This window comes from Cydia splendana, chromosome 21, assembly GCF_910591565.1.
Source record: "Cydia splendana chromosome 21, ilCydSple1.2, whole genome shotgun sequence".
Classification (NCBI taxonomy): domain Eukaryota; kingdom Metazoa; phylum Arthropoda; class Insecta; order Lepidoptera; family Tortricidae; genus Cydia; species Cydia splendana.
Genome location: NC_085980.1, coordinates 6,807,909 through 6,879,997, shown reverse-complemented (window position 1 = coordinate 6,879,997; position 72,089 = coordinate 6,807,909). Strand labels below are relative to the sequence as shown.

The 72,089-nt window shown below is 36.8% G+C and overlaps 1 protein-coding gene across 1 annotated transcript; it reads left to right on the top strand.

Annotated features, from left to right (window-relative positions):
* Positions 1–31,837: 31,837 nt before the first annotated feature.
* Positions 31,838–54,562, top strand: LOC134801289 (muscle segmentation homeobox-like). Its single transcript, XM_063773829.1, has 3 exons — positions 31,838–33,005; positions 53,023–53,207; positions 53,696–54,562. Exons 1-3 carry the CDS (start codon positions 32,438–32,440, stop codon positions 53,951–53,953), a joined length of 1,011 nt encoding a protein of 336 aa, XP_063629899.1. The 5' UTR covers positions 31,838–32,437; the 3' UTR covers positions 53,954–54,562.
* The last annotated feature ends 17,527 nt before the right edge of the window (positions 54,563–72,089 follow it).

Genomic DNA, 72,089 nt, shown 5'->3' with positions numbered 1-72,089 from the left:
GAGAGCGTGGAATTGCATATGTAGTAGTATTGTTTGTTTACAGGCATTCTATATTTGAATTTTCTATTTTCTTATACTATCAGCATACAACCACTACAAATGCAATTCCATCTTCTCGATAATTCAACTATAACTGAATGTATAAAATACAGATTATAACCATAACGAATAATCATATACAAATAGGAACATCAGTTTAATCTGTCTTCTTTTGAATTCATTTTGAAGATTATTTAGTATATGTATGACAGTCAAAAGTAAAAAATGCAACTTTAGAATTAGATAGATAATTATGTATTAGTTAAGCAAATATATAGCGCTATCGATATTTCTGACATACCTACCTACATTAATATTGACTTATTAATAAAAAGGTCAATATTGATTCTAGTTAATAGCACGGCTTTTAATTTAACAATTAAAACTTTGTAAGCAAATACCGTTAGTGCCAGACAAAATATTTTCTTAACTGACAGTAGAAACCATCCAAGCTCCTAAGAAATAAAGGTGAATACAGATTAACATAATATAAATCCTTAATAAACTCAAAATTCAATATAAACTTACACTCACCTCTAAAACAACCAATTAAAGCAAACAATCTTCACCATAAGTAGAACGTTTAAGCGGAGCCATTAGCTAAAAGTGGTTAAACTTAACTAGTGGTTAAACTTAACTAGGGGTTGACCTAACACATCGGGTTCAAACTGCGGGATTGGATCACCACCAATAGTGTTTATGCTGCGTTTAGAAGGTGCAAGTCGTTACTTGCCTCAATTTTTGCTGTGCTATCTTGCTTCAACTTCGCCCTCATAGTCTCTTCTTCCTAGTCCTTGCTGCAGGATCTGATGGCTGGAGCTACCCCAATTATCAGTATCAGTAATCTCGAAAACCAGCAACAAATTATATATACCTACCTATAACAAACATTGTAAAATTATATCAAAGGCAGATTTAGCGCCAATTTCAGTACGCCAAGTACGGTTAGGTCATTGACATTGATAACATTAGTGCACAAAATGTAAAGTACGATGATAAACGAGCTCTTGGAATAATTAATATTATAATGAATGCTGTTATTATCGGTGTCGCAGCTACAGGGTGCAATTGTATTACAATTAAACACATCCAAAAAATTATACGATGAAGATTCAGTGGTCTTATCTAAGAATAAGTTAAATCCATTGCACCGAAGACCACTGTGGTCTTATCTAAGAATAAACGACAAAACAATCCTTTTTACATTATTATATAATATTTTTATATGATTTTTTTTATAAGAGATAGTTGGGTAAAATGGATCACTGTAAGAGCAGTGCGTCGGTTTTACTTTTGGTGCTGTGATTTTACTTACCTAATTTATTTATTTACTAGTTACTACTACTACTACTATTATTATTTATTTATTTACTAGGTACTATTTATAATAGTTATTATTTAACTAAACCACTGTCCAGCAGTGTCCAGTGGTTCAAATGCAGCACCAGCTCGCGCGGTCGTGACTGGTCGCCCGAAGCCTAATGAAGTCGTAGCTCGTTCGATGCTGAGATACCAGCTTGGTACCTCAGGTGTCGCGGGAACCCAGCTATTTTTACATTTTAAAATCCTTTTTTCAGGGTTCCGTACCCAAAGGGTAAAAACGGGACCCTATTACCTACTAAGACTCCGCTGTCCGTCCGTCTGTCTGTTACCAGGCTGTATGTATCTCATGAACCGTGATAGACAGTTGAAATTTTCACTGATGATGTATTTCTGATGCCGCTATAACAACAAATACTAAAAAGTACGGAACCCTCGGTAACTTTTTCATAGTTTTAGTTGTTTATTTTTAAAGGACAAGTTTCTTTGTTTAGTTGGCGTTTGAATTCATAACCGACAGAATTGAAATAGAATTGAAACACGAAACACGTATCCTCCACTGGTGCAGTGATTAAGATTTCCGAAATAGCTTACCGAAATTTATGGTCATAAATCTGGATATCCCACTAGTGAGAGTGATTATCTTTTGGAAATTAAGTGCCATAATATTCCACAAAAGGGGTAAGTCATAGTATAAGTCTTGTAAAAATCAAATATCAAGTATAACATCGATTAGTTTTGCAGTTAGAATAAATTTAATTGTATTCGTTTTAGCGTAACGTAATGCCCTTTTTGATGGACGCACAACAGAGTGCGCATAGACTGAGCTAGTCAGAAAGGCAGCGGGTAGGCAGAGAAACCCTGTCGGACACCGGACAAAATCTCTCCTGGCGCCCACATAGTTTTAAGTCTAGGTTTAGTTAGTTAATAAACACTTAGTCTGTATTTATAGTCTACATTATTTTAACTCCCTCGACAACACATAACAACGGCCCGGGCCCGGCCCGAGGCATCCGACACTTCGTTTTCTATAGAAGCATCACGTGATCACCGATCACCTGGCACACAAAATGAAGTGTCGTTTGCCTCGGCCCGGACCCGAACCGTTCTAGCGTGAGTCATCCTTTAGGCACCTTTCACCGTTTTTATCGCTTTATTAAGATTTCACATTAAACGCTCGATTATCATATTTAATTTGATGCCTATACGTGAGTAATCGCGCAGCCATTATAACTGTGCTATCCTGCTTGTATTAAAAGTTTTATAATCCTAGAATATTGTAGGTGGTTAAGATGTTTTCTAGATGGGTTATAGACGACCTAACCCCTGACTTGATTTGATGTCTTCATAATCTGTGGCAGTAAGGCTTAGTGCACACTCTTAGTTTGTATAAGTTCGTTGACATTTAAGTATACAAACAATGAAATTATATCGCGGTAGGTGTTTGTGTATTTAAATATTGCTCAAAAACTTGCCTAAAAACTTTATTGCACAAAAGTACAACTTAATATACAAACGGCGAACTTAATGCCTGATGCCAGCTATCTGAAAAATATTTAAGTATAAGTACAGGTATTTATCCAAGGAAAAAAAAAATCATGTGAGGCTTGGTCTAGCTTTACAAGAACCGTTTTGGATAAGCGATTCAATTTAAGAGTAATGTTCCCACCGTCTCAACTGGTAGGAGGCCTAAATTGGGACGGTTAACTTTAAGGCCAATTCAGACTTCCACCTTACATCAAAACGATATCTAAATAATGTCTGTCGTGCGTCTCGCTCGCGCTAATGCTTTTACTGACAAGTCCGAGCGAAATCAACGTGAAAATGATGAGTTGATGACGAACTGACATTATTAAGACATCATTTTGAAGTCAGGTGCACTGCACGGTCGAATTGGCCTGTTAATCTAATTTGGATTTAATATAATGTAATATGTGTATACAGTTATGTAACGCCAAATATTGGCTGACAAAAAAAATGAAGTATGAATCAAATATACCTACTACGAATTTATTATATGTAATTACAAAGTGAGTGAGCTCTAGGCCTTATTACTTATCATAAGGTCGGTCCCACACGATCATAATGTGTCGCGCGTGCGTGACAGACTTTACGGTCGCTAACAACAGCGGTCAGGAAAATTAACTTCTTAGCATTATATTATGTTCCTGGAATGAATACCTATCCATAAGTCAGTAATATTTGTTAATTTTAGTTACATTTTTGATAAGTGATTTTATTTGTGTCGTTTCTAATCGTTACTCATAAATAGTTACTTTTTTTTGTAGAATAACTGCGATTGTGCCATGTGATTCGGTCAAATTGTGTTTTTTGAAAAACTAATTATAGCCAGCCTTTTATGAATGTAGTATGATACCTCTGGGCATGGTGCTTTACGCACGCTAGCGTCCCCTTCCCTCCCCCTGCCGCAACCCCCCCTTTTTGCATGAAATATGTCCCGATTCACAGTTTTTTTCATTTTTTGGGGAAAGTATACAATATAGGAAAAAAGTGTCAATGAAAGAAATAATCCCTATTAAATTCTTAAAAAAAAGGTATAGGTAGGTAATATTAATTTTTTAGAGTGCACACCATATTCATGTTATGGCTAGATGAACTTCGACATAATTTAACCGTTAAAAAACTTGTTGAAGTTCAATATAACATAGTACGTGATAGTACTGAAAGAAATCCTACACGGAGAATAACCTTGCAAGCTTTTCTCCGTATAAGATTTCTTTCAGTACTATCACGTACTATGTTATATTGAACTTCAACAAGTTAATACATGAATATGATAAGTCTTACCAAAAAGTTGCATATAACCTTTTTTGTTTAGAATTTATTAAGGATTATTTCTTACCTTGACACTTTATTCCTAATTCTAATACTTTTCTCAAAAATTAATAAAAATTGTCAACCGGGACATATTTCACGCAAAAGGGGGGGGGGGGGGGTTGCGGCAGGGGGAGGGAAGGGGACGCTAGCGTGGGTAAAGCACCATACCCAAAGGTATCATACACATTCATAAAAGGCTGGCTATAATTTGTTTGTCTTCCCCATACATTAGAACACAACTTAACCGAATCAATGTTTACTGTCAATGTTGTACCGTTGCAACCCCCACGACGAATATTAATTGTGCAGCCTAAACAATAGGGAATATTAGGCAAAGCTCTGCGTAGGTGGCACCTTTGTGGCACAATTGCACATACAGTAAACAAACCACATTGACACATCACACGTCACGTCAATCACGTGGCCTACCGCGAAACAAGATAATCGAAATTTCGTTATCTAATCTCTCTATCACTCTTGCATATTCGAGCGATAAAGAAGCAGATAACTAAATTTCGATTTTCGCGTTTACCGGTAGGCCCTTGTTAACAAACCGCCTTGATGCATCAATGTCATATTTTAATGTCTGTGAAAACTTGTCAAAAACAGTTTAAGGCACAGTATGTATAAGTTAGTCTATGAATTTACTGAGTCGGTAGTGCTACACTCTGGCGGCAGAACATTGCAGTAATATCCCCTATTGCGAGTAAGGTCTTACCTATGTGCGAGAAACCGGCATGTAAAATTTGATTGAAAAATCCGTCTGAGGTTATGAACTCTCGTATTTATACTTCGCTCAGACACAGTCGGAAAGGAAGAGTGAAATTTCGTTCCTTCTCCTCTACAGATCTTCTGTAAGTGGAGTAGGTATAGGTATGTGGTCAAACGCAAGAGTTAGAAGTGAGAAAAGAGCTTGTAGACGGTCTGACCTGACCTGATAGACGGTCATGCACAATAAGTATGCGTTATATTTTTGCATACATCTCGTAAATCAACGCCGTATGTTTTGCCCATTCACAATTAGCCAGCAGCTGTATAGTATGTCGGCTGGTATTAACGCAGGCAGACGTCGCTATACAAACACGCTCTGTGCGGCGCCGGCGCCGGCGACAAACGTTTGTTTATTTACTTTACATGCCACTTTGCAATTGTTTAGCCGTACCAAATATGGTCAATTAATTGCCTTTCCTCCGATATACCTAATCAAACAATCGCAAAAGTAGTAAGGGGAATTTTACTTACTCACTGACTCAACATCGCTTCGTCAGAAAAAGTCGTTCATCCTCGAATTGTCACTTTCCTGTCTGCAAATAATGCACGATAAAATAAAAATGTGTTTTAAATTCTTTATCTACACACATATCATAAACTCTCTATGATACCTTCAAAATCCGTAAATAATGGCCCACATTACGATAAACTGTTTTGTTACAGCAAATTTCTTATCTGTGAAAATGTGGTAATAGCTTCATTACTATATCAAAATCGATTTGGTAATGACATTCAAATTTCGAACATCTCTGAAAAAAAAGGCAATTTGATTTGACCCCTATTCTAATATCAGTCGAGATGACGTTTTATTCGAAATCAAATGACAATTGCATACAATATTGACAAATCTCGCTTGTAAGTTGGTATCGGACGATATGGTAATCGACCCCGACTCTAGTTTGTCTTTGAATAAAAAAAAAACTACGGATGCGTGACATGCGTGAAAAAAGTTTTCATTTGCCGCCATTTGACGTACAGTTTATCTTTTAATTAGTTTGTATTTAAGTAAAAAATAATTTGTTTTGTTGTTTTTAAAGTAACTATAACAAAAGTTTCGTGTAAAATGTACGATAAAGATATTTCGGAGACGCCATCTCATATCCGCGAGTTCCGCCAGAGAGGAAAGTGCCCCAATGTCGACTGTAATATGAGGTTAGTGAATATATCATAGAAAGTTTATAATATGTGTGTAGATAAAGCAGTGTATGTAACTGTACATAATTAGGCATTAAAACACTCGTGTGATACTATTATGAAACTCATTTCATTCGTTTCATAAACCCACACTCGTATTTTAATGCCTTTCATTATGTAGCAGTCACATAAACTACTATTATACGACATAAAATCCGTTAAAAGAGTTTTATTTCACAAGTAACTATCGCGGTAACGATTCGATTAGAAGACAGTATACCTATTATGATACAATTGACGCGATAAAAAAAATACAATTAATGTCATAACCAACAATTATCCAACGACAGCAAATAAAGTGTTGTTCCTTCAGAATTCCAAAAAGCGATTTGGTGTCGGTGAGACCCAGTGATATTGGAGAGGAAAAAGTGTTGGTCATCATATCACGTAAGGAAATCATAAAGACAGACAGGTATTGATAGAGAAAAGTGCACAGTTTATGAGCTACACTGATAAAAGTATCCTCTAATTTTGAAAGCGATTCCTTGGATATCCCAAACATTATTGTCAACATCCCTTGTTGGAAAGTTTACAACTCGGCTCTCACTTGTGGCTTTTATATCACTAATTAAAGTAAACCTTTAGATAGGTACATACTTAATTAATTAACAAGTTAAACCTGATTTGATAAAAAAATAACTGCCTCGAAAAAGCAATGTGAGTAAAAGCCAATTCGTATAAGTATAAGGATATGCCATCAACAGGTATCATTTCCACGATGGGTCTGAGACATGTCACCCCGATTGTGATTCTCATTATCCAGCTATATGGATTAAGCTTGGCAGCCGATCTCCCTAAACTACCTAATAACAGACTCGCAGAAGGAGCAGATAGGGAGCTGCCCAATGGAGTAGCAATTCACTGTGGCTCCGCGTCTCCAAGAAGGGTCACTACTTCCACTTATAAGAATCCAGGACAAGTATTGACAAGTACAATCTTCGGAAGGGACGCGATCACTGCTGGTGCATTAGGAGATCCAAACGGACCTAGACCTGGAGCTGGAACACGCTATAAAATGGCTGAATTCCATGGAGCCAAAGTCTTGTACGCTCTCGAAATCGATCCTGGTGGCGAGGCGGCCTACTGGCTTCCTCAAGGTGGTGTCGTAGACATTCACCAACATCCGTCCGATAGACAGCCAAAGTACGTGTTCACTCCTGACTTTAGTGGTTGTTCATGGACTGTCACTCCCATGTCTAACGGGATGCTTCGCCTGCGACACGTTGAAGGCGGCAGGGAGAGAGAGCAGTTCAATAGCTTAACTGAAGCCCAGAAAGGGGGACCTACGACCTACGCCATGCAATATAAAGACTACGGGTACATCGTGGAGACACGCCGGTTGGTCAGCAATGTCCCGGCGTACGCTTACATGCACTACGCAAACGGACATTGGACCCTGCATTTCCAGCGCAAGTCTTGCACTCCGGAAACTGGCGGGTACACGTTCAACGATCACCACATTTTAACAGGATTGGTAATGAATGAATCGAAATCTACTTACCCTGCTATATCAGGTACCAAGGCTTACAACATTCCTCAATAGTGAAGGTCTTACCTGTTGGCGTGTTTGAGTTTATATTCAAATTTAAGATCAAACTCTCAACTTCTTCCTTTGGATATATTTCTTTTTGATGTCTAAAACCTTTTGTATCATTTTGCGAATTTCTTTTACCAACAAATTTTGTAAGATTCTATATATTTTTTTTATTTCATTACAAATACACATTTCATGACGCATTTTCTATTATTATGTAGTTTTATTGTGCTTCTGAATTGCCACCACGAATAAGTTTAACACATTCGCTGCGTTACGGGAAGCATTTGGCTGTATTTGACTTTCCGCCGGTGCGGCAGCTATCTGCGCTTATCTTACCCCCGGTGCGGCGGTGGTTTTTCTATGTTCTCGTGTGAGTAAGAAAAAGATGAATATACTCCCGATATCCTTACTTCAAGTATATTCTATTTCAAAAGAAAAAATGTACGGGAAGTATTTTTGCGTATAGGGGCTGTCCATAAATTACGTCATCGATTTTTGACGATTTTTGACCCCCCCCCCCCCTAAAATCATCCAAAAATCATGCTTCGAATGACCCCGTTTCCTCCTTCGTCATGCTACCATCATCCGATGTCCAGACCCTCAAATGACGTAATTTATGAATAGCCCCTAACGCACTGAAGGGTATTTTTTTTTTCTTTAGCGCGGCCCGTTGCCCTTACCCCGTACCGCACCGAAAGGCGGGTACGCAGCGCTCAGATTGGTCATAGTGCTGTGCCTTGTCCACGTTTCCGCGTCGATACGACATTTTATTAATGCGACAATTCAAGACTATGACATCTATATTGAAAATTACCTACTCTAAACTCAGTAATTTACTATATAGACAGTAATTTTTCCACTTTTAAATTTATTCTAAGCTTAATAGCATCGTTCGTAGACGTTTCTACTTGTTAGAAATTAATATTACCTACTCTAAAAGTCCGATCCCTTTTATAATTATATGAGGATGAATAGTATTTGTTTTGAACACGTAGGTACAGACACGATGACGATAATAAATATTTTGTCGATTATAAAAGTCGTTATCGATTCATTAGTATCCCATCACTAGTGTTATATACGGCCTGTGCGGCAAGGGAAGTATATTCCCGTAAAATTAAGGGTCTTGAAACTTGCCTATATCTTTTGTAATTTTATACAGATCCGCGGGCGACGGCAGCTGTATATATGTCGCAGTCGGATCGTATAATCCGCCGTATTACATTACGGCTAGCCGTTTTCAAAAACAGGGGCGTTTTGAAATGCGGCGGTTTAACGATTAGCCGGATTGAATGCGGCTGAATGAGAATCCGCCGGAATGTATTCGGCGCCATACGTTCTTCAACACGGCTAGCCGTAATGTAATACAGCGAGTCATTAGCCGCCGCTTTGACAGTTTTTAGTTCCCATTTTTAACACCCGTGGCGCTGCCTGACAAACGCTGGGGTGTCCATCAAATCTGGAGTTCGTCGTACCTATTGATTTAGTGAGACGTCCGTGAAAAGATTACACTTTGGGGAAAAAAGCGTAGGTAGGTAAGTAGGTTAGGTTCGTTATGTAGCTTCAGATGCCCGAAGGGCAAACCGCCCAGAAATAGGAGCCCCGCTTGCGGGGCTCCGTCTATTTAAGTTGTGAAGGAAATGTTTTGGAAAAGAAACACATGTAGTGCGGTGGGACCATGGTAAAAATAAATTAAATTGCAAACATTGTCAAACTCCGGTTACGTAGGCGACCGAAAGAACTGGTCACTCTACAATCTAAAATAGTAGTACGATGCGGCTAAACGTTGGCCGCCTTATTGAAGAACGTATCGCAATGACAATCCGGCTAATCGTCGAACCGCCGCATTTCAAAACGCCCCTGTTTTTGATAACGGCTAGCCGTAATGTAATACGGCGGATTATACGATCTGACTACGACATATACACAAGGATATAGTCTATTGATTAGAATGACTTTTAGTTCAAATCGATAACATTCCAGGTCTGTAGGGACCTTTAAAGTCAGGACATGGTACGGGAAAATATAGGTCGTGCCGCAAATTTGGCTTTCTCAATACGGGAAGTATATGACTCGTAACGCACTGGCGGTAAGTTTGGGTTTTGCGCTGCCGCACCGAATGTGTTAATTGCTCGGGTCTCGCGGGGCTCTCGATAGTGTGGATGACGTAGTGTGGAGGTGCTGCTGGGTGCAATGGTCTGGGAACGCTATCATCCATGCAAGCGGAATATGGGGTTACTTTACTGGCCAAATACCGCAATATTGTATAAAAATCCATTGTCAGCGCGTTTCATTTAAAGCCCCTACAAATTGATGTTTCGAATCCTAGTATCTATACATCTATAGGTACATATAATATAAAATTATAATAAAGCTGAAGAGGGTCGAAAGTCTGTACATGGAAGATATTCGAAAAAAATTTGGCTGGGGATACTTAGAAACTTAGAATCGATAACAGAACACGTTCCAACAATTTTTAGAATTTTTGTCTGTTTGTCTGTTTATCTGTTTGTCTGTTTATTTGACCGCGCATCACGTGAAAACGGCTGAACGGATTTTGATGAAAACTTGACTAATCTGTCGAGAAAATCCCCGGCCAGGTTATAGGTTATAAAAATTCAACCCCTAAAAGGGGGGGGGGGGTAGCCACAACATTCGATTGACTTAAGTTTGCCCCTGAATCTTATGGCGCTACTTAGGAAGCAGGGGCAAACTTTTTTCAAATATGTGCTACCACTATAGAGTACCCTGGTAAACTAATAGATGGCGCTGAATTTAATACGTTGTGACATGAATAAGCCACCGAGGAAGGATTTTGCCAAATTAACTCTAAGTTTAGAAGAGGGGGTACGAATATCAACAAATTCAATTATGTTGATTTAATAATACAACAAAATTAAACGACAATAAATGAATTGCCACACATTGCACACTCATCTTTTGGGGAACTGAGTAAACATTAAGTAATCAAGAAAACTAAAAATGAGTTTACATAGTTACGTAGTGGTAAAATAAACACACATATATTATCAACACGCGTATAATTGCATAATTGTTTAAAATTATTAATTTTCTCCGTCATGAATATACCTAATCGTAATTATATCGCATCCATATCAAATCCATATTCATACGTATCGCCTCCTTTAAGCAATTAATAATGGCCATGAAGGTGGTTAAGCAAAATAAGCACTTGCTTAGGGCACCACGTCTAGGGGGCACCAAAACCGTAGGCAAAAAACGCGCAGGCTGCATCAGCATTGCAGTCGTCGTGGAGTAGGTACAGTCACCTGCAATAATATGTTACTCTTCGAAGGCCGCAAAAGTATGTCACACGCTCTTATGGTTCTACAAATAGGATCGTGTCAGATATTATTGCTGCCTTCGTTGTGTAACATATTATTGCAGGTGACTGTACATACATGAAACTTTTATACGTGTACATGTACCCATCTAATAACGAAGGGTCGTAGGGATCAAGTAAGAGAGTGAGGGTACGCAAGAACATCTCCAACGTAGGCTTTCGATTTGACCTTACGCGGAGGCCCTTATATACTGCCTGGCCACGACATCGCGCGACCTGCGGCAGCGGCGGCGGCGAGCGAAAAGCGAATGTTATAGAGATGGGTAACTCAAGTGATAGATATAAAAGATATATATCTTTCTCTTTTCTTGAATCACTCTTCTTGTCTTTACGAAATACGAATCCGAATGTATCAGTATATCCGTACAGCTTCACTCCCTCAGTAACAATTTACTAAAGCGATAAGCGTTGTCTCGGTCGCGCAGCGACCGAAGTAACAAGAAAGAGCGGCAGCGGTCGTTCGGACGGGTTCGGACGCGTCTTTCGCTAAATATTCCGTGAGAAGTAGATACAGTAAGTATAGTATTTCTCGCTCGCTACTACCACTACTCTCTCTCTCTCTTTCTCTCTCACACACACACACACACTCATAATATGACGCATAGTCAGCAAGCGCCGATACAGTTGCGAGCGGGACAAGTGATAGATACGGATAAAGATATAAAAGAGTGATACATATCCCAGTGATAGAAAGATATACATGGTGTGTCTGACCATAGGGCTTTAAATCCAGGGCTTGATTTTACTCGCTAAACTGAGCTACTTCTACTATGGATTTAAAGCCCCATGGTCAGACACACCCTGTATATCACTCTTTTCTTTCTACTGACACATTTCGCCCATCTCTAGAATGTTACAAAAAAAGGCGAAAAGAAGAGAGAGGCCACGACGCGCCGCTGCCAGCGATTTACTCGAGCGACCGGCGGCGGCTAGGCGCGGCGCGGCGGGCGGTGGAAACAAAGACACGGGCGCGAGGAACGCGGCCACGACTCACAGCGGCGCGACCGGTCTTAGCGGCGGTACGCATCGGGCGGTGAATCGTAGAACAAAATTTTTTATAATATTCGCGCGCGATAATGGATACGGACGTGTTTATCACGGAAATATTGTGGATTAGTCAGAACTCTTTTTAATCGGAGTTTAGGTGTGTGTAAATGTTCGTCCAAGTGTTGGAGTATATAATCAAATGTTTCTACGCTCATTCTTGTGTACTCGTAAAATTTGGCGGGATGCTTTCTATTTTGCTTTTTATTTTGCTTTTTTTTTTGCTTTTTTTATTCTTCGTACAACAGTCTAAACTCGCCTAACGTATAACGGCGTCTATTAAGTTCGTGCACACCTTCTCTTATATTTAAAATATCTCTCATGAAATATGAGCTGCTGTCGAGGCACTGAAGAGCCACTTCTGAGAAAGACATTTTTAAACACTTGAGTACGTCCCATTAGCTCGACGCCGCCGCCGCTGCTGCGAAGTCGTGGCATGCTCGCCGCGCCGCTCTACCTTGCCGCGCCGCCCGCCGCACCGCTGGTCGCTTAAGACCAATGTCGTGGCCAGGCCGTTAAAGTCATGGAAAAATATTTTGCTTTCGGGCTTGCGGCCAGCCGATTTTTTCGACATAGGTTACCGATTTTATAGCGAATTTTGCTCTCTTGCACGCCAGATTTGTCGGCCAAGCCTTAGCCAAGTTGCTCCTTAGCCGCGATCCTGAGACTTAACTGTCAAAGTGTTATACCTAAAGGGCCCCGTGAAATCCGAAAACTAAAAGCATCCTATCAAGTAGCGCTTTCGAGTGAAGCCAAAGAGCGAGCAGTAGAAGAGTCGTGATTACATGCATAGATTCGATTTCAAGCCACTCTTTTGCAGTTCGGCGTTAGGTCTTATGTGAGGCCTTCTGCCTTACGGCAAAGTTGATCTTCTGCCTTAATTACACTTGGGCGTGGATCCAAATCCAAGCTTTCCTCTTTCGCAGCTGGGCCTTCTGCCTTGCTCACACTTCGCCAATTCAATTCACTTGGTCAATTCCAAGCTCTGCTTTCTTGCATCTTTTCTGTATGAAAACAACCTCGCTGAGACCCTTAAATATCGAGCCCTATGTGAAGCTAGGCTGATAGAAAACTGTCCCATCCCTTCTCTGTATGAAATCCTGGATTCACGACTTAGTGTAGTAAATGAAGCAAGTTGTTGTATGGAGACCCATGCATTAATTTCTCAGTCGATGAAATTTAGCTTGGTTATTGTATAGTATGAGCCGAGACTAACATTATAAATATCAAAAAAAAAAACACTCCTAAGTTGGGTAAAAACACAAATCTGATTATATATTGAACCGAGTAATTCCTCAGTCCAAAACTATTTTACAAAATAAGTTATTTGTATCAGTATGTGATACTAGAAAAAAATCTAAAAGTTTTGTCAAACATGAGAATATTTTTTTATGATACTTCCTTTTTTTGACGCTCATTTTCATCGGAAAATTGCTCTGTAATTTTTTTCTTCTTATATGATCTTAGAATATAATTTGGCGCAGTGGGTAAAAAAATAAAAAAAAAATGCGTATCGAAATGTATGTATTATAGAACTATTAAAAACTGAGAATGGTAAATTTTTAGATTTTCATTTTGTAAGTATAAAACGGCAATAAAATGGCATTCCAGTGAAAAAATTAGACTGAGCAATTTTCCGGTCCAAGACACGCCAAAAAATTTTATTTTATTAATACTGGTATTTCTGCTGGGATATTTTTTTGATATTTCATATATTGTTGCAATACGTTACATGAATATGTCTGGTGAAGAAAGTTCGAACGGAGCATTTTTCCGTAAAAAGATATTAACGATTTAAGACTTTAGGTATTTACTTTAATTCTATTATTATTATTCTTTGGAAATTTACACAATACTTTTTATTTATTGATACTTTATCATACTGTAAAGTTTTTTCTGGCTGAGGAATTACTGCGGGGTCCACTACCTTTATTTACTACACTAACTGTCTATCAAATTGCGTTTTTTATATCGAAAAATGTTTGCGCTCGCTTCGCTCGCGTTTTCAATAACTTTCTAAGATATGATAAAGGTGACATTCGGGTGGCGACTGCAGCAACATTACTCTGTTGCAACGTTACTGCTGCAGCACTGTCAATTTTCGTGATAAATTGATGTGACTGATTTCCATACTAAAAGTAAAAATGTACAACTGTCTATCAAATTGCGTTTTCATATCGATGACTTGATGACTAGGGACCCACCATGGTCTAGAAATGCTTAGGGCATCAAAATATCTTAATCCGGCACTGGTCGTTTGCGGAGTCAAACGATTTGGGATTCGCATTTTGTACGCATTACCATGTCTTCCCGAAAAATAATCGAATCATTCGCGAAAGTCTCGCAACGCATTGAAGTTACAAGGGGCACGTGGTCTTCCTCAGGAGTCTGAAGAAGACCACGGTGAGTGGCGCTCTAGCCAGGCAGGCCGCTTCGCTTTCGCTCGCGCGCGTATACCCTACTGTATACACCTCCGATATACACCTACTACTCTGTCGTTTAAATCACGTGTAAAATTTGAATAAGGGCGAAAAAAAATATTGATTTTGGAGTGTAGTTTTATTAAGTGGTACCTAATTGTAAAATATTTTATCTGGACTACAGTCCTCTAGCGTATCCATCTGTCAACTTTACTTCAAGTTCCGCCTCCAGGGGAGAGGGAGAGAAATTAGGATTAGAAATTACCCGCTTACTGATACAGACCGAATTCTACGCGGGCGGAGCCGCGGGCACAGCTAGTTACAAACATAAAACAGTACCTACATTACCACAGACTCCACAGAGGCCGGGAAATAAGGGATTACCGGCAAAGTAGTTATATACGGGGTACTGATATTCAGTACCGTCTTTACCATAAGGGCACACGGGGCCCGTGCCCATGGCCTCCATCCTCAGGAGGGCCCGAAGGACAGACAGTAACAGTATATTTGATCACCTATAATAAATAGAAGATCATAGTAGAAAGATGTTAGTTTAATTAGCTTTCTTTACTTTCCAGGTGCCCCAACATAGTTTAAGACGGCCCTGCATATCAGCAGAGCCGCTGCTTATCTGCTTAGAGATACAAAATTTGATTGGTCACTTCGTCATTTTACAGTGATGTAGTTGTTTCTTAGATGATGATGATGATGATGGTATCCTGTTATCCCTCATCAGGGACATAGGGCTCTCAGAAGGGTTCTCCACTGTTGTCGATCCTGCGCTGTCTCTTCGAGTTTCTTCCAGTCGATGCCAGCGGATGCCACCTCTTTGTTAACTGTGCGCCTCCAGGTGGTACGTGGACGACCGGGTCTTCTTTTTCCAGAGGTTTGCCACGTCAGACCTTGTTTGGACAGGTGATTGTCTGGTCTTCGCAACATGTGACCTATCCAGCGCCATTTCCTAAGGAGAATTTCCTTGTCGATAGGATTTTGGCCAGTCAGCTCCCATAACCTTATATTAGAAATGGTCCGTGGCCAATAGATTCCCAGAATCCTCCGCAAGCATTTATTTACAAACACCTGGAGTCTATTTGTTATGGTGTTTTCACGGGCCATGTCTCACATCCATAAAGGAGGACCGACTTGATGTTGGAGTTAAAAATCCTAACTTTTGTACGGCGAGTGATGATTGTGGACATCCACACGGTTGTTTCTTAGATACTCCAGACTTATTGCCATAAGTAAGAATTGGAACTCACCCTTCTGGCCCCTTTGTTTGAAATTCTTACTTGCTTATCTTAACACCTTTAATTCCTTATCACTAATTAAACACATTTTAATTACTTTACTAAAACTCACGTCACTTGATATAGATATAAGTAACCTTCAGATGCATATATTAATTGACGAGTTACGAGAACCTGATCTGATAAAATGTACCTAATTAGCTGTTTCGAATAAACAATGTATGCAAAGTCAATCTGTATATAAGGGCATGTGCCACCATCGACTGGTATCATTTCAACAATGGGTCTGGGACACATCACTCCGATCGTGATCCTAATCCTCCAGCTCTATGGATTGAGTCTAGCAGCCGATCTTCCTACGCTCCCGAATAACCGGCTTGCAGAAGGACGCGATAGGGACCTGCCCAACGCTACCCCAATCCACTGCGGCGGAACTTCTCCGAGAAGAGCTAATGTCTCCGCCCAAAAGACTCTAGCCCAAGTCTTTACAAATACAATCTTCACGAGGGACGCGATCACCGCCGGAGTATTAGGAGCTCCTAACGGACCCAGACTGGGACCCAGCTCACACTATAAAGTAGCTGAACTACATGGAGCCAAAGCCTTGTACGCCCTCGAAATCGACCCTGCTGGCGACGCGGCCTACTGGCTTCCTCAAGGCGGTTCTGTAGACATTCCCCATCATCCGACTAATAGCCAGCCGCATTACGTGATCACTCCAGACTTCAGCGGTTGTTCCTGGACGGTCACTCCTATGGCTAACGGAAATCTTCGCCTGCGACATGTTGAAGGCGGCAAGGAGAGAGAACAGTTCAACAGCTTATCTGAAGCCCAGAAAGGAGGACCCACTACCTACGCGATGCAGTATAAAGACTATGGGTACATCGTGGAGACCCGTCGGTTGGTCAGCAATGTTCCAGCGTTCGCTTACATGCACTACGCAAACGGACGTTGGACCCTAAATTTCCAGCGCAAGTCTTGTACCCCTGAAACTGGTGGGTACACGTTCAACGCCCAACGTATTTTAACGGGATTGATAATGAACGAATCGAGATCTACTTACCCTGCTATATCTGGTACCAAGAATTACAATATTCCTTGAATTTCAAGTGATAATAGGTACGTATTGTTGTGTTTGATTTTATTTTCATATTTAAGGGTACACTCAATCGCTCATCATTTTCTTTCCGGCATGTTTATTGGTATTTAAAACCCGATACCCAACTTATTTTGTCAAAATTCTGTATTTTCCTTGGTTTCATATCAATTATAAATTTCATTTCCCATTTTGTATTATTATTTCATTAATTTTGGAGTCTGTACTCCACAGAGGCCGCGAAATAAGGGATTACCGGCAAAGTAGTTATAGACGACGTACTGAATTACTACTGATATTAGAGATACAAAATTTGATTGGTCACTTCGTCATTTTACAGGAAGATGTAATTGTTTCTTAGATACTCCAGACTTATTGCCATAAGTTAGAATTGGAAATCACCCTTCTGGTCCCTTTGTTTGTAATTCTTACTTGCTTGTCTTATCACCTTTAATTCTTTGTCACTAATTAAACAAATTTTAATTACTTTACGAAAACTCACGTCACTTGATATAGATATAAGTAACCTTCAGATGCATACATTAATTGACGAGTTAAACCTGATCTGATAAAATGTAATTAGCTGTTTCGAATAAACAATGTATGCAAAGTCAATCTGTATATAAGGGCATGTGCCACCATCGACTGGTATCATTTCAACAATGGGTCTGAGACACATCACTCCGATCGTGATCCTAATCCTCCAGCTCTATGGATTGAGTCTAGCAGCCGATCTTTATACGCTCCCGAATAACCGGCTTGCAGAAGGAGATGATAGGGACCTGCCCAACGCTACCCCAATCCACTGCGGCGCAACTTCGCCGCGAAGAGCTACCGTCTCCGCCCAAAAGACTCTAGCCCAAGTCTTTACAAATACAATCTTCGCGAAGGACGCGATCACCGCCGGCGTGTTAGGAGCTCCTAACGGACCCAGACCGGCGACCAGCTCACACTATAAAGTAGCTAAACTAAGTGGAGCTAAAGCCTTGTACGCCCTCGAAATCGACCCTGCTGGCGACGCGGCCTACTGGCTTCCTCAAGGCGGTTCTATAGACATTCCCCATCATCCGACTAATAGCCAGCCGCATTACGTGATCACTCCAGACTTCAGTGGTTGCTCCTGGACGGTCACTCCAATGGCTAACGGAAATCTTCGCCTGCGACACGTTGAGGGCGGCAGAGAGAGAGAACAGTTCAACAGCTTAACTGAAGCTCAGAAAGGGGGACCCACCACTTACGCCATGCAGTATAAAGACTACGGATACATCGTGGAGACACGTCGGTTGGTCAGCAATGTTCCAGCGTTCGCTTACATGCACTACGCAAACGGACGTTGGACCCTAAATTTCCAGCGCAAGTCTTGTACCCCTGAAACTGGTGGGTACACGTTCAACGCCCAACGTATTTTAACGGGATTGATAATGAACGAATCGAGATCTACTTACCCTGCTATATCTGGTACCAAGAATTACAATATTCCTTAAATGTCAAGTCACATTAGGTACGTATTGTTGTGTTTGAGTTTATTTTCATATTTACCGGTACACTCAATCGCTCATCATTTTCTTTTCGGAATGTTTATTCGTATTTTCAAACCCTATATCCTACTTATTTTGTAAAATTCTGTGTTTTCCTTGGTTTCATATCAATTATAAATTTCATTTCGCATTTTGTATTATTATTTCATTCGTTTTTGTCCTTATGAACTACGACCACGAGTTACGTACTAGGTACGACATAGGTTTATTTGCATTGAGATAAATAAAAAAAAAATTAAGAGTGCTTGTTCCAGATGTGTTTAGCGAACGAAATAATGTCAATAAAAATGGCCCGTGCAATACACCACACCTGCTTTTATACAAAAACAACTAATTTGACTTCTATTGCGCAGTTACAATCCAACAATGATTCTCCAAATGTCTTAACTGAATGACTGGTATACTACACTTAAGTCGTTTTCATTATTAATAACACAATACTTCATGTGGCGTTCTTAGAGCATAGTACAATAGACCACCTCAGAGAAACCAGCAAAACAGTTCTTTGTGGTCAAGGGCTACAAATGAAATGGGACAATAGGTTTCAAGGGGCAACTGTACTTAACGTATGATTCACAAAGGTCTTTTGCCTTTGGTGTCAAAGGACTATTGAGAATTTAATTGATTGCTAATATTTAATGTAGACTTTTAATATTATAATTTGCGTTTCATAAAGGTTCATAAATAAAAAGAATTTTTAAATATTAAAGACGTAGGGTACATTATTTTGTCATTATTATAGTATATATTAGGTCCTTACCTATGAAATTGGCGTTTTTGTTCATAGATATAAGTCTGATCCTAGTTTTTTTTTTTTTACAAAAGTACATACACAATTACAATAAAACTACAGTGCACTCAATAAACAACGATTTTACATACAATTAATTGTTATTTTTTATTGTTAAGTGTTCAGAATTAAGCCTTGAAAATAGGTCTTTTCATGTGCTGTCGGTTCGAGTATTAAAATTACTTATATTTTTCTAATGGTACCAATTTTCAAGAAATGGAGATATTGAAAACATACCTTAAAGGTGTCAAAAATTACTGGAAAAATTTTGTTTGGTTTGAATTAGCCATCAAAAAAATATCCGCAAAATTAATTGTATGGAAATTCGTGTTTCGTTGAAATTCTCCGAACAAAACGCCAATTTCATAGGTAATGACCTAATATTATGTTACGGGTAATGTTAAAAATATTCCCAAAATAGTCCCGAAGTATTCCAGTCCTTCCAGTATCTAGTTATATTAAATTGTAACTTGGATATGTCTAAGAAATAAATTATAGGTCGTATGTACTTTTTTCCGCCTAGTGTATTTTGTCTTACTGCTGGACATACTTCTTCCAATTTTTAATGCAATAAATCTATTCGTGTCAAACAGCATTGTGCAAAATTTAAGGGACAGGTGGTAGCAGATTTTTGTGGGCGTGAAGGATCATTAGAAACAAATTTGTCCATTGTGTTTTTAAAGTAATAGGTAGTTTCGGAACCGCCGCTCTGTCTGACCATCGGCTCGACTAGTATTTTGCAAGTTTTCAGATGCATCAAGGGCTAAATTTCATTTGATGGAACGGTACGAAGTACGAACAACATCTCCAACATTTCTTTTGAGAATCTCACGTAAGAAAGCGGACAATAGGTACTGTCGAAGATTTGTTTTATTGATGGTCGTCCATATATTCATTTTTGGTCATGTAGGTTGCATGTATCATATCATTAACTGCATGCAAAACAGGGCATTTGACATCGACACATGACCTATCTGTCTAATCCAAAGAAAATGAACATCTTACAAATAAGCATCTGGCAGCCTTGCGTATACGCAGGCGGTCAATAGCGGTCAACAGTTCTATCCTTAATGAATCACCAGATGGCGCCCCAGTCACGCCACCCATTGAATTATGTCAGAAAATCGCCGCCATTTCACGCCTCTCACGTTCACTATTGTTCGGATAACTTTCGGCTATTCTGCGACCATTATTCGACTATTCCAAAATTATCGAAATTTCTATGAATGGCAAATGATTTAAGATGGACCGTGAAATTATGCAATTTTACTTTTCGAGAGTTCTTTTGTTAATGATTTCACAAGCTTGGTGGTCAGTTGTTACTAAAATGATCATCATTATTTCTAGCCTATCCTCCTAAGTCCCTGCGTACATTTTTTGTACATATTCCAAAATCTAGTTTGAACTTTTATCGTGTTACTAAGGGTTCCAATTTCAAAAACAAAACAATTGCTTCTGGGTCTCAGGAGGCTATAAGCGTCCCACAGGGTACAGGGCCTCTCTCTTTGTATTAGCCGATTGCAGGTTGGGGACTTAATTAACAGACCTAGCCCCAATCAAAACAAAGCTTGTGGTAGCACCCGTAGGGGTGCTAGGCAACGACATAAGGTGCAGGGGGTAATTTAGACTGCGAGGTAATTTAAACCAATCGAAACATTATTAGTATAGTATAAATAAAAGAGTTAAATAAATCGAATCACAAATATTTCAACCAATCATCTTTTGTCAAACAACATTCTTGTTAAACGAAGATCAGCGTCTTTATGCTCCCTAACAAGCTGAGTCTTTGATATACTTTTGTTAGAAAATAAAGTAGAAAAGCTGCTTTTGACGAGGTTATTTAGCTTTATAAGTTCAAAGAAAAAATATGAATGTAGGTACCTAAGGTAATGATATTGCTAATGTAAATCTCCGTGACATTAAATGAACTTTAAGATTAGCGTAACCGAAAGCATTTTTTTTTTTGCTAGCAATCAAGCAGACGAAAAAAGTGATCGACCACCCAAAGCAGAAATGCGTGTAAAGGACTTCTTTCTAAGTACCTAGTATGTAGTAGCATCCATGAAAAATTGTCATCAAGCAATGGATAACCTCAGGGGCTCATTCATTACACATCCTGGATGGTAGGGAAAGAAAAACTAAACCACCGTCGCATTAGAATTAGAGAGCTATTTACACATCAAAGAATTTAGGCATGAGATGACATGTATGTAAGCATAGTCTATGCATGCAGTGGACAGAAACGAAAGAAACCGGCAATGGATAAATTTGGCTGACGATGATGAAGAAGGCACGTACACGTTGAAATAGTCTAAAAAGAGAACGTCACGTCAAGGCAACCATAAAACATGATAAATAATACCTAATAAGACACGTGCTTTTAAAGATACAGTTTAAAAAATATAACTGTTTGCTAAACTATGCCTCGAAATACCTTCCCAACTGACATCTCGAACGCGACAATTTTAATTAAACCAAGGCCAAAAAACAATAAAACCTTTAAACCAATTTCGTTTCCAACAGCCGAAATTTGTCTCACGAACGCATCACAATTCTGCAAAAACGGAACGCGTCAACGAAACAAAATGGCGGACAGTAGCCATTTTGCGTTGTGAAATTTTAATTGGGCCGATCAAGGACCGTTCGCGGAAACGCGGGGAATGCGGTCGGGAGAAAAACCTTTATCTGTCGTCGATTAAAATTCTGTTCGTAAATCGAACAAATAGGTGGGTTTTTATCGGCCACGCCTGCGACACAGGCTTGACACCAATATGACCGATACTGAAGACGTATTGGTATTAATCGTTAAAAATGTTTGCGCTTTACTTGGTAATTATTTGCCATTTGAGATGTTTTGTTTCTTATTATCGTAGCACGCATCCGTCAGTTTTGTGTTGCTCGAATTTTGAACTTCAGTTTAATGCATTAAGGGCAACGAACTAGAATACTATAGAAGACTGACTTGAGCTCAGAAATGACCCCACGGCTACTGTGTCGAAAACGAATCGACTGTGTCGGGCGGAATTTGACAGCTTTAGTACGACAGCGGCCTTCTGTGTTATAACTTATAACTGGACATGTCAGCCCATATAAAATTATTAATTCAGAAAGCCTCATAAAATGCCTTCTTGTGCGGAAAAATGATGCCGCAACAATACAATAAAACACAAGAAAAAGGATGGGATTAATTGGTTTGTGTAAGTGTAATTCCTGAACGTAATAAATAATTATTGAAATTAACAGACTGTTGTAGACTCATACGCTAAACCAAATGTCGTAACTCTATACTAGTTTCATAATGCCTTATGCCTTTTTGATACTGGGTGGCAGAATGGTGATAGCGTTATGCAACATATCTATGAGTAAGTTGGCTATTCATTTTATTTTAAAGCAACAAGCAACTCTGATTATTTCTTTTTATGTACAATATTAAGTATTTTTTAAATAATAAAATATACATTGCACACCCTGCTAAAAATAAATGCTTTCCTGTTGCCAGGGAGGTTTTAGGATTATACTGAGCAACTTTTACTAGGGGACCAACCCTGAAATCACGAAAAAAAATTTTGGCTGTTTCATACATTTTGGCTGGCCCATTTTCTATGGGAGGGTAATTTTTTTTTCGCGATTAAGTGGTTGGTCCCACAGTAAAAGTTGCTCTGAATAATCCCAAAACCTCCCTGGCAACGGGAATGCAGTTATTTTTTAGTCACCGTGTATATTTAGTAATACAGGGTGTCCCATAAGTGACACGTCACAGTGACACTGGAGGTAGACCAGGCCAAGAGGACCCAAACCAACTTAACATGACCCCAGTAAAAGTCGCACGGTTTTCGAGTTATTGCAAAATTAAGGTTTTTCATGAATTTTGACCGTATTTAACATTGTTAGTGCCAGTGTGCACTGGAAAAGGTCTCAAAGTAATTTTTTTTATGTGTACGGCATCATGAATAGTTAATTAAGAAAACAGAATAGGTATTTTATCGATAAACAATGTAAAATGCAAAAAATGTATGCAGATTCAAAAATGGTATGACACATGTACCTTCCTGCAATAAAATAGGAATTATTATCATCTTTCAAAAGCCTCATAAAAAATAAGTTAAAACTAGGAAATCAGCAATCCGTTGCTACTTAGTAAAAATAACGATTTATGTTAAGATATCTAATTCTGGATACAGAAATAAAAAAATGCCTATTCAGTATTTGCCGAATGCCTAAAAGAAAGGGATGGAAAATGGTTATCTCCCTTTTTAAGGATATCATTGAGTTGATAAAGGTTCAAAGAAAATAAAATACTTCAGGTTGAAGTTTAATCAATTTATTAAAATAATTTTATTTCACAATAGGTGCTCGAATTGTTTTACCCCGGCTTGCACGCTTGGCACCGTCTTGTAACAAGTAAATTTTCTTAAATAAATTTCGGATATGTTTTGTGGTGCGAACATGCCGCCGTAGTTCCTCTTGGGACGTTATTGGCTTGGAGTAAAATTTATCTTTTAAGTATCCCCAATAAAAAGATCTAATGGGTTTAGGTCCGGGGAACTTTAGGCCATGCCACTGGTCGGACGATCCATCTTCTTGGAGCTGGAACCACAGCAAGATGGCTGCCCAGAACACTACGCTCGCGATGTCCGCGACCACCTCACACAGAAATTCCCAGATGGATTAGCCGATTGGGACCAGTGGCATGGCCGCCGCGTTCCCCGGACCTAAACACATTAGATTTTTTTCTTTGGGGATGCTTAAAATGCTTAAAAGATAAATTTTACTCGATGCCAATAACGTCCCAAGAGGAACTACGGCCGCATGTTCGAGGCAGCACGAAACATATCCGAAATTTATTTAAGAAAATTAACTTGAAGTTTCACAAGACAGTGCCAAGCGTGCATACGAGCCGGGGTAAAACAATTCGAGCACCTATTGTAAAATAAAATTATTTTAATGAATTGATTAAACTTCAACCTGCAGTATTTTATTTTCTTTGAACCTTTATCAATTCAATGATATCCTTAAAAGGGAGATAACCATTTTTCATCTCTTTCTTTTAGGCATTCGGGAAATACTGAATAGGCATGGTTTTATTTCTGTATCCAGAATTAGATATCTTAACATTAAATCGTTATTTTTACTAAGTAGCAACAGATTGCAGATTTCCTAGTTTTAACATATTTTTTATGAGGCTTTCGAAAGATGATAATAATTCCTATTTTATTGCAGGAAGGTACATGTGTCATACCATTTTTGAATCTGCATAACATGCTCAATAGCTTTATGTTATTTGCTCATTACTTTTCTTGTATGTTTTTTTCACGACAGGTGGTCAAACGCGAAATTAATGTTTCGCTGTGAATTTAATTCAAGATTAAACTAGTACTTTTTTGCATTTTACATTGTTTATCGATAAAAAACGAATTCTGTTATCTTAATTAACTATTTATGATGCCGTACACATAAAAAAATTAACTTCGAGACCTTTCCGAGTGCACACTGATACTAACAACGTTAAAAAGGTCACAATTCATGAAAAACCTTAATTCGGCAATAACTCGAAAACGGTGTCACTTTTACTGGGGTCATGTTAAGTTGGTTTGGATCCTCTTGGCCTGGTCTACCTCCAGTGTCACTGTGACGTGTCACTTATGGGACACCCTGTATAGTGTCAATTTGATACTATACATTTCAATTCGTGGCACCAGGTACCTATTGCTGTGTGGTTAGATTACTTGTGACAAACAAGAGGATTCGAATTGAAGTGACGATTTTGTATATCATTTTAACGATACCTAGGTACCTATCGAAAAGTGTTTTAAATAAAATTGGGAAACGTTGACCATTGACGCCGCGCAAGAGGTTTGACGCATAGAATGTTATTATAGCCAATCAAAACTTATATTGACCAATCACAACTTTTTTTTAATAGCGGGAAATTGTTTATTGGATATAATTCATATAATTAAAAGCAGGTGGGACATATTCATAGGGAACGAATAGCTGTCAGTGTCAGTGTGGCTGGAGTCATTTTTGGAAGGCAATTTTCTATGGAGAGCGATGTCTATATATATTCCGTCGCTGATTAAGGGTAACATAACATTTAAGAAATTGTCAGGTAAATCGCATTTTAAGTTTTGTCACTATTCACCCCAGTCATCCCTATTCACACCGGTTGACGGTATATATCTATTTACGGTGATGAAACAATTTATAGAATCACCTATTAGTTAATATTTTTTACTTAAGAGCGGGGTCTCTTTACACATGTACCTACTCAGTGGCGGATTTGCCCTAGGGCCAATTAGGCCCGGGCCTAGGGCGGCAAGTTTTTTGGGGGCGGCAAATTGTGACAAAAAATTCGCTGATGATAACAAGAAATAACTCAAAATGTAGTCAATATGATGGGTGCTGAGAAAGGGGCGGCTACAGGGCATGGGGCCTAGGGCAGCAAAGACCGCAAATCCGCCACTGTACCTACTTATTATACAGATGTAGTGCATAATTGTTTTCCATCGTATTTTCTCGAAAATGTTCGAATTTGTCATGCTACTTCGGTCAACCTCAGTACTTTTTGTACCGAGACTGACTGAAATAGCAAGAAACGTACGAAGTTTCCGTGAAAATACGATGGACAATAATTATGCACTACTTACATCATTATCTGTATGTGTATTACACATAATAATAATGTACAAAATCTTACCCATCTGCTTAAATACAAGTATGTATTTACACAGCGCAATTAACCATAAATTCTTAGCAACATAAATGTGTTATCGTTTAAATCGTATCCGCAGCCAAGTAATTAAAATTAAAACCGAAACAATTTGTAGAGCGGTGTCAAGTTGCGTCGTTAATCATAGTTTTTAATGTGCACGGAAAAAACGGGCCAAGCCAAAATATCTGCTAATTGACGGGTTCCTGGTTAGATTAGTTGGAGTGTAATGACTGTTTGTGTGTAGGAACTAGCATTTATGTTGTGTCTAAAATAGATGTGCTATGAGAAAAAACCTATTTAAAGAAAGAGACAAAAATGGCATAGAAAGCTAGAGTTCTGGATGTTTTGAAGAGATATTTTGTTTTGCTTTGGGCAGAAAAAAAAACAGAATGATTTAATGTGTCTCTTACCCATCAATCTAACTTTGGTATTCATGTTTGTTTATCAATTGCTAAAGTACCCAAAACCTTACTCAGAAGCCGAAGGGCTTCTCGCTGCAGAGAAAATACTGGTGCCGCCTCAACAGAATCCGCACAGGTCAAAGTAGCCGGGCTAGCATATAATTGGCGCGACAGTATCTCGCGGCGAGATAGACTACCCGTCCCTCTTTTGTTAACATATAAAATAACGGGTAGTCTATCTCGCCGCGAGATACTATCGCGCCAATCATGGGCTAGGCTTACAGGTGCAAATATATGCGACACAAATGGGGATGGAACGAGAGTCCGTTGTGATACTGCGGCCTTGAAGATCAAACTACCCAGCACATTGTTGAACGATGCTCAAAGAGACGTTTCCAGGGCGGCCCGGAGGACCTCTACACCAATCTGACACCTGATGCGATCGATTAGCTATGTAGCCTGGATGTCGACTTATAATTATTTATACCTACTAATAAGCATATCTATATTGCGTCGCTTTAATTAAATTGCTAAAGTAGGTAAGTATATTGTCGCCCAGTTTCTTCCTATTTTGGGTTGAAATTCATCTCATATTTTCCTTTTTTTTATACCACATCTGTGGCAAACAAGGACCCGTACCAAAGTATATTATTGAAATTTGTTTTATTTTCATGACAGTAGTGCAAATATGTATAACATTTTAAAAGTTATCTTGTCAATAATACTGGGAAAGCCGTTAAATGGATTTCAGGTTATTAAACACAAGAATATTTTAAAGCTTTTTAATAGATTTATTTTTAACATAAATTTGACGTCTAAACATTGGCACATCTAGTAACGTTAATTATAGTTATGTGACACGCAGCTGTATCTAAATGAACTTGATTTAAAGCCGCCTATTAATTAATCTGTTGTGAGAATATTGAGGATGATGCATTTATTACCCCTTTGCCATTTTGTGATTTAAGTAGGTAATCCACTTCTAAAATAATAATATTATTAATTATGACTTATTTTTTGTGATCATAGTTTAGTATAAAATTGTTCTATTAATTATAAAATGGTAGATGTAAGATTGTTTAATTATGTATTATAATATAACAAAAGTCATTGTGTATATTTTACATATACAGTCAGCAGCAGAAGTTGCTAAGCGGGCGAGGTGTTCAAAATTACCTTGACCGCTCTTATTCTCTTAACAATAAAGTCGCGTCAAGATCATTTTAAACACCTGGCCCGCTTAGTAACTTCTGCTGCTGACGTACCTAATTGGAGAAAGTTGACTCACGAAAGCTGACGCGAACTTTCATGATAATTTTGACAGTTAGTTAACAGACAAATCTTGTGTCAGTTATTAAAATCAACCTACATACATATATCTATGTTATAATAGTAACTAACCTTTTAATTTACCTGATTTCATGGCTCTCTAGTGTTGCACTGTTGTTTCACAAAGCTGACAATTGTCACCTGACATTGAACATTTTCTGTACAGTCACCTGCAATAACATGTTATTCATAGAAGGCCGCAAAAATATGTGAAACGCTCTTATGGCTCTACGAATAAGATCGTGTCAGATATTTTTGCGGCCTTCGTTGTGTGACATATTATTGCAGGTGACTGTACATTTCCGTATATTATGGGCAGTACGTAGCAATAATACAATAGTTACTTGTTGGACCAGCAATGTACGGCGAATTGTCATTGTCATGTGAATATGACAATTGTCACAGCGGTGAAATAGGTGGCCAGGAAGCTGCCATTTCCAACTACAGTGACCTTTCTAATTAGTAGGCAAAATTCCATCCAATTCCGCGTTCACCTCCAGCTAAATACTCGTAAATTATCTAGCGCGTCATACAAATTCCTCCCTTTTTATGTAATTTTTTCCACCCCAAACAAATATGCGAGAGTAAATCATAAGGACGCGTTCCACAGATATTTGAGTGAACGCTTGAAGCTATATTTGGACCGTTGGGAAGGATGCCCCATCATTTGCTTTAACTATGACATTCCGGGTAACACGTGGTTTCATACCATGTCATTAGGAGAAAAAAAAACATACGGATGTAAAATAATAGAAAATAAAACGTATCTTATGAGTATACTCGTACTATGATGAGAGTTGTAGATCAATATATGTATCACAATTATAGTGCGAAATATAATAAATTATAGTAAAAATTTAATAAAATGACAATAAAAATTGCGTGCTAAATTGTTGCCGTGCAGCATTTTACGTCAAAAATGTCACAGACAGTTACGTAGAAAGTGGCGCCCTCAATAATTTTCTACAATTTCTTGTCGGACTATAGCTTCATGCCATGCCTAAATTTTCTGGAAGATGTCTATCGATTTTACGTCCCGTGAGATTCCAATATTTCTAAAAAAACCTGCTAAGGTAAACGTACTAGTGCTCGACATGCTAATGCCCAATAGACGACACCTTGCTGTCACCTCTATTGACAATTTTATTTCAAGATGACATGTACCGGGACCCCGTTGAGCACCTGTACGTTTACCTTATCTACTCGTATTATATTTGTAAAGTGCGAGCGAGGTGCATATATAGGTAAAGTAAGTTACGCACACGCTAGCGAATACTTATGTCAGTGTCAACCTGTACGTCTACCATCAGTTTTGACATTGACATATACGCTCACGTCTACGTAACTTACTTTCTATGCATCTCGCTCGTACTCGCATATGCGAGCAATAGTGCAAGCGAGATGTACAGAAAGTAAATTACGTAGACGTGAGCGTTATGTCAATGTTAAAACTGATGGTAGAGGCTCTGGTGGTAGCCGTATAGGTGAGTGTTGTAGCCGGGACTCGAACTCCATCTCCAGTGAGTTGGTTGGAAGTTGTATTTAAAGTAACTGACATTTTAAAGCTTTGTAAGGTCTACATCAAGTAGAGCTTTATGGTCGTCGTTAAAATAAAATGTAGATTTAGACCAAGCAGTTGGCAGCGATAATGATAGCACATGCTAATTGCTTAAATTAATAATACGATACATAAGAAATACCTACTCAACATTAATATTTCGTGAATACCTGAATCAGTACAAAACCAGTAGATAACCACGAAAGAATAATTTTCGCGGCAGCGGTTACGAATGTTAATAAATATCACATTAATTCCACGGCTTCCTCATTCATTTAATACAATAATACAGTCAATCCCTATATTCAATACTAAATATACCATTATCCACTCAATAATAAGCTTTATCTCTTTGGAAATAAGGTACACGATAAGACGCTTCGCTAATAGAGTTCCACTATCGCTCATTTTTCTTCGCACCCCACGTAATTAACTATCTTCCCTTCCGAATACTAAAGACCTATTTAGTACCAACTACTCTAGAAAGGAAAAGAGAGACGTGAGATATAACAGGTGTAAAAGAGATAGTAGAGAGTAATAGATATCACCCCAAGTCTTCACGCTTGCTGTAAGGGCGATTATGGCTTTGAAAGAAAAAGGTCGTAAGTGAGGGTAGTTTGAGATTTTTTGTGTCGTTTTGTAGTTGTGAGGTGTCAGTTCATCTTTCCCCTTATGTTATTCTTGGACGGCAGCCGCCTGTGAAGTGATAGGAAATGTTTATTTAACTAAACGATATTTACACTTTATTGGTTATTTATGGTCATTTAACTGTCAAATGGATGTCGTTATTTATAGAGGTTTTTATGGGAAGATTTTTGATTACTGAGCTTTTACTGAAGTAGGTACATTTTGATTAGGTTGAGATTTGTATAAAACTAAGGTAACCATTTCGCTTATTCCAAGACATGATTTTGTATCCATTCATTATATTCTGATAAGTAACTAATTTCTAACAATTTGATCTAGGTAGACCTAATTAATATTATCGTCAGGTGACAACCAAAACTCACTAATTACTAAAAAATAATTGAACAAAAATCAACCTTATGGTTATGGTAATATGGTTCACTATGGCTATGAACTTGTAAGTAAGTAAGTAATTTATTTATTGTAAACTGTGTAGGTAAGAACATAAAGGTGTTCAATAAAAAGGTATCAACAGTTGCTCGTTTCGAGCGTACAATTTAAAGCCTTAAAAATAATTAACAACTAGTTATATACATTATAACATCTAATCTTATCATTAATACATATCACTCGCTGTTTCCATCGCTTCGAAAAATTCTTTTAAACTATAAAATACATTTTCTGTAAGAAACCGTTTAAGCTGGAATTTAAATTTGTTATCATCTAACATTTTAATATAGTTAGGTAGGGCATTAAATACACGTATAGAAGTAAAGAAGGAGCTTTTGTAGTACAATGTGTTATTTGCCTTTGGAAATATTAGGTTATACTTGTACTTTTCTCTTAGATTGTCTCTTAATGAAGACTTTTTAGCGAAATATTCAAAATTATTCTTTACGAAAAGACAGAGTTCAAGTACATAAATACCCGTAAGAGTGAGTATCCGTTTGTCTTTAAATACATTCCGAAGTGATTCCTCGGTATTCATACGGTATATAGTACGTACGCATCTCTTTTGTAAAAGAAAAGTACTTTGTACATCTACAGAATTTCCCCAAAAAATAATTCCGTATGTCAGCAGTGGAAAAACATTTCCATAGTAAGAATTTCTAACAATGATTTCGGAGCAAGTGCCCGATAAAATTGACAAAGCATAACATTGACTAGAAATTAAATTATTAATTCGAGCAATATGCTCTTTCCAGTTAAGAAAAGTATCAATAGTAATTCCTAGGAAACGTATATTACTAACTTCTTCTATTGTCGTTCCCCCTTCTGTAATATTTAATTCTATGGGAGTTGTTTTATAATTCCTAAACTGGATATATTTAGTTTTATTTAAGTTGACTTTGAGATTTAGTGAGATAAGCCAATCTATTACTTTTTAAAGGTTGAATTAATATTTTGTTCCATATGAGTTATGTTGTGTATATCCCCTGAAAAAAGTATAGTGGCATCATCCGCGAATAACACGCATAACTCGTCAACAATTTTAGGAAACTCGTTAACATACACTAAGAATAAAAGAGGCCCCAGAACACTACCTTGAGGTACCCCTAAATTAGTTGTTTCAAAAGCCGAAAGAGCTTGTGGTGGTAATTAGTGAGTTTTGGTTGTCACCTGACGTTATAGCTAATAGATGTAACAGACATAGGATAAATAGGTACCTATTCCAATTTAGTCAAGTATATATCTCATATACGACGAGAATATCAGGTAGGTCCCAAGAATGAAAAAATAACCCAATTTCTAAGAAACTTAAGGGTTATAATGAATTCATTGTACAACCAATTCATAACCATAATAATATATTCTTCGAAATAAAAATGAAATACCAGTAGTGTCCGTCTGAATAAAGTGTCAACACCCGGTGCCATTAGACCATTACTTAGTTCCGAACTAAAATCAATAACTCCAATAAGAAGTTACGCGTTTACTGCAAAACAGTAAATTAATAAAAAATAATAGTTTTAGCGACTGCGGACTTATTCACTGTGTCGATTAAATCTCGCAAAAATGCATAACATTAATTTTGGCGCAATCAAAACACCAATAAAATAAAATCACAAAAAGCTCCTAATTATCGAAAGGATTCAAACAAATAAATCATATCGCAAATATTGTCAGCGGTACACAGTAAATCACCAGCCTAATTTGAAACGGATCCGTGCGCTGCGTCAAAATTTAGCTCTCGCGGCACTAATCTCATAAAGGGCTCCAGCACCGCTCAATAGGATTTAACAAGCGGCATTCACGACTCCTCATTATATTTTTATACTTTATACCTTTAGTGGTGGACATAAAGTGCGCGATCAAAACGCGCGAACCCCTACAAAAGGTAATTATGTTTTGATTCCTACAAAAAATCGAGTATCACAAAGGAGACTAACGAGATAAGAGCGTGCTAAATCGCTCCCCCTGCGGCCCGCGCGCGGATCAATTCTCGGCCGAACGGTCGATTGGCTGAGCGGGACGACTCCACGGGGGGCGGAGCCCTGCCCGGCCCGCCTCGAGGGCCTCCGCCGCTCCGGCCGCCAGTCCACCTCCGAGCGCCCGCATGCGTACACGACACGATCCCCCAGTGAACTGTGCTAAATGGAACTGAACGTTCAATGTTAAAGAAACAAAGCTACGAAGAGAAAGAAGTGAATATGGCGATAGAAAGTGTTTCGAGGTACCCCAGAAGCCCGGCGGAGGCTACGGAGCCGCCGAAGCCTTCGAGGATAAGCTTTAGCGTGGCTTCCATACTCGCGGACACTAAAGCTAATGAGGAGACTGCTGAAGTTCTGAGGCATCATAGGAGTATTCCGGAATCTCCTCTAAGACAGTCACCGTCGGCTCAGCCCGAGCTGCCAGGTGGAAAGTCGTTGTCTCCGCGGCCTTCTTCGCAAACGCCTCCTTTGAATTTGAACGCCTCAGCGACGGTGACATCTTCGGATGACGAATACGAAGACGGTTCGATAGTTGACGTGGAAGATTTGAATTTGCGGAACGGTCAGAGCGAGGACGAGGAGCGGTCGAAGGAGGAGAGGTTAGGGCCGGTGCGGCCGACGCCGTTCAGCGCGCTGGCGGCGGCGGCGGCGGCGTACCACGGGCTGGGCGGCTGGCCCGGCGCGCCCTCCGTCGTGCCTTCCTTTGGACCTCTGTTCCCTCCACACTTTAACGTTGGACACATAACAGGTCAGTACCTAATTACAAATCTATTAGATTCGATTTTTAGTTCGTTTATTTTTTGATTTTCTCAGCTCACATTTTCTAAGTGAAAACTGCAATGCTAACAAATTATAAGTACGAAGGCAATGAAAATTAGCTACTTTGGAAATATAATCGCATAATTTGTAGCTATCCATAGTTCTTTAGCGGTCATTTTCTTAAATGATCACAGCAAACTTTAAATTCATTATACGCGATATAAACCGTTTAAAGACAATATTATGATATGATCACAGCCATTGAAACACGCAGTTCACGATTCCTATTATTCTGAAGCTAAGACAGTTACAAAAATTTCAGTTTTGTATCCTCTAATTTTATTCATTTTCCTCACTGGAGCTTTCTAAGGGATTATAGTAGTTAAAACTTTTGTCTAAATTACTCGTACTATTCCTGTTTTTGAAAAGCTAAACGCCACCCATATGATTTCTGCTAAATATGTAATACCTGTTTTTCATTTACATCTTTGTTAAGTTGATGTTTTGCAATGACAAGCAAGATCATTCTCAAAAAGTCAAAAATATTTCTGCTAAGTTTTTTTCTTATCTGACATTTTCTAAGCGACAACAATTGGAATCGCCAAAATCACGATTTCATTTCTAATTAGCTTTCGGTTTCTCCAGTTTCTCTTAATTGTTCTGTTGGTTTTTGCGTCTGTCAGTGATCATTAATTTACTGCGCGCCGCCTCTGCGCAGGTCATCAATCATCTGTCGAGTTTCTTGTATCGGTGTTTGTTTTAATGGTTCTTATTTGAATTATGTCTTTTGGAATACGTTGCGAATCTTGTTTCCGGGATTATTTTGCTGTAACGATTAGTAAGTAGGTTTTAGTTTGTTTACTTTTGATTACGTATTTTATTTTTATTTTAGGCTGCTGATGCATGATTAGCTATTTTGTCCATAATCCTTGTTTAATATGATTAAAAATTATGTAGCGGATTGAATTTTAGGTTTTAATTACCTATTGAATTCAATTATTTCTTCCTTAAAATATTTCGATCACAACGATTACACTCACTTGTATTTTTTAGTGACTATTGGCTATATGCCTCATTTAATTTCGATCATTTCTTCCTTATTTTGGCCAAAAAGTTGGTATTTCCGACAAGTGTTGGCCTCAATCTTTGGCCTTTCCGATTTTGTTTATTACACATTTTACCGTAATTGAGCAATTACATTAACGTCACTCACGATTGCTTGACCGCAAACAAAACCTTACATATTTGTATACTTACCAAATCAATATTAATATTTTATTACCTTGTATTGGGTGCCTAGTGGTCTCTATGTTATTTATAAAAACAGATCCAAGTTCATTTGTACTCGGTCCATCATAATACCTACTATACTTAATTAATAACCGCTTGTATGAGAACAATAATTATAATTAGTTGAATGATCCGTTAATTATTTTGTTTTAATTTAATAAGGTGTAGGTACGTATTACTTCGGTTAGATTAGGTGGGTATGTTATTCGTTATATTAATTACATTAATTATACCTACCTAATTACAATTGTTAGTGTTATCCTTATCAACTACTAATCGATACGTAAATGAATATTGAGTGTACCTACTATACGCTTATATAATTTTACGTAAATCATCAATATTTTTTTATTTTATTAAGAAACATTATGATTCGAATGCGAAAATAATAATTGTAAGCTGAGACAAGAATACATTGCATTTTAATAATGATGTATTGAATAGGTACCAATCAATAAAATTCTCGTCACCTATACTTGTCAAGATATGCAAGAAACAACACCACTTAATAAATTAACATTTATTATTGATGGCATAATAAAATCAATTAGCAACTGCATTGTTTAACAAATTTATGAAAACTTAGTAGGTATCACGTTCAAAACAACATCAATGTGGCTTATACCACCAGTTTGGCAATGAGTCCAATGACATATCGCTGCCGCAATATTACAGGGTTCTATGTTTCAGTTTTATCGAACTGAAATTTGAACATTGTCATAGTGACATTAAGTCGAATTTCAACTATTTTGAAAATGATAGATAGATAGATAGATAATATTTATTTCTGATTGAAAATTTACATGTTATTCTTCCTTAAAAATAGCAGAAATTCACAAAAAGATCGTCAAGTGTATACAAACAAAATTAAAAGAATAATAAAAAATAGTAAATTGTGAATCAATAATGTCAAAAATAAAATAGAATAGAAATCAAATTAAAATGTCATAAAACTTAACTAAAACCTAAAACTATTTTGTATATAATACTAGGGCTTTCCTAGGTCATATAATGTCATATTCCATAAATAAAATATAATGTCAACAATCAATACAAAAAACAATATAAAATAAAAACAATAATTTCAATTTAATGCCAAGTAAAATTATTAATATTTGTATCGTTCACTGTACTCTTTAACAGAGTACAGCGATGTCGTTAGGAACAGTTCTTTTAGTCGGCGATCAAATATGTCGTCAGAGGTTTCATTTCTGATATTGGCGGGTAGACGTTCATACAGTGACGGACCTATTACTCGCGGGTTTTTGTCGAGCAGCGCTAGCCGCCGCGGCACGGGCAGTAATCGCCCCGTTTGGCGGGTTATTCCGCCAAGCATATTCGACCGTTTGAATTGGTGTAAATGTAACATAGCACCCTGTAATAACTTACTTTCCATGCGTTTCAATTTAAATCAAGAGTATGAATTAATTAATGCAAGTACCTACTACATAATAAAACAACCCCATTCAGATTTGAAGACATCACAATGACGAATGTAACAAAACATTTGACATCAAAATAATGACAATCATTTGAATACATCGGATTTGAAAGCATCAAATGGCTCAAAGTTAGACAAACCCAAACAAATCCGCGAAAGCCTTACAAACTGGTTGCCGATCGTCGAAGCCGACTTGAGCCGTGCATAAACAACGATCGCGAAAACAATATCCCATTCAAGATGGCGGCCCAACATGGCCGCCGGCGCATAATTGGCCAAAAACGGGAAAGTTGGTGAGACTTGGAGAAATGTTTTGGGTAAACATTAATATATCTTTGTACTTATACGATAATAAAATAAATGCCTGGAGTTAGATGTCTAGGTAACTCAAATAGATCACCTGAGAAAGCGAGATCACAATTCCAAATTTAAACCTAACGCGTCGAATGATGGTTTAAATTACTAAGGGCCACTTGCACCATTCACTAACTCGGGGTTAGCCGGTTAAACCTGGAGTTACCATGGTTACCAGTACAACTTGACACTGGGTTAACCGTTGAACCAGTTAAACCCGGGTTAGTGGGATGGTGCAAGTGGCGCTAATAAACCTTAAAATTATTAAAAAATATATGTGGCAGGATTGGACAAATATTGTATGAGCAAAGGTTAATTGAATAATGAATATATAAGTAATCGAAATCCGAATAAGACACTATCAGTATAGCTATATAGTTATTGTAGGTAGGAGTATGTACCTACTACTACTTATCTTATTCGGATACTACCTACAATACCTACATAGATACGCGTTTGAAAGTTACAGGAATTCCCAAATAAGATTTAAATGTGGTTGCCATTGTTGAGGTTTAAGCAAATTTTAATAATACTAGTAGCAAATTAAAAAGACAGTTATGTACTTAATAATTAAACTATGTTCGTGATTCATGTTAATAATATTGTAACATTTTTCTTTTATTAAATAATTGTCTCTAATATTAAATATATTAAAAACGGGTCAGTTTTTAATATATGTATTTAATATGTTGGTGTCTCACGGTAGTTTTGTTATTAAAATTGTCTCTACTGATGCATTATTCACATGCAATGTTTAATAAATTAATAATTAATGTCACGTTTATTAAATTATGGACAATTAAAGTATTTAGGTAATATATTTTCCCGCTAATTACATTCATTATCAAATCAGTAACAAACAACAGGGTATTAGGGTATTGAAATAATAATAAACTTATATCTATAGATACCTACTTTAATATGACGAATTATTTGTAAATGCGTCGGGCATTTACAAATAATGTGTGAATAAAATGCAACTTTGCTATCAGTTTTTGAAGTGCAATACAGTAAGCCTTTCCGAGCTGGTGTAGTGAAAAATATGTTGTTTTAAACTAATACGATTTTCGACCGCCACCTCTTCAGACTTTAAAAATGTGTGTATTAAAAATATAAAATTAATTCCACCAAATGATATTAAACCTAAACTAGGTGAACTGCAGTAAGTAATAAAATGTAAAAAGTAAATTAGCATAATGCCTAGATTGTCAACAGTAGCGTGGCGCATTTGCGTGCTGAGTCGCCATTAGGCCGCACGGTACCCGATTAGCTACCAGTACACGGTTATTCAATTACTACACTAATCGTTATTCGCTATTTGTGGTTATGGGACTTTGCTATTGGGCTGTCGAAAATTTGTTGAAGTTGGAATTTATTAGTCAAAGTTTTAGATGTTTTAACGTTTTTATTACTAATACAACATTTTTAATTGCGCAGTTCTGCAATGTGTATCAAAGATATATTTTTTGTCTTTCTAGGTGGTTTAATCTTTCATTTAGGTTATTCAATTACTACACTAATCGTTATTCGATATTTGTGGTTATGGGACTTTGCTATTGGGATGTCGAAAATTTGTTGAAGTAGGGATTTATTAGTCAAATTTTTAGATGCTTTACAACGTTTTTGAATGCAGAGTTCTGCTAAATGTACTTAATACAAATATGTTTTTTTTTTCTTCCAACGTACCTTAATCTTCCATTCGTGTCAACACTAATCGAAATTATGTTAATTTTTGTTTTAGAGGTCTGTAGTAGATTATGTTATATAGGTATGTAAGTACAATATTTTGGTTCTAAGTTTTGACCATAATTCTTCAAAAAGTAGAAAAGAAATGTTGTTTTCTTTCAGTTGCCAAATTCTTAATTAAATCAGTGTGCTCGCGTTCTGTATTGTTAAAACTGAGGTTTGTTGTTATACAAAAATTAATAAAACGAACGAAGGAACGAGTACAAAAAACTTAAACCAAAAACTAAACACACTGTACAACCAAACCTACTCTTAACTACTTACTCGAAATTTTGATAAAATATATGTACGATGATTATAAAGTAGAAATATCAGAGTCAAAGTGAGTACATGACCGTAATTGCTATAATTCCTAGAAACGCATTGATATCGCTATAAAAATCGTTCGTGCCAAATAGCCATTGTCGATATTTGCCGATTACGCAGTTGCTCGCTACATTACCTTTTCAATTCTCCACTCATTCGTTTTGCAAATTACGTTGAGGTTATCAAAGCTATAATATCTCATTATATTTTTTATTCAAAATTAGTATTTCTACATACATGCTACGCTTCATTATAATAAAATAATTCTTACGTAGGTATGTTTTTGATCGTGAGCGTACTATTCATCTCATATTTTTCTACATCTTCTTCCTTTTCTAAAATTTTCCGATACACATATTTTGAGTTGGTCGTCTATCATCATTAACTTCTATCTTTCTCTCTTTAATAGTAATTATTGAGATTTCTGCATGAATTGAATACGGGTTGAATTCCTAGCCATTTCGCAATGCTCTGCTTACAAAGGACGATAGGTTAACAGTTAATCTCATTTCAATCACGTATCGCAAACACCCTGCGAAACCAAACCACAGCCTTCACAATGCTACTATTGTATATCCTTAGCCATTCAAGCCAGTCAGACCAAAGCTAATGCATTTTAAACTTAATACAACGGTTGCAGAGCACAAAATGCAATGTAGTAGTTCTGCAGATACGTCATTATTCTTTCCTGACATGGACACGATGGACTTTAACAATTGACTAAAGCTTAACTCAATTTTAAACTGAGTTTAGTTGCAATAGAGTTGAAATTGCAATGAATAATACCTTGCAGTTAAGACCGTTTGATTTTAAAGGTGGTTAAGGTATAGGTGCGTTAATACGACCATTATCCGTACTTTCCTATTTGTTTACGATCCGACATAATGGTCTATTACGATTGTTGAATTACTAAACATAAAGTCACATTGCGTGAACATGGATTGATTAACAAAATAATTACTTAGCTATTGAGTTGTTAGATCTATAAATTCTATTGAATTATTATGATCAGTATCTTTATTGACCGTGATGTTTTCCTCTTCCATTCTAAATATCAAATTAATTTGTATTATTACATTCATTTTAAGTTTACTCAAAATTTCCTATATATAATCTTTTCATGAGTTAGATAAGCTTATTTATAAACATCATTAAAAATCACTATTGTTAGGTACCCTTTAACACACAAATTTCTGACATTTTACCACTGCAAATTTTATTTTTACATTTTACTTGCTAGCAGATGCTTTTCTCAGAACTATAAAAATAAGTTGTTGAAGGCAACTGCGAGTGATACACATTCAATGGTTTAACCTTTAATTGCATTAGCAACCGACTCTTTAGCCGCTGCTATTGGAGTAGTATTACTTTTTATACACATATTACGTGAGTAATGATAGTTTTCACCCTTATTTGAGTAAGTATTTGTCAGGCAAATATATTGATATTTATCACCTGCAAGTAATATATATAATTAGCCTTAGCTTGCACTTCAATAACAATAAACAATTTAATTTCACACTTATTGATCCCATACATATGCGGATATATTGTACTATGTTGATTAGGAAAGATATCGCTTTACGATCCTTATCGGGTCCATACGACCTGAGCTCAATAATGGTCGTTTAACTTACATGATAATTGAAATTTCGATTTTACGACGTTATTAAAAAACAATAGGAAATTGCCGCATAACCAATCGATGTTTTTATTAACCAATCAACTCATAGGAAATATGCTTGAAGAACTATAACAAATGGTAAAACGTGAGGCTTTGAAAACGTACTTAATCAAGTAATATTATATGTATAAAGAGCTGATATGAGAACATTTACAAAACAAATAAAACAACAGCTAGCACTTAAAATAATTAACAAGTCTAAATGAACGAGACCTTGTTTGTACATATATGTCAAACACTTGTTAAACACATTTAATAAGAATGGAAAGTTTATTGAGTTTTATTTTAAAGTGCTGTGGTCCATTTTGATATTCACAATTTGTAGCTATAGTATGTTTTAGCAATTGGATAGCATTATGCATTCTAACGCGATCCATAAGTAATGCAAATTTAAAGATAAATACGTCCATATTTGTCTATCAGAATAACTGAAAAGGCTTATCAGCCAAGTCGAGTCGTTAGCGCGCTGTAACCGGAGCTCCCTATTATTAAGCTCGCGAAAACGCAAATACCTACTTTGCTACACTTAATTTAAGTTATATTTTCCTTTGTATGTTATTCAAAGGTCTTTTTTCGCCCGATACTCGCACGATTGCCTCTCCTAATTGGCTGGCCATGTGTTTTAATTCATTTTGCCATAGTTTAACAAGTATTTTATCGACGCGTGGCTCCGCCTGGCGGTGTAACGAAGCGGCTAATCGATTCGTATGCGTGTGAGTCGATCGAACTCGATCGCGAATAAATTGTTCAATTATTCAATTTTTGAATTATTTTCCTTTAATGGTCAAGCTTTTTAGAGCAGATGTTAAGGAATTGTGACCTTTAATTTAATGTCATCAATTTCGAATGCAGAATATCTTTGTGTTTGACTTACTGAAACTACAAACAAAACCGCATTATGGGAGGTCTTGAAGACAACCATTCGAATATCAGTCTTGATACCAACTGTGTATGATTTATTTTTGTTCGTTCTTGCTGCAAACAAGATAAGTCCAGTAGCGTCGACTTACCAGCTAGCGCCACCTCTCGAACGTTGACAGAACTAATAAATCTTCAGATAACATCAGAGACGAAGATTATACGGCACTGTGTTCCCATCACACCAGCCGTGCTTCCTGCTTTAGCAAATTAGTAAAACACTGCAACACATTTGCAAAATCAACCCTCTTTAGTAAACATTACGTGTCATTATTCTTTGTTTGTTGAATAAGATAAAAGTGGTCTGAAAACACTGAATATATTTTTAGTAGTTCGCAGAACTGTATGCTATAGTTAAACGGGTCGACACAGAACTAAGCATTAACGTTTAAGAGGCAGTTAAACTTAAACTGCGGTTACGGTTCAAGTTAATATATTGTCAAAGGATTAGTTAAATAGAGCTTGTAATATTATTTGAAACTTACAGCCTGCTCAATACCAATAAAAAAACCACAACATCCATCCACTTCATTAACAGGAATAAAAGCAAAGACGTAGAAATAAGAATATATACTTACGCAATTGAATACATCCATATGAGCAAATGCGTTGATAATTTAGTTAATAAACAAGCAAGATAATTATGCATATACAATAATAAAAAGTATATATTAATCCCAAACGTCAATATTGTGCCACTAAAGTAAGTAATTTAGGTAATCGATTAATTTTTACAAGGTCACAAATGTCTTTTAAAATATACGAACTTCAAATGTGACCCCAAGCCATTGACCAATTAGAATCGGCCATTAAACGCGCAACAAACCCCGCTCCTTTTCGGCAAACGTCGCATTCTTTCACGAAAACAAGCTCGCTTAATTGGTCAATTTGCACAGACCAAAACACGATCGGTAGCTTTTGAAAATCGAATACGCAATAAACACACACCTGTAAACTACGGGTCCGATAACTGAGCCTAGAGGTACTCCGGGCCTGTTTGTAAATTAGACAATGTGACTACAGTTTAGCAGATAGCACTGTCCAAAAATGTAAGCAAATTAGTTGTTCAAAGCGTACCTCACCAGTACAGTACCTCAGTAGCGTGCGTAGCGTGTTATACCTCATTCATAGTATTCATACCTTGTATTTTATCTATCCCTTGATGTTACGTTTTTTTGTGAAATGGATCGCATACCCAATATATTTGATCATTTTTCCTCTTCTATTATCTATTGTGTTCTAACATAGGTATAGGTAAACATCATTATTCTTATTCCATTTCGAGATAATTATTGTCAATCATTATTTTTCTTTCCTAATAATTTTCATCACTGTTACAAAAGGTTCTTAAAGTGTTAAAAAGATAAAATTTGTTAATGTTTATGCGTCATTTTATCATACAAATACCTAAACACCATAGGTCACTTAAAAGTTGTAGATGACAAAACCGGTACCAGGCTATAAGAATCGAATCATTTTAAAATTACAACCGTCGTACGTAACGAGTTTAGAATTGAATTAATCAATTAGCGGAATAGGGTTGTCAACAGCGTTACTAATGGCTATTATTAGATGATTAACACAATTGCGGTTAAGGAAAAAACAGCCGATAAGTATTATTAGTTTAATAAGTACCTAACTGAATGAAAAATGCATTTAGAGCAATTACAGTACAGGAATGAAGTAAAACGAAATAGTTAGCATGGCGATAACTCAAATATTAAACTGAAGTGAATTATTTAGACATTCTACAAATTATTCAAGAACAAATAATTATAGTATGTATTTAGAAGGAAATATAAATAGTACAGCTAGATTAAAATGTAACATAGCTAGTAAAGCAGATTTAAATACTTCACATAGCATATTTAAATTCTGGCTAAGACATTTAAAAAATTTACTCAATTTACCAAATTATGAGGATTCCTAAAAACGAAGCTGTAATTTTAATTTGCCGATTCCATCTCAAAAATGTGGAGCCGTTAGTACTTATTTTATCAAATTAGTCGTCGTCTCGGAATCGAGTTTTTACGAATTTTAATATTATCGAGTCATCTGCAGCGATAAAGTGGCATCTTTACGAGCCGGGTTAGCGGCCATTAAACGAAAGCTTGCTACTGTTTTAATGTTGAAGATCGTGTGATACCGCTAAGTATAAAATGTATAATTTTAAACTAATATAAGCGAGTAATTTTTACGTATTATGGAAAATGTTTTTATATCATTGTTGGTTGATCTTTAGGACATTTTAATCCGAATTAACCCTTTTAAGCAAAAGTGAGCTCATTAATTTTTACGATTTGTAATAAAACTTTACAACTGAAGTCTTGAAGTGAATTAAATTGAACCTTTTGTACAAAATTAGGAGCGATTAGCGACTACCCCGAATTATTACAATAAATTACAGAAAATGCATTTTAATATCGAACTGTTATGTCTGTTATTTATACCCACCTGAGCTAATTAAAATAATCAAGCGAAGCGAATTAGATAATTTGTCATCTAACCGCTCACGACATTAGTCAACACAAAATCGAAATGCCTTATGTCAATTGAGATTCTAATCTCCTTAATATCTTTTGGTAAACGCATTGTTCGGACATAAATTATGACATTCTGCCTTCTTGGAACTATGGAACATTTAAATATTAAGAAATCGGGAACAATAAATTTGCAAAATAGCTTTGTGGTGCCGATGTAGATAAATCAAACGCGAACAACAGTGTTTTAGACGGTTTTGCAATTGGTTTTAAGGCTGAATATTTGATAATAGAGAAACACGAACTTTAAGCAAATCATGTCCTTGTATGTTGGGTGAATCTTATAGATAGTTAGATATACCTAGGTACTTAATGGTCACAAGACAAAGGGAACATTAGGAAAGAAGAATCAAACGTCTTGTCCATCAGCGGGGCTCATAAAAAACCTTATAACAGATACGCTTTGGTTCCTAACTTATTTAATAAATTTTATCTAGGGGTGTTGGTGTGGATTTTGGCAAAGCTTAAGATACCTGAAAATATTGTATATCCATTTTTATCCACATTTAACAATCTAAGACGTACCACAGGCTAACTAATTCATTCATCTCCGGTCATAAATAACGCAGCACCTAAGCACGGGCCGACGGTTCGGCAGTGCTCTGTGTCTCGAGTGTCTCGACGAGGTGGGCCGGCGTCCCGCTGGGCTGTCTGCTAGGCCCTAACATGTTCATTTATTAATATCGAGAGATAGCTACGGTAGAGGCGGCAAAATTATTGCTTGAGAGTATAATGTCACATTATCAATAGGAATGAGCTGTATTAATGAATTCAGTTCAAAAGTCGTTACATATTTTAAGTGAGTTGAGTGTGTATGTTTCAAATAATTCGTTTTATTAGTGCATTTCTTATAAAAATATTGAACATTTATAAGGCAAACTGTTCCGCAGTATTTGAGTGATATGCAAAAATATACAAGGTAGGCTACTTAGGTGTTAAATAAATAACAAAGTGCGTTGGCTAAATGTCTAGTAACATTTGACTTGTAATTTATTAAACAATTTTGTACTCAAAGTTAAATAAGCTGCAAGTCAAAACAGGTTAAAAGGTTAAACATCATACAACTTATTCAACATTTTGACATTTAGTCATTACTAACCATTTCGCAATGACAAATCACACGTTCAATGAGCTTTGAGGGCAAGTACATTTGTATTTATCTTTCGTAGTTAATGATTGTATTGTAGGTTCTCAAAGTTTTTTACGCATACTAATTAATTATGTTCTAGTTAAAGTATAGCGTATATTCGGGATAATATTATTTTTCAATAATTACCTATGTCGTAAAATTTGCGCAAGCCATAACATAATTAAACAAAGTGCAATGATTACATTATCATTAATTATAATTAGTACAAATAAAATATACGCGCTAATAATGTCTAACGACTCCTAAGGCTGCGTGCACACGAGCGCGTGGGCGTTACAAGCGTACGTAGCATCAAGCGGGCCGCTAAGTGGCGTATTACCGACCCGATTTACCATTTCCACCTTAAATACTCAATTAAGTTCAGCACTGAGTAATTTACTGCGATTTTGTCTAGTATTTATTAGGCAACATTTCAAAATGATATGTGAATTTAAAATTTTCGTTAAATGCTAAATATCGCCCACGCTAACATTTAACCTAGAATTATATATTACGTTTCCGTTGTTGCTCAACTCTTAAAAAAATTATAACACATTTGTAAATTGCAAAGCTGTCAATAAAGACTTAATCACCAGATTATGATTATGTCACCAGAGCATTAATTACAATTAATGAACGCCATTGTGCACAATGCTTTATTAATTAACTGGCAAAACACGTATTTATTAAATTCAATAACCGTTTTTATTCCTTTATTAATTGGTCGTTATGATAATTACGTTGTTATGGTGGTGTTATTAATTTTCATTCCCACTAATCATATTATTTTATGACGATAACATTTTCTTTATTGCCTACGAATTTTATCAGTTTAAAATTTAACTTTGTATAAGAATATTTACAAATACAATTGCCACGTAGTCTGTTTGACGTAATTGACCTTTTTGAGATAATAGATAACCCATAACTTACAACGAATAGGCTTCAGTTGCTCAGGCTCTATGTTTAAGTTAGGTAATTTACATAAATAGGTACGACATACAAAATTTCACACTATATTGCAGTAGAGAATGATGCACTTCATTCTCATATGGTTTTATTTAATATTATGCACATATTACATTAAAATATATCTTTAACATCAACATGTAATATTATTGGTTAAATGTAAACTTATGTTCCAATCCGGAAACAGTCATTTAGTCAATCATTCATTAAAGAACATCTTAGAACCGTAATTGTCTGCCAACACACACATTGCATACCCGAAGTACCGTCAGTAAGTCACACACATTGCATACCCGAAGTACCGTCAGCAAGTCACGCTCCTAATTATAGAAGCATTCCCAATCAATTACTGCTTGAACGGAGAACAAGACGAGCGTTAGCAAAAACGACAATCGTTAATGAAATACGGTCCGCAGAAACGATTGGTTGCAAGTGCAACGAATGTCAGATATGCTTTTGACGAAATGGCTTGAAGTTGGTTACATTGTTAGGTTTATTTTGATTTATTGGATGTAAATATCTTGGTTACATAGTATGGATATATAATTATCACTTGAGTGATAGGAGAAGTCTACGTTTCAATGTATTAGATACAATTTGAATCATTTCCAAAAAAACCCGCTTTGGGTTTAAAATCGCTCTAGTTGTAGTGCAAATAAATGCCTAGGATTGATTAAAAAATTTAGGGTAGTTTTGTTTGTCTAAGAAATGTTTACAATAAACAATCAGTCATAATCATAATACATAATTATTCTAACAGTTGCAGTTATAATGTCAAAAATATTTATAAAAGAGTTTTTATAAGGCTTTGAAAAATAATTTGACTTTTCTTTCCTGTCATTACATTTTACAAGATACAATTCCCTCATTTTAAACTTCATTAATAATATTCATATTCATATACATATTTTAATATTATTTTTTTCATTTCATTTCTAGTCTTGTAGTAGAAAAACTGTTAGTGAATATACATACACTAATAATAGATAATATGTATAATCTTTTGTTTACATACACTACTTAAAACCTATATTTATAGCTAGGCTCTTCAGTTTTATCAGTCGCCTATTAATAACGCTAAAAGTCAAAGTACTAATATTCCATTAAACTTGTCATTTGTTCCCTAGCTGGAAATAAACAACTTAGTCGCTGCCCGAAATAGATTCTGGGGCCACAGAATCTGCGGTTATAGTTACAGTTAAACATTCACTCCAGTTAGTTTAGTGAAAAAGGTTTCCAGGAATTGACAAGTAAATTCTTATGAAGGATTTTGAGTATTTGTTATAATTGTGTGTTGATTTAAATGTTTGAACTCTTTTGCGCAGAGGATTGTAAATTATAGTTTGTAATTTAGATGAAGTCTTTGAGATTGATAATATTAATGAATAATATGAACACACTCTTATATGTATAAGTAATAAGTTTAAGACTGAACCTGGAATTATGCATTACGTTACTAATGATCAGTTGGCTCTATCAACTAGAAAACAAATTCACAAACATAAAAGAAGAAAAACATAGCTTTACAAAAAATTATGATTCTAGATAAACTATTAAAAAACCTAATCAGATCTAATCATTCTACAAAACAGGAAATCTACGCGTATTCATGCTTCCTGTACTTTTGTCGCTCATCCTATGGCCTCACATGTGCACAAAAGAAGCATATGTTAGTTTGGAATACACGTGCCTTAAGTCCTTCTAATGTAAAGCTAACTCAGATGAATGTCAGATCTCCTGATGAATGGATCCTACTGGCTTGATATACATCGCATACGATGTAACAGGCTGCGAACCAGTTAAAATTGTGGTCTTTAATTAAGAAGAGTTTTCTTATATCTTTAGGTCTTATAACTTGGTCATTTGGATCAAACACGCGCTTAGAGTTTGTTCAATAACTTTGATCGCTAGATAAATGCGTAGGCGCACATTTAATAGCTGAAAAACGCTTTGTGCAACCTTATTTATGGCGACGAGGAATCTCGGATATTTTGTTTTGGCTTTTAAAGTGGTTAGAAGATCAAAAGTCGATTAACTAACGTGCGCTGGTAAATTTATGAACATATCTGGCATCGTGATTTTGGAGCGAAATGTGTTTACATTTGTGAAATATCTTTGATGATGTTGATGAAAATTTATATAAAATGTTCTTATTATTAAAATAAAAAAGAAATGAAGATGTTAAATGAAGAAGATGTAGATGTTAAAGACGAGTTAGATGTAAACATAAACATTTCTACTGTCAACGATTTGTTACATACTATTACTTTATTGCACGATTCAAATTGTTTGTAAATCGACCTAGAATGTATCGTACTTGCATTTCTGCATAAACCACAATACATTACCATACCAACTCAAAATAATTGTAAAAAATTCCGAACCTCCCGGAATGTTCCCCGTTTGTACGGACAGCAAAAACGTCGGCCGTACAGCGAGCATTTAAAATATTGGAATGAATGACATACCACGCCTCGCAGGATTAATGGGGTACCGTCCACAAAAAGCAAGCTGCCTCATTAATATATCAACTGTCTTTGAGAATATGGATTATTTTTGAAAATTGAAAGTGATTCAGGGATTATAAATGGGTTAACCAGATGCGTAATTGTTTTGAGGTTTTAACATGTTATTAATCAAGAATACTTTGTTTGAAGTAGGTAGGAGGGGCCTATTGTTAGAATTTAGATAATTGTGATGTTTCGTTTTTACTGTTCTTTATATTCTTGATTTCTTTTGATCGTTCATCTGTAGATTGCATTGTGAATTAACCTGTAACATTTCAGCGCAATTCTATCAGGCATGTTAAATGTAAGAAGGAAGAGCTCTTTAGTAAAATTTTGACATGTTATTTTTTTGACAGTATACACAACATTATTAGAATAGAATAGAATAGAATAGAATAGATTTATTCGTAAGCACAAACAATCGGAACAGTACATAGTATAAAATAATTATTACTTTACTCATTCCACTTAGGAACCTTCATTCGTAATAGATAGGTATTAACCCATGCATAATAGTTTTATATTTTCACATACATATACTTATACAAGAACAAAACAAAATAAACCCAAAGATCATACTAATCTCATTAGTTGATCGCTTAAGCCCCAAAAAGTACAAGATCAAGTCATAATAATGAAGGGATACAAAAGATCTCATATTTCTCTCCTCGCTCACAACACGCGTAACTCAACGGCACATCTGTAGCCGATATCTCTAGACAATTAACATCGGAACGAAAGCAGACAGTCCCATTTATGTATTTTTAAATGGGATAATTTAACAGCAGACGAGAAGGAAGTGCGCACACTTGCGATTGGCTCTAATCTCAAAATCGTTGAGAAACAAATGCCATTTAATGCAATTTATTAGCTTAAGTCCAAGTATTACTTATCATAAGTTTTCTTAGCAAGTCCTAAAAAAGATTCTAGCTCAGCAACTTATCTTTAGTATTATAAAGGAAGTAGTTACCTATGCAAGAAAAAAAATGCATTTTGAATTAATAACATCTTTACTTAGCTTAATCATACCCGTTGCTACTTCTAAAGTTCGTCTAAACAGCTTAAGTAAAGTAGCAATTTAATATCCAAGGTTCCTTTATCTAAATATCCTTTTTTACATCTTGTCAACCATTAAAAGCGTCTGAAAAAACGCATATCTCAAACGCGCGTTTGTGGCGGCGCTTGCCCTATTTCCGTCTCTCGCTCTCTTTGACGTCCGCTAAACACGACATTAATACCGTTTTTTTGGCCTGTCACATAATTTACCTTTTATTTTTTCTCCCATTAGCTATTAAGCGGGTGTATACCGTTTGACACTGGGATTAATACGTTGGCACAACAAGCGCCGCTGATATATTTTAAACGCTTTTAAGTATCTTTAATATCATCATTATATTCATTATCACAATTGGTATTATAATTTTCAATATGTTCGTTTTTGCTAAGTAACATTGTTTTGTGTAATTAATCGAATTGATTTGATTCTAATGCATGATTCATGATTTTGTGTTTTATTGAAATCATCTTATTATTTTTAATAGCTTTTTATGACTCATATTTAATACAATCATTTCTCAGTTTAAGCTTTTTCTTCGTATTGGGTACATTTTTAGTATAAATATAAACTTCACTGTCTTGCCATCTTGTAGTTCATCTTATGTACATTTTAAACAATCACTGTAAATGTGGAGTTGACGATAACTTCTTTCTTGACACGTGTTAATTTAATTAGAATTTAATAGACGTTTCATTGATAGACAAATGAAGTAAATTGTTCATTAACTGCGTTTATAATTTAATAATTTTATTTGATATTGTAAATTACAATATTCATAATATTATTTTAAGTACGTTTGCATTTAAAATGCCGTTTGGTAAATTACTTTGATTTCTTAATGGCATACTTTTACTAACAGGTTTGGAATTCAATTCATTACTTAATACAAATAAAATATATTCTATTCTATTCTATTCATTATTGAGCAATTAGAAAATTACAGTAACGTCATTATTTACTAATTTAAATGTAATTTACCACTTTCATTTGACTTGTTTGCGGTTAATGATGATTTTGTGACGAATTTAAAATTACCAATCGCTTTATATGTGAGAGACACTTTGGAATGTGAGTTATTAATTCTATTCTAGGTAAGTAATATGATATATCATAGGACACTGGAAATCAAGTCATTATCAAAAATGGGTTTTGCTCACCAGAATCTTATATATTAATAAAAAAAGAACGTAATAAGACCAAAATAGTAAGTTGGACAATTGAAAGACCTATACTAATAATAAAGACCTATAATCGATCAAAATGGAAAAAAATGGTTCAAAGGATTGAATAATGTTAATGAATGGGATGAAGCGACGATGTGCCTTGAGATAGTTTTTAAAAGAAGTTTGTGATTTCTGCTTGCGTCTTCGAGAAACAGGCATATAGGTACCATCGCCCACACTGTTAACTATACATCGGTGGATCTTATGCCCTTTGTATTAAGGTTCATCGATCTACAGTTAGGAGTGTTGCTGTTTGTACAGGAATATTGCAATAAAAACAATTTGTTCCAATCAGGCCTCCAAGTAACTTAACTCTTTCGCATGTTTTTTCAATCTCCCGCAAAATTGCATTGGGTTGGTTATTGAAGCCATTCAATTAGCTGCCATAATCTTTCAGGCTAAATGTACCTTAATGGCGATAGTTGATAAGGTTCATTTCTAAAGGAATCTCTATAGAAAAAGGGTTTTATCGACAATTGGCAGTAAGTAACATTTTGATTGAAAACGGAAAATTTGTTACATAAAACCGTAATTTGAATCGATTGCACTCAGCCACATGATTGGCTCCGATTCGAGGTTTACGCCCTATATAATACGACATTAAATAATACTATACTGTACAAAACAATAAGAATACCACGCAAAATTTGATGTGTCAAATGCCAACTCTAACAAACTTAACAAACAACAAAATCAATTCTTGGCAAATCCATCTGGCTCAAACCAGCAAGGAGGAGGCTTTTCTAGCAAAAGAAAAACACGATCGAGAATCTGTCATTTTGACAGTTCTAGATTTCAACAATTTCTGTTATTCAATCTGATTCGCGTGTTTTTCCACAAGGGGAAAACCTATACCTATTTATAATATGGGTAAAATGAATATGTATGTCATTCTTGTTAGTTAAACTAAAACTTCTAGATCGTAAACGTGTTATCATCATCTACATCTCTGGTGGGCGTTATTTAACTTTTCTAACCAAATAAGGCAATAAAGTCGTCAATTTGCTTACAAATCCGCATATTTTGCGAGATATTATCAGTTTGGCCTTTTGCAATATCAGTTTGTTGGATTTATTGAGACGGGTGAACATTCCGCGGGTAACTCTGGTCAGGAGTGAATTGTTTTAACTATAATATATCGATGTAATGTAGCATCTGCTTTGCGGTAGACAGATGCGGCATTTAAGTGTTTTTCTTTTATTTTTATTAAAAACACTTATGATTCGACATTAACTACATTGCGTGGCGCTTTCTTAGTTTTGAAGTTGAGCGGACTGGGATGGGAGAGATTCGTTACTCTTTTATTTGTTACAATTTCAGTGAAGTTTTATTTTCGTAGGTAATATCTGAATAAGTTCATTAATAATTTTATAACGTTTTTTGGACAACAACGCGAAGTTGGCAAGCTATAACTAATCATCTTTGAATTATGTAATATTGACAAAATTGTTTTATAATTCGTTCTGCACATGACAAAAATATATTTATTGTGTTTATATTTAGACTCGTATGTCATAATTATTGTATTTTTGGATTCTCTCACACTACAGCGTGAACAAAACGTTTGTAATCAAACTTGCATCATTATTTACATACAAATTCAATATGTCAATGATTGTACAGGATGTTTATTCACAAACTTAGTGCCTTTCGACGGATTGAGATGCGTGAATCACCCAAATTGCCCAATTACCTGTCTGTCAAGCAATTCTCTACTTTATACCAATGCCATAAGGTAAAAAATAAGTTTTTTTTGTCAGTCTAACAACGTTCTTGTCAAGCAATTATCTGCCTTATATTCATGTTATAAGGTCGTTGAAATATAACTGCATGTAACTTTTAATTTGAACGTGATTCAATCTTTGACAGTTTGCCATTTTGACAGCATCCATTGGCCACTTCAATGAGCTGTAATTGAAGTCAATGATTGATTTCCCAATTTTATTGCAATGGCGAATGGAAAAGTTATAATAGTGATAATAATGATGCCGGTTTCAATATACTGATCCGAAGAGATGACATTATTAGGCATTTGTTAAATTTAAAATCGTGATAGATCAATATGAATCTTTTTGAATCATTGAATTCCATTTGTAGGGCAATAATGTCAACACATTTCAACCACAAATACTTGAAAATGAGAGTTTCACTTGAACCTATAATGATATTAAATTGTTGCGTCATCTTCATTATCAAGGTTATTTAAGAGAAGATTGGTTATTTTATTAGCGCTTCTAGGTTTAAGTTTAGGAATTATTCTATTATTATTATTTGTACTCCATTTTGGATTTCACGGGCCTATAAATCCCAGTCTTTTGATAGGCTTGCGTGGGGATATAGATCCAACACGTAGAGGCCCCTTGGAGAGCTTTAATGTCATGTAGAGCGCCTGCTGGAACCCGTTCACAGGTGCAACAATAGACACCCATGAACCGGTCTCATTAGTTACCACATTTAATTATTATTCTTAGTACTTAATAAAATAGATGTTAATTGTTGGAATAAAATTTTTAAAAATTCAATGCCACTATGTTTAAGCCTATTCAATACCATTTCAGTCAAAATAAAATTATTTACTTTGTGCTTAACTTAATATTGTTACCTATTTGTTTATAAAACTGAATCAAAAGACATTTTAATAAGTAATGTATATTGTTCTAAGTCGCTCCCAAACAGACGATCGTGAATCCAATTTCTAAGTTTTCTTATATCTACAAGAAACATATAGCAACTCTCCACTTCGGTTGCTTTATGTAAAGCGTTTCTCAGTGTGATATATATTAAGTATACAAGACTTATACTTTACTATTGCATTGTCTAACAGTCTTCTCTCTTGTTGCAGACGCCAACGGCGGCCCTCCGAAGCTGAAATGCAACCTGCGCAAGCACAAGCCGAACCGCAAGCCGAGAACACCCTTCACAGCGCAGCAACTTAGAGCGCTCGAGAGCAAATTCGTCGAGAAACAGTACCTTAGCATCGCTGAGCGCGCCGAGTTCTCGTCAAGCTTAGGGTTATCTGAAACTCAGGTAAATATCATTTAGAAAACTTTGTTTACTCATCGAAAATCTGCATACGAATGTAACCTGCATAAGCCGAGAACACCCTTCACAGCGCAGCAACTTAGAGCGCTCGAGAGCAAATTCGTCGAGAAACAGTACCTTAGCATCGCTGAGCGCGCCGAGTTCTCGTCCAGCTTAGGGTTATCTGAAACTCAGGTAAATATCAACTAACGAATTTAGACATCTTTATTAAATCTTCGACAAACAGTGCTTGTATTGTGTATAGCTCATGCGAAGCGATTTTGGTAAAAAAAAATGGTAGCCATTTTTAACTAAGCCGTTTCCTGGCCGATTGCGTCAACGTTCGATACCGTCGAGGTAGTTCGTAAATGTCGGTCATAAAGGGAAGATGTGATACCGTGGTCTCTTTTCATTGGACATTTTTTCAAATTAAAAGATTAGATTAGACTTAGACAACATGAAAGATTATTAACGAAAAATTTCTTCTCTTCCAGGTAAAAATCTGGTTTCAAAATCGCCGAGCGAAAGCGAAGCGGGTGCAAGAAGCAGAGATCGAGAAACTAAAAATGGCGCAGTTCTCTCGTCACCCCCACCACTTGTACCCCCACCCGCTGCAGCAGTACTTCCACCCACATCACCTGATGGGGGGCCGACCTTTGCCCCCGATGGGCATGCCGCCCCATTTAGGCATGGTTCAAAGCCCCGTGTCAGGAGGCTCGCCATCACCTAGTACGCAAACTGGCCCGCAATAAGAATATCATTATTCAAAAAATGTGGGACTGACAAGTAAAATGAGGAATACAAAGAAGATAACTAAAATACAGATACTTAGAGCTGCAGTAAGTGATCAAATTTAATGGGACTTATTTTATTTGTTATTGAGTAAGAAGCTCACGATAGGTAACTTTGTAGGTATTAGATTTTTTTCTATCAATGATTTAAATGTCTAAAAGCTTATCTGGGATAAGAAAAGTCAAATTATTTGAACATCTGATGTGAATTGAATTTGGAATGTAAGGACTCGTTTTTTATCAGACAATTGTCGAGTTTATGTAAAATATTCTGTAAATATAGTTAAGTTAGATTTAAATAGCACCATATTAAGGATTGTATTAATTTAATGTATTTACGTTGTGTAGATTGTTTATTACCAAATATTTTAGTTTATTCGATTTATTATGTTTAACTCTTTCCAAGGCATTTTTTTCGATCCTTTTTTAAATACGACGAAAAAATATGCCATGGAAGTTCGAATACAGCTAAAGAAATATTGTAAAATATTTTTGTACATAAAGTTGAATGATAATTGTATATTATTATTTCTACTTCAGTAGTTAAATATATATATTATATTTCTTTCACAATGAATGATTTTGTTTGATATAATTTCCTTTATAAATTATGATGCTAATAAATGGTCATGCATAAATCATAAAAAATAACCTAAGTTTTTTGAGTAGCGGGTTTTAAGTGAATAAATACTATGAATGTTAATTACATAACACTAAATATATTTAAGTTTAACCACAAGGGAAAATTAGCAAACTAAATAAATAAAAAACAGAAATATATTTCAACACTGTACCGACTTATCATTTTGACTTGTCAAGGTTGACAACTTCTGGGCGGTCCAATATTTTGCCCTCCAAAAAAGTAAATATTACAAGAGTTCAGGGGTTAACAATATAGTGGTGCGATAACGACGCAATTTAAGTTCGTAAGTATTTGAGCCAATTCGCCGCTAATTATTTTTAAAACATTAAAATTATTTGTGATGAAGTATCATGGAGTGCTTGGTGGTGGTTAGAGTTAGACCAAGATAAGTCTGCAACGATTTTGGTGGCACACCTACGCAGAACAAGTGTTATTTATACGTCATAATTTCGTAGAAGTTTGACGTTTAAAGTAACGTTTTCGCTGCGTGTGTTATCGTAATCGTTGCAGACATATTTTGGACTAACTCTAACAGAATTAATTTAGCCTCAACCTAGTAACCGTTGCAAAATCACGACCAAGGTAATTTTATACAGTTTAGACTAGAACGTAAGAACATAGATTTTTAATGGGGTATTTAGGGCAGCTACCAAAACGCATGTTACTTGCCAAAATAGTCTTAGAAAACCTTCCTAACTTTTTCATTATCATTGACGATGATTGGCATATCTGTAAAGATGATGATGTCTGTAAAGACCTATTCGATTGATGAGCTTATAAAGTTATAACTAAATTGAATTTCATATTTTACTACAAGTGTCTCTGTGAGGCAATCCTGAAAAGTGACGCGTATCTGAACCAAATAAATTATGACCAACGAATATACGGGCAAACAATACATTATGACTTAAAACTTTTTGGGAAACAATATTATAGAGACCCTATATTTACACTTGACTGTACAAAGCGTACGTGCATCAACTCAGTCAAACTTGATGTTTGTTTTCATATCGATAACGATATTGTCAATTGAGTGTGGCACTAATTTAAATAATAACCATTAAACTTAATTGGTCGATAGCGGGGTCGTGTCGATAACGGAGTATAGGACGATTCATTCTCGGTACATTTAGTGCTTAATTTCTGGTATTAAATTGTAGTATTCCTTGTTTATATAACAAATATAAAAAGTAATATTATAGAAATTTATAAATTTACAGACTAGGGTCGATAGGTACCCGGGTGAATGTGCCTAGCACGCTGCTGGCGTTGCCTCTTTGAACAGCTTGCGAAATATGCTGGACTAAATATGCACCGGACCTGGGATCGCCGCTTTTTTCTTGGAGGCGTTGACTTAACTTTCTTATATGTATTTTTTAGCGTCAACCTCGGGTGTCAATGCACCAAGGGCCGCTGATCTCTATGGCTATGGCTACAAAGTCGAAGGTTATTAATGGAAACATTATTAATGTTTTCATTTTCCGTGGAAACACTAATAAGCCCTAAAATAAATGTCACTCTTCCCTCTCGTAGAAACTATCGTTCTAACTTTTAGTACTGTTACCTTCCTATTCCCTTATATTTCAAGGATCAAACGTATACTTAATCCAGGATATAGACTGCTAAAAACCTACAACTTGTCTTTCATACTTCTCATCATCATTAACTTTAGAGATATTCTCTTGTCGGCGGAGTATCTTCCAGCTTTCCCTATCTTGTGCCAGCTCTTTGACTTTTTTAAAACGACACGACCCCTACGTTTTCTTTCACTTGTTCTAAAAAGCTGCGCCTGGGTTTTCCTCTACCCTGCTTGCATCCTATCCGCCCCTCCATGATAGTTTTAAAGAAGTGGTCGTGTCGTATAAGTGTCCAATCATTTTTCCGCGTCTATTTGCAATAGTGTTCAGGATAGCTCTCCTTTCATTCACTCTTCTCAGCACCTCCTCATTCGTTATCCTCTAATGTCTTCTTTACACCTCCAGCACCACATTTTAAATGCTTCCATTCTCTTTCTATCTCTTAGGGACATTGTCCAGGCTTCACTTCACCTTAAGAATGTACACCTTAATCAGTAGCTTCTTGCTTCTACATGACAAACGGGATTTCATATTACAAAGAATTTTTTATTTGAATGGCTGTATACATACTTATGTATAGTCAATATTTTTTAATAGATATCTTACTAGATTGTTATTCAATGTAATATTAATACGAACCTTTTACCTCTTGAAATTACCTGAGCAGAATAATTCAGGTATTTTGTTAGCACGCCCGCATACAAACTTCTGATGTACCTAGTAGTCAACTGCAACAGTATCTCTGCAGCTTCTCTTCTTCTTGCTCGCGTTATCCCGGCATTTTGCCACGGCTCATGGGAGCCTGGGGTCCGCTTGACAACTAAACCCAAGAATTGACGTAGGCACTAGTTTTTACGGAAGCGACTGCCATCTCACCTTCCAACCCAAAGGGGAAACTAGGCCTTATTGGGATTGGCCCGGTTTCCTCACAATATTTTCCTTCACCGAAAAGCGACTGGTAAAGATCAACTGATATTTCGTACATAAGTTCCGAAAAACTAATTGCTACGAGCCGGGATTTGAACCCGCGCTTACCGCTAGGCCACCAGCGCTTCCTTCAACTATCTCTGCAGCTGACTGTACATAACACCATCTTTTGTACTTAGCTAACCATGCGACTGGTAATTATGCGGAACATCCCATTAGGTCGGAGTGTATCTAGTCGTAAAATGAAAATGATAAGATTATACGGTCGTAAAACCAAATCATAGCGTCTGAGAGCGGTCTGCGAGTCCAAAGCTGGTACAAGGGTCAATATACTTAGCCCAAAACAAACAAAAGACTGATGCTGGGGGTCATGATCCCAAACTATGAAAAACCAATAAAATTAAAAAAGAATCTTTTGATCAACTTAAAGGAAATCAGCATTAAGCCGCCAAGTGTTGCAGCGTGCTGCACATGACGTGTGTGACTTGAATGCAATGTAGTATTTATAGAAGTCACGCCCAGTGGGAAAACCAAAAATGCGTTGGTATGATGACATCAAAAGAACAGCTGGATCAAAATTAGTGCAAAGGGCACAATATAGAACAGAATAGCAAAAATTTAAGGAGGCCTACATCTCAAAGATTGAAAAGGGCTAAAAAGAAGAAGATTTATAGAAGGTTGCAGCAGGAAGCGGTTCACCTATATCGCCTTATAACCCTTTAGGGATCCGAAGTAACATGCACGTATGGCACACCGTGAAACAAAAAAAAAATACTTCAAATAGGTAAGCACATCTTAGATCCTTTAAGACATTAAGGTAATTAATAACATGGTGAGATGATCGGGGTCCCTTTGTTTCCCATAAAGTTTTAAGTCATAATGTATTGTTTGTCATATTATCGTTAGTCATAAAACTGAAACCGTTAACATTTCAGGATTTTCCTAAAGTTATCCTATAGATAGCTAGGTTAGGTTAGGTTAGGATTGTTTTATGGCAATCCTGAAAAGTTACGCGTTTCTGCGAAAAACCAATTATGACTAACGAAAATTCGGACAAACAATACATTATGACTTAAAACTATTTGGGAAACAATAGAGACCCGGTGAATATAAAAAACTTTTTCAGCTTTCGCGGTTAAACCGTAGCCCATCCGCAGGGCCAGAATTCCACTTAGACCCACAAGGCCCGGGATAGAGGCCCAGGGATCCTAGCAATGGTTTTGAGATGGAGAAGGGGCCCCCCTAAATTCAAAGTGCCATACCCAGTGCCTAGGTCTCTAAATCCGGACCTGATCATCTCGGGGATCCCTATGGCAAAGGTATTTATAATATTTTCTTAAGTAAATAAAAACTAGTTTATCTATAAAGCCAAAAATGAAAATAATCTCTATCTAAGACACATGACTGTAGGCATAAATAAATAAATGTTTATGTTAACTAATTGTTCCTCTAACTTATTAATCACGCTATTGGTTACAACGCAATTAATTGATACAAACGAATAATGAACACATCCTGTACTAGAGCGCTTCTTTTGGCTTCTAAAGGTTAACTTTCCGAAAACATCTGTTATCAAGTAATTTATAACAAACGATTTACCTACATCGAAGCTTTGTTTGTCCCACATTTTGTGATTATTTTTATCATAATCATGTTTTCGAATTACGAAATTATGTTACGTAAGCACGACAATTACATAATTAAAATTATTGTAACCATTATATCAAATGCAGGAAAAGTTTTAAGTCGTAATGTATTGTTTGCCCGCATTTTCGTTAGTCATAATTTATTTGGTTCCGAAACGCGTCACTTGAAAAGTAAACGGTTTCAGTTTTATGACTAAATGATAATGTGACAAAAAATACATTATGACTTCAAACTTTATTGGAAACAAAGGGACCCCGGAAAATTATGTAGTTGAGTTCCACTAAAAAAAAATTCAAAATGTTGGGACATTCCAAAGTGAGTCATCCTTTCACGAATATAAATATAATATAAGTATCTTATCTTATCTTATTGTTTTCGGGGGCCCTTGCGGATACACTTCGACCCATAGGGATCTTTTGTGCAGTTACCCCCTAGAAGAGATCCGTCAACTACTCAAGAGCTTTTCCCACCATATCCATGTGTCGGATGATGGAGCTCATGGGTAGCGTTTTAAAGTCCTTTGGTTCCAGGTATCCTGCTCCAAAGTCCTTCATTCTTTGTCTGGCGAGGGCGTGACATTCACACATTAAGTGTCTTACTGTCTCTTCCTCTTCGCCACACATACGACAATCGGTGTTGTCAGAGTGTCCCATCTTGGCCAGAAATCCTTTGACCCCGTAATGGCCAGTAAACACCCCCGTTATGATTTGGAGTTGTATTTTGCTAAGTTTCCAAAGCTTTTTGCTCCAGCCGGAGTCTATTCCTTGCATAAAGAGCTTTGCATGCTTTAGACCCGTCAGACTATCCCATTCTTCCTGGTGTTTGGTCTTGGTATGGTTCCCTGTGAGAGCCCCACGAATGGTTCCGGACCTATAAGGTTACTTACAGATCCGGCTCTGGCGAGTTCATCTGCATTTTCATTGCCTATGAATCCCTCGTGCCCTGGGATCCATACCAGTTGCACTCTGTTTTGCCTTCCAAGCTGGTTCAGGGCTTGGACGCCATTATATACCAGTCTAGAGTCCACTCTGGGAGCTTCGAGCGCTTTGAGAGCGGCCTGACTGTCGCTGAGTATATAGATATTCTTCCCTTGGGTTCGCCTAACTATATTCTCATGCACACAGGCAATTATAGCGAATGTCTCGGCTTGGAAGACAGTGGCGTAATTGCCCATGCTTATACTACTACTAAAGTCATTTGCATAAATGCCTGCCCCCGTACCAGATTCTGTCTTAGACCCATCTGTGTACCATATGATGTCGTTTTCATCAGAGATTGGTGCTTCAAGACCTTCGGTCCACTCAGCCCTTGTTGGAATTTTAACGTTAAAATTCTTATGGAACACAAACTTGGGTTGCATCTTATCGCAGCCCATGTTCGTAATCCTTTTCATGAAATTGTCACATTCCATGTTTGTGTGTTTGGTCTTTGGCTTGCTATCGCTCCAGAGGCCTGTTAGGGTCAACCTGTGTAGCGATTTCCGCGCCTCAGATTGTATCACTAGGTGTAGCGGCGAGAGGTCTAGCAGTACCTCCATCGCCGCTGTTGGCGTCGTTCTAAACGCGCCAGTAATAGCCATGCATGCCGTTCTTTGTATTTTCATAAGGGCATCCCTGCATGTGCTCTTTAGTGTCCTTGGCCACCATGCCAGGCATCCGTACAAGATGATTGGTCTTACCATCATGGTATAGATCCATCTTAGTACCTTTGGGTTTAGACCCCACGTTTTGCCATAAGCCGATCTACACATTCCAAACACTCTAAGTGCCTTGGTGGTTGTTAGTTCGACATGCTTTCTCCAGTTCAGCTCTTTATCTAGTGTAACGCCTAGATATTTCACTTCATTGGACATTTCCAGTACCCTTCCATAAAGCTTCAGCTGCTTCATGCCATTAAGGGTCTTTTTCCTGGTAAACGGTATTACCACTGTTTTGCCTGGGTTTATGGAGAGTTGATGACAGTTGCACCATCTCTCCACTTGCTTCAGTGCTTTATTCATGATTTCCGATACTGTTCCCGGGAATTTCCCGTTTACAAGAATCACTAAATCATCTGCGTACCCTACCGTATGTATTGGGCCTTTGTTTAGTTCTTCCAACAGTGAGTTAACTACCAGACTCCAGAGAGTTGGTGAGAGAACCCCACCCTGTGGACAACCCTTCGTGGCCGTAGCTAATATTTCATCTCCCATAAGGGAGGATTTTATTAGTCGGCTATTTAGCATAGTACCAATCCATCTACAGATTGTTGGTTCTATGCCGTGTTTAGATGCTGCAATATTGATTGCCTGATACGTGGTGCGGTCAAATGCCCCCTCCACGTCTATAAAAGTGGCCAGACATAGTTCTTTGTTCTCTATCGCCTGTTCCGCTCTGGTTGTCACCAGGTGTAGTGCCGTTTCAGTCGATTTACCCGGCTGATACGCACACTGCAATTGGTGCAGCGGATGCCTCTTAAGAGGACCATCCCTTATGTGTCTGTCTACCAGTTTCTCCAGTGTTTTGAGGAAAAACGATGACAGACTTATCGGCCTGTATGATTTGGCTTCTGTGTAATCTGCTTTGCCCGGTTTAGGCAAGTACGTTACCTTTACCATCCTCCACACACGCGGTACGTAATATAAGTAAGTATATGTATTATGAATATCAAGGAACGTACCTCAACGGTTTAGGCTGTGCGTTGTCCGTCAGTCTGGGAAGAAAAAGGTAGGTAAAAAAAGCAGTGTGTACCTGCATTAAATAAAATCACCCATCTATAAATGTCGCGACTGTCCTATATTAGAATGATTGAAAATCTCACAAAGAACAACATAATATAAGTAATTATGTATCAGTGTTGCATGAGCTCGCACCCAATTTCTTCCGCGCACCATTTGCGACACAAAGTTCGCGCGCCGCCGCCATACAATTAATCTCGGGTGTGTTCAATTACTCCGTAATTAAAAATAACTTATTCATTTAGCATTAAAGCGGATCTCTTAACTGCTGCGCAGCGGAGACTGGTACAGAAGGCGAGCAGAACTAATCCCAACAAAATAAATGTGAAATGGGAGCCAAGTTCAATATAAAGAATATACCTATGTCGTTGTTGACTCGGCAATAAAAGAATTGAGATCTTAAAGGGGTCAAAAGTAGCTCGAAATGGTTCGTTTATTATACACGGTTGCTGCGTCGCCAGTTCCTTTTCTTTTTAATTTGCTTGACACGCTACCGCGTGTCTATAGATAGAGCGTTTAACCTGAAGACAAGACAATATGAATCCGACAGCAACATTGTAAAGAGATAAGTCTTCGTTGTCGGGGTATGTCAATCTGATCATCAAAATGCACCGTGGTGTTATAACGCTGCTGTGCGTTGCGTTTATCGTTTGGTCACGTTAACTATGTAAAGTAAAGCAAATATGTATATCGTGTAAAATGGTTATTTGTCCAAGTAATGCTACTTAATACGGATGACTCACGCTAGACTGTTCCGAGCCCGGGCCGACGCGTCCGACACGTCATTTTCTATTTCTATGCTGATCGGTGATCACGTGGTGCTTACCATAGAAAACGAAGCGTCGAAAGCGCCGACCCGGCCCCGGCCCGGTCGAGCGTGAGTCATCCTTTATGTATTAAGTGGATTTATTTTACAAATAATGAACAATCTTCATAACTATTTTATCTATTTTCGATAAAACAAAGTTTAGTTCAACCAACCAATGGACCAATATCGAATACCCGCCAATATTCCAAAATCAGACCTACTGTTCCCCGCCCCTCTACATCTTAATTGCCGAAATTAATCACGTTAATGTCTCGTGGCCGTTAATTTCAGGCCACAGGCCAGCCTTGTGCTCGAGCCGGCCTGAGTCGAGCGCTCGAGCGCCGCCGCCACGCTCATTAGAGCCAACTCGAGCAGAACTCGCGGCTCTGTCATCTGTGCCTATTTTTCGTGATGGTAGTCCAATTGTTTTTGTCTATTATTTATCGGCTAATTGTGTATTTCATTACACACGCTGTTAATCTGATGTACATGCTTTACTTATTTGAGTTTTTTGTTTAATTAAAGGCATGTGGAGAAAGAGAAACATAGTTTATTTTAATCGGGGCTAGAGAAACAGGTATGAGGATTCGCTACAAGTTTTTCTCTTGCCCCAATTTTTCTCTTACCTAATTAAACACACAATTCACAAGGTACGCGTTGTGCCTAGCGCCGATCTTTATTTTCTACCTTTCTCGACATTATGCACATGTATTGTTATGTATCTATACGTATAAGTCCGTATACAGAAAAAACAAAATACCTAATTTCAGTAATTTCTCTTCATGTCTAAAAATACCTACTTTTCAAATTCTAAGGTACACGAGTTGACGGCAGTTATTACTGAAATGTATGGTAACTATTATAAGCAGTACAGCCGACGTCAAAATATGTTTAATACATTATTTTGCACCTAACTCATTTTTAGGGTTCCGTACCCAAAGGGTAAAACGGGACCCTATTACTAAGACTTCGCTGTCCGTCCGTCCGTCCGTCCGTCCGTCCGTCTGTCACCAGGCTGTATCTCACGAACCGTGATAGCTAGACAGTTGAAATTTTCACAGATGATGTATTTCTGTTGCCGCTATAACAACAAATACTAAAAACAGAATAAAATAAAGATTTAAATGGGGCTCCCATACAACAAACGTGTTTTTTGACCAAAGTTAAGCAACGTCGGGAGTGGTCAGTACTTGGATGGGTGACCGTTTTTTTTTTTGCTTTTTTTTTGTTTTTTTTTTATATGGTACGGAACCCTTCGTGCGCGAGTCCGACTCGCACTTGCCCGATTTTTTTTTAATAAAGTGAATACGTAAACTTATAGTCAATATACAATGTCGACTGTACGTGTATTGTACCTACACAGAAATAATAATGGCATGGGAAACGATACTATTTCATGACCATAATTATTATCTAATTAATCAGCATATAATTGTGATGCAAATTGCACACGGTATCAGATATCACACTCATGATTCTAGGAAGCAACGCAGTGCTTTGATTGACTTGGTTCACATGCAGTTTTATATTATCAATATTATGTAGGTACTTATTACGTCACTTTTTAGGTGTTTACATCTGCAGATGCATAAATTATTGATAAGAGAATACATAAGGTAAACGTACTACTGCTAGACATGCTAACGCCCAATGATGACACCTTGCTGTTACCTCTATTGACTTAATGGCTTAAGTTTCAAGATGACATGTACTGGGACCGCGTCGAGCATTAGTACGTTTACCTTATTAGATACTTTTTATTTGCAAAGGGTTCAAGGTTCAGTCCACTCAGCTTCTTACCTCACCTATGGTTTATTTCATATTCATTTATTTTGCCAAACAGTCTCATAGCAAGCTTAGGATTCTCGACTGCTTGTAGGCCAACAACTAGTCTGTTTTTTAAGAAGTTTCTAAACTTTACTCACTATTAGGAGCACGACACTTACATGTATTATACGATTACTTCCTAACAGAGTAAGGACTTAGATGTCTTAGATTAAATAATAATTAGGTATAACTACCTATTCGAAGACGAAATGTTTTATTCCTACTCTTCATATCTGTGAAAAGGATAAAAGGTGATTTTTTTCTGAAAAAGCTCTATTACCGTAGAGTCAGAATAATGAATGAAATCAAAATATACCTATTCATTTCGCGAAAAGAACTTATTTAATACTTACAAGATAAATAATACAGTGATGCCCATACAGGCACAGCCTGTATTGTGGGAACTGAGAAAGAAGGAAAATAAGAATCCAATCATTACATCAAAATAAATATAGAAATGTAAGTAAAAATAAAGAAACTCACATACATAAATATATACATACAAACATGAACGCTGAAAACAATACACTCTTTTTTTTTTGGGCATTCGTGTAATAAATTCGACAATAAAATAAAAGTCAGCCAAAAGTAACACGTAGGTAATTACCTACTTATTAGTCCTGTTTCTTTTCAACAAGGTATCAAATGAATTACAAAATCACATGATGTTTTTTCACCAGTATAAATAGTATAATATCCGTGCGATAAATTTATAATTACCTACGTGATTAGGACCCATTTCACAATGCATATAAATAGGTTATTTCCATTCTTCGACTGCAGACAATAAATTAATTATGCTTAAATAACATGTTACATGCACAGCGTTATCGTAGGCCATTGAAAAGCTTTCATATCTTGAGAGAAATATATGCTAGCATTCCATCTGAACATAAACTTCGATTTTGAGGTATGTTTTTCAACCCCGAAACCTGTGGTAACCTGTATAAAAATGGTGTTTACAGGTTTTTAAATGGGTTAGTGAGGGCAGCTACCAGATCCCGTGCTATGCCTAATATTATTGAATACTATAGTAGATATTGACCTACTATTCTAAAAAAAGGCCGTGAAAATAATTCCTAAACTTATGAATTTATGACGACCGGCATTTTATAATATTTTCACGCCACTGTTCGGAAATGTGGCAATAGATGGTCTAAAACCAAGCTGGAAAGTAGGCAATAGCTGTAGCACCTGAACCACCACTACTACAATGTTTCATTGTTATCATCATCTGTCATTGGTGACGGTTCGCTACAGCAATGAGTATCATTTAAAACATAAAAATCAATAAAAGGTCTTTTTTGGGGCAACTTTTTCCTGCAAAAATAAAATTAGGTTATATAAAGGATCAATTTCTTGTTAAAAAAAAAAGAAATGTCAAATCCATTCAGTTCATTTTTTTTTAACAATTATCCATTCAGTTCACGCTTAAGGCGTTTTTTACTTTTGCAGCTGTTTGTGTATTTTTTTTAGCAAAAACGCTTCTAAGTTTAGAGTCGGTTTGAAGCAAAGAACAGAAAAACGCCTCTTAAAAGTGATAAAAAAAGTAAAAAAAGGCGGGGTCTGAAAATACTTACTGAATTGGATAGTGTAAATTGTGTTAGACTAAAAATACAAGAAACACGTATATATCTACGCTCGCTATAAAAATGAGTTCTTCTAGTGAAGAATATGATATTCTTACGCTGACGCCTACCGAAATTCAAGAGACAGCACAGGCAGTGGGTAGAAATTTGGTACCAGAGAAATCGCGGGCTAGTTCTTATAGTTATGCAAATGTTTTCTTATTTCCTGGCAGAGGCGTATTTACAAATTTGGCGCCCCGGGCCATTTTGATTTGCCGCCCCCCTTCATCAGTGACGATAAAGTATTTTATTTAAGAAAAAAAAAACCTGCAACAAGTACCTTTGGGGTGTGAAAAAAAAAAAACTAAACATTTACTCACATAGGCATTTACATTGTTTTCCTATGTACAAATTGGTTGACAAAATCATCAATAACGCTGTCGTAATCTAAAACGTTTGTCAGCTCAGCTTCTATATTAAGAAGAGCTAAGCTATTCAGGCGCTCTTCGCTGATAGTGGAACGTAGATAATTTTTTATTCTTTTGAGTGCAGAAAGGTGACGTCACTAATGTCACTATTCTAGATACAGATTTATATGGGCCGTTTTTGTCACTCAATGACGATGCGACCTCGTTATATTTGCCTGATCTGATCGGTGACCGGTGGGTACTGCTGGGTTTTGGCCATTGAGAATCAAGGTGAGACATGGCAGTCAGGCTGGATATAGCTAAGGAGTTCGGTCGGGTCTGGCATCGAGTCTGCTCGAGGGACTATGTTATACAAATGGATCGCTAGCTTTTTTTCCGGTAGACGCACATGAGCCGTATAGTAGACGGAAGCTGCTCCGATAGTGTGGACATTACCGCTGGCGTTGCACTAGGTTCTGTGCTGTCATTGCTGCATATCAATGATAATCATTGCTATGCAGACGACAGTAGTAGGGATGCGTATTACACAGGCCGTACCATTATCCCTCATTCTGTGGTGCTGGAAAGTCATGAAGTATTGTATTTGTATCTGATATCGAGAGCACTCTATCTGTACTGAGTTTCGGCATGGGATCGGAACAATTTAGTGAGATTCAATGCCACGAAGACACAAGAACCGCCCGTATGTATATAGTCAGATGGGTCATAAATAATGTTAGGTACGTAAGTGAAAACGCGAGCGTAGCGAGCGCGAAATTTTTTCGAGAAAATAGTATGTAAATTTTTAGGGTTCCGTACTTCAAAAGGAAAAAAACGGAACCCATATAAGATCACTTTGTTGTCCGTCCGGCCGTCTGTCTGTCTCAATATAAAGGGTCTTGACATGACAGAGGGCGGCAAAATCGACAAGGCTTGTTATTTAAATTTAACAAATAAATAGGGGAGCGACAAAATTCTCGTCAACCCTATCTGAACAGCTAATAAAATATTTTTATGACCCAAATTTGCCGCCCCCTAAAATCTGCCGCCATAGGCTTCAGCCTACTCAGCCTAGTGGTAAATCCGGCACTGCGCCGTACTAATACTTCTTGAACGAAAATGTTGCTTAATTTAGGTACTTGTTGGTAGATATTTTTAGCAATTGGTGGGGTTTGAAGCGTTCGTTTGTTTATTAATTTAAATGTCAATTAAAATATAATAAAAAAAATAGCTAAGTTTGATTATAAAAGGCGCCCAGAAAAAGCCGCAAGGGGGCGGCTTCGCCGCCCCCCTGCGGCCTGCCGCCCCGGGCCATGGCCCCCTTGGCCCTATGGTAAATACGCCCCTGTTTCCTGGCAGTAGTCGTGAAAAGCACTATGTAAAGCCTCGGCCGGAAACGCTAAAGATGGACTCGTATTATTCGAGGGCCTCCACTAACGTGTCGGCCCTCGAACGCACTCGTCCATCTTTTAGCGGTTTTCCGTCCTCTCCTACAATGTACTATTGTTACAGATTTTATAGTACGGTTTTATAGTATGTACCTACGGTTGATTACAGATTTTATATTATAGTACGATTAGGAACAAAAATTTCAACCTTTTGTGCCAATTGAGTCCACTTCTATCCTTGTTCTAAAGCAGTGTTTTTCAAACTGTGGGTCGCGACCCCCAGGGGGGTCTGTGCGGAAAGAGAAGAGCCGTAGAATGTATGGAATCCCATACATTTCACGACTCTTCTCTTTCCGCACATGTGCAGTCTGCAGACTCTTTTACATAGATAGAATTAAAAACGTAGAAAAGGGGTTTGGGGGGTCGCGAAAAAAATTTTGTGGTCATAAAGGGCCGTGACACCATAAAGTTTGAAAAACACTGTTCTAAAGCTTTTCAGTAGCGTTAAGGTGCTAGTATAGCTATTTTTTTAAGTCGGTTAAAGATTAGGTAAATGATTTTATTCATTTAACTTGCAATTTTTTTAAAAGCAAAATGTTACCCTCTTCGTGTGCCATTATCCCATTCACTTGGGCTCCTCGTATTTTCATAATTATATTTCTGTCGCCCATCATCTTGCCTCGTGTGTACTGCGCCTTAAACAACCAAGAATAAATTAGCATGTTTGTTTCAAAAATCCATTGAAACCTAATCTAGAAAGACATAAAACGTATCGGCAGACACATTTCTCAATCGTATGTTATTAATGAGCGGCATAATTTATTGGCCCGGCCATAATAATTATATTGTAACAATTATTGTTCCGTAAAAGGACATTAAGATATCGTATCGATTCGGTGAAGCTGGACGGATGTCGGTTGACGGAATATCGGTGATATTCAGAACTATCGCGTTGTGACAATATCATATTAACTTTGTAAAAAGTAGTATTTGAAGCAATATCACAGATTTTCTTGGCCGATTTGTTAATAATAAAATTTTACTCCTTAATTTTGTCGGGTTATCGGCGGCTGCTAACTTTGGCCGCTAACTTCACACCGGTTTTATTAACCGACTTCTTTAACCAGAAGTAGGAGGTTCTGTATTCGGTTGTGGCTATTTTTGTGATTAAGTGTTAAACTGTTCTTACTTATTTAATTAACCAATCTCTTAAAGTTTTGTGTTATTTAACCCTTTTATAAATAAATAATAAAATCATTTATTTCAGACAAAGTTGATACATAGTTTACAAACCGTCCGTCCTGCCCTAATAAGGAGCATATTATAGGGTTATTCCCAATAGTTACCACCAAGTTGTTACCAGTGGTAAAAGGTGGAAAAAAATCCCAGTAGTTACCACTGGTAACAACTTGGTGGTAACTAGTGGCAATAACCCGGCCTACAGAGCCTCTACTATCAGTTTTAACATTGACATAACGCTCACGTCTACGTAATTTACTTTCTGTACATCTCGCTTGCACTATTGCTCGCATATGCGAGTACGAGCGAGATGCATAGAAAGTAAATTACGTAGACGTGAGCGTATATGTCAATGTCAAAACTGATGGTAGACGTACAGGGCAAAATGTCCCGCCTAAAAATATTTTTAAATGCTGCATGACTTGCACGATGGTTAACCTAAATCCAGGAAAGAAATATATAACTTATATGGCCAATTTGGAAGTCATAGCGTGGGTGCATCACCAATTAACCAATTTGTGCTAGATAAATATATACCAATTAGTATAATTGATAACCTTAAATTGCATTGCTGCCATGCAAGACAGACTTTATACCATGAGTTATTTCGAAGTGAACTTATGTCGAATGCCTGCATCATGTTTATGTACGTGATTCAACCGTGTACTTACTTCCTATCAAATAACTTGATTCCTGACCCACTGTGAAACCTGTTCACATTTACTACGTCATTGGTATTACATTGATTTAAAAAGTAAACTTTTTATGACACTTATTGTGAAAACTTTATATGGTGGGTCACAAATCAGTTTGTTCGATTCTACAGTAAGGATAAGCAAAATAAAACTCTTCGGATTACCGCCTTTATATTCGTACATAAAACTTAACAAACCGGTATTAAAACATGCAAATACTTAAATAAGTAATAGCGATATAAGTACGAGTAATCCTTTATTAAAAATGTCATCATCATCATCATTTCAGCCTATATACGTCCCACTGCTGGGCACAGGCCTCCTTTCATGCGCGAGAGGGCTTGGGCTATAGTCCCCACGCTTGCCCAATGCGGATTGTCGACTTCACATACACCTTTGAATTTCTTCGCAGATGTATGCAGGTTTCCTCACGATGTTTTCCTTCACCGAAAAGCTAGTGGTAAATATCAAATGATATTTCGTACATAAGTTCTGAAAAACTCATTGGTACGAGCCAGGATTTGAACCCGCGACCTCCGAATTGAAAGTCGGACGTCATATCCACTCGGCCACCACCGCTTCATATTAAAAATGTAAACTTACTTATATTTATTATGTTATATTGATATTTCACAAACCGCTGTTAAATTTTGTCTCTTCCTAAAAACACGAAATGTAAAAATGACTATCAGTTGCTATTAGCAAAAAGAATAGATAGTATAGAGGGGTCCTGTCATTGTAAATTTTGTAGTCACTGTAAATTTACTGCCATCTATCGACACACGACTAAAACTCAAAATGAAAACGTATAAAGTTATCAAAAAATGTATATATATGGATAAATGATTTTATTATTTTTATATCATTTTGATCCATGTTCATTCACTAATATCTATGTGTTAAAATTGTTAAATATGAAACGGTGTCGTCACGCCATCTAGCCGAGGATAGGCTAAAGGTGTGTGCGCCATCTATTCGAGAATGACTTTTGCTTCAATTCCGAGGCACGTTTTTTCCTTAGACTTTATTCGTCTTATTACGAAGTTAGATATGTCTTTGCTTTGGCTATGGTTATGATTTTGTTTAGGTTCATCTGAAAGCTGCTTAGTGGATACATATTTCCTTAAAAATTATGGATACATAAATAGATACGGGTAAATACATGATTAAGAGCCCATCAACGTGCACACTAGCGCCACTGCTAAATAATCGTGATTATTTAAAATTAACGACAGGTATTTAAAAAAGGGGGCCGCTACCTACTGTATTGTGTATTTAAGTACCTTTTGAATACATCAAACTAGTTTTTATGTTGCTGGATGCGTCGAACTAGGATCTCAAAACAAAAACGGCCGATTTAACTTTGGACGCATAGATTGGGCTAAGAGCCTTTATCCCCCAAGTTCGCCTTTGTACAAATGATCTGTTTCTTCATGTTTAATGTTTATTTTTGTACTATAAAGTGTTTTATTACTACTACTACTACTAAACTCATTTAAATAAAATCAGGAAAGGAAGAAGTATCTCCTTTTCATCTTGTCACTATAAAACAAAAGGTGTTGTGTGTAAATACAGTCATAGCGAACGGAGCGTGTCGAATAGATGCTTCGCTTCTTCAAATCTTACGCATACTAAATAATTTTATTCGTATACGCTGCAAAGCAAGTTAGATTAACCAATTTAAGAATGATCTTTTACGACAAACTTAAATTGATACAGAACACGACGAGTTCATTAACGCGAGTTAAATTTCTTTTACGCACTTTTGCAGGAAACTCCTACAATACCTAGCTCGCTCCAATTTATGTGCCCGATTCGAACTTTAAGTTACGTCAATTAATAGATCTAGAAACGATATGGATTAGATGTCTCAGTGTCAAAAGTGACTTTTTGCTTGAAGAAACGTCAAATTGGACACTGACATATCGTTTCTAGATCTATTAACTGACGTATCTTAATTAAAGTTCGAATCGGGCCGTAAAAGGCTCTTATGAGGCCTATGGCGAGCTACCTCGTTTCGTGCCTTACCCCACATGTCTGTAGATACTCGTATATATATATATATGCGGCCGTGTAACGATAGAAGAATACTTACAGTGTCTATTTACGTATTTTGTCTGTCACGGCATGTGTGAAAGTTTCTGGATTCTGATATATGAGAAGACTTATTTTTTCTAAGTGGCTAGTTCAGGAATTTTCAGTATGCCCTAAGTATCTTTAGATATAAACGGTCCTCAAATGATGCTAAATTTAGCCCTTAAGTTACTGTGCGGGTATAGTTGAATTATCGAGAAGATGGAATTGCATTTGTAGTGGTTGTATGCTGATAGTACAAGAAAATAGAAAATTCAAATATAGAATGCCTGTAAACAAACAATACTACTACATATGCAATTCCACGCTCTCGATGATTCAACTATAACACTGGTCACATAACACTGGTTCGTCCGTCAACTCAACTCGCCGCGTCGGCGCAACGTCCGCACGGCAAGATGGCGATATCGGCGGGTGACTTGTTTACGACTTCCCGCGGTCACGCGGTCGGCTATTTCAGTGTGAATGAGATGGTAATTAATATTGGAGAGAGTAAATAGGGTGCTAATCTTCAGGCAAAATTGTCCTCACGATAACTACTGTACTGTACTTACTGTACTG

What these genes read in the sequence shown, in the direction of transcription:
- LOC134801289 (XM_063773829.1), top strand. Translation starts at nt 32,438, where the DNA reads ATGTTAAAGAAACAAAGCTACGAAGAGAAAGAAGTGAATATGGCGATA. An exon ending in TAACGTTGGACACATAACAG is followed by an intron (nt 33,006 to 53,022) that starts GTCAGTACCTAA and finishes CTCTTGTTGCAG; the next exon opens with ACGCCAACGGCGGCCCTCCG. An exon ending in TAGGGTTATCTGAAACTCAG is followed by an intron (nt 53,208 to 53,695) that starts GTAAATATCATT and finishes CTTCTCTTCCAG; the next exon opens with GTAAAAATCTGGTTTCAAAA.